Source organism: Arvicola amphibius, chromosome 7 (assembly GCF_903992535.2).
Source record: "Arvicola amphibius chromosome 7, mArvAmp1.2, whole genome shotgun sequence".
Classification (NCBI taxonomy): domain Eukaryota; kingdom Metazoa; phylum Chordata; class Mammalia; order Rodentia; family Cricetidae; genus Arvicola; species Arvicola amphibius.
The window spans coordinates 42,692,075-42,753,022 of record NC_052053.1 but is presented as its reverse complement, the minus strand read 5'-3'; the positions used below and the strand labels follow the sequence as shown (position 1 = coordinate 42,753,022).

At 52.6% G+C, this 60,948-nt stretch overlaps 6 protein-coding genes across 6 annotated transcripts; 4 read left to right on the top strand and 2 right to left on the bottom strand.

Annotated features, from left to right (window-relative positions):
* Nucleotides 1-3,022: 3,022 nt before the first annotated feature.
* Tubb4b (tubulin beta 4B class IVb) lies at nt 3,023-5,362 on the top strand. Its single transcript, XM_038337134.2, has 4 exons — nt 3,023-3,154; nt 3,455-3,563; nt 3,639-3,749; nt 4,158-5,362. Exons 1-4 carry the CDS (start codon nt 3,098-3,100, stop codon nt 5,216-5,218), a joined length of 1,338 nt encoding a protein of 445 aa, XP_038193062.1. The 5' UTR covers nt 3,023-3,097; the 3' UTR covers nt 5,219-5,362.
* On the bottom strand, nt 5,353-8,349 carry Fam166a (family with sequence similarity 166 member A). The gene is made up of 7 exons (XM_038337135.1): nt 8,294-8,349; nt 7,098-7,312; nt 6,737-6,999; nt 6,525-6,651; nt 6,121-6,215; nt 5,766-5,883; nt 5,353-5,441 (listed from the first exon to the last, which is right to left on the bottom strand). Exons 1-7 carry the CDS (start codon nt 8,347-8,349, stop codon nt 5,353-5,355), a joined length of 963 nt encoding a protein of 320 aa, XP_038193063.1.
* A 3,986-nt stretch (nt 8,350-12,335) lies between these two features.
* Nucleotides 12,336-13,919, top strand: Stpg3 (sperm-tail PG-rich repeat containing 3). Its single transcript, XM_038338223.1, has 6 exons — nt 12,336-12,442; nt 12,527-12,678; nt 12,793-12,927; nt 13,016-13,104; nt 13,381-13,675; nt 13,786-13,919. Exons 1-6 carry the CDS (start codon nt 12,336-12,338, stop codon nt 13,917-13,919), a joined length of 912 nt encoding a protein of 303 aa, XP_038194151.1.
* Nucleotides 13,920-15,609: 1,690 nt separating this feature from the next.
* On the top strand, nt 15,610-31,101 carry Nelfb (negative elongation factor complex member B). The gene is made up of 15 exons (XM_042055377.1): nt 15,610-15,735; nt 16,908-17,113; nt 17,544-17,850; nt 18,089-18,252; nt 18,416-18,515; nt 18,964-19,194; nt 21,410-21,595; nt 22,663-22,775; nt 23,610-23,712; nt 23,890-23,985; nt 24,424-24,566; nt 24,668-24,774; nt 29,313-29,454; nt 29,717-29,825; nt 30,339-31,101. Exons 1-15 carry the CDS (start codon nt 15,610-15,612, stop codon nt 30,483-30,485), a joined length of 2,280 nt encoding a protein of 759 aa, XP_041911311.1. The 3' UTR covers nt 30,486-31,101.
* Nucleotides 31,102-34,728: 3,627 nt separating this feature from the next.
* On the top strand, nt 34,729-37,508 carry Tor4a (torsin family 4 member A). The gene is made up of 2 exons (XM_038337269.1): nt 34,729-34,886; nt 35,582-37,508. The coding sequence occupies exon 2, from the start codon at nt 35,618-35,620 to the stop codon at nt 36,887-36,889; it is 1,272 nt and encodes a 423-aa protein (XP_038193197.1). The 5' UTR covers nt 34,729-34,886; nt 35,582-35,617; the 3' UTR covers nt 36,890-37,508.
* Nucleotides 37,509-45,873: 8,365 nt separating this feature from the next.
* LOC119819339 (NOTCH regulated ankyrin repeat protein) lies at nt 45,874-48,060 on the bottom strand. Its single transcript, XM_038337495.1, has one exon. It carries the CDS (start codon nt 47,989-47,991, stop codon nt 47,647-47,649), a length of 345 nt encoding a protein of 114 aa, XP_038193423.1. The 5' UTR covers nt 47,992-48,060; the 3' UTR covers nt 45,874-47,646.
* Between the last annotated feature and the right edge of the window lie 12,888 nt (nt 48,061-60,948).

Below are 60,948 nucleotides of genomic sequence, written 5' to 3'. Positions count from 1 at the left end.
GTAATGCACCCTCCCACTGGGACCATGGCCACCAGTAAACAGAGCCTTCCTTGTGAGGCCTCCAACAGCTGCAGGCTGGGGAGGGAGGGCAGGCACCCAATGCTCCCACAGCGCATTCTGCTTGCTTCCCTGCTCTTCTGGCCGGCTCAGTGCACATCCTTTCAGGCTATAGGCTCCAGGCGTTCTTGTCCTACGGGGTCTTCTTTCTCACCAGCACAGGGGCACTCTTGGTTCATGGTGAAAATCTCATGTATCTTCCCTTACCAGCTGTGGGCAGCCACTGTCCTTGCTGGACTTACGCTCAAGAGCCATGGCCTTTTGCTAGGTTATTCATACCTATTGCCCAACTGGGGACCCAAACATCTCAAAGAGAAGCCTTGGCAGCTTTTTGTGTTAAAACTCAGAACTTGTGCTTCCTTCATGGATATGAATGTTCTGGCTTTGAGATTCTAGTGGTTAAGTCTGCTGCTTGGCAGCCAAGCTATTCTGCAAGGATGAGTCAACTCAGAAGATACTCTGGGCTTTGCGATAACTCTGAGCATGCCCCAAAGTGACTTGGCGCACCTCACACACTGTAGGGGTCCACAGACGTGAGCCTGTTCCACCTTGACTAAGGTCAAAGTTTGAGTTTATTTTTGCTCTTTCAAAGTTGTTGACAACAGGTGTGGCTACAAACAAGAGATCCTGACTTAGGGTGTGGTTAATTAGTATTTTGGGTAGAGGTGAATCCACTCCACCTGGACCAACCGTTGGAGAACTCAAGTCTATTCCTTATATCATGTTAATGAAGTCTATTGACTCCGCCCCCCTTTCTGGTACGTGTGGCAAATAACTGTGGTAGTCCAGTGTTCTTTCTGCCTTTTATTTCTCTCATATCTCTGTTCCTTTTGCTTAATATTTTTTTTCTTTTCTTTTTTCTTTTTTTGTTTTTTCAAGACAGGGTTTCTCTGTAGCTTTGGGGGCCTGTCCTTTTTTTTGTTTTGTTTTGTTTTTTGTTTTTCGAGACAGGGTTTCTCTGCAGCTTTGGAGCCTATCCTGAAACTAGCTCCTGTAGACCAGGCTGGCCTCGAACTCACAGAGATCCGACTGCCTCTGCCTCCCCAGTGCTGGGATTAAAGGCATGCACCACCACTGTCTGGCGCTTAATAATTCTAATACCCATGCTCCTACCCTGGGACATATGAAGTTCGTCAAAGCTGGTCCCTGACAACACACGTGTAGCCCTCCTGAGGCATGTGATCAACAGAACCCATGTCCCCCTTTCTGAACTATCCTTTTGGAGAGGAGACAGGACAGTCGGGTCTTATTAGAGACTAGCATACTGGTTAGAATGGTAAATACGACCAATAAGATATAGGATTCTGCTTGTCCTGGTGATTTTTCCCTGTGACACTGTTGGTCATAGGGATTGCCTAACACACTTAGTTTTGAAGGTCATTCATACCAAAAGCTAGACCTACAGAAGCCTGGTCGCTGAACTGGGACAGAGCCCATAGTTGTAACATTCCTTTAAAAAAAAGTTACAGGCCAGGCGGTGGTGGCGCCTTTAATCCCAGCACTCGGGAGGCAGAGGCAGGCGGATCTCTGAGTTTGAGGCCAGCCTGGTCTACAAGAGCTAGTTCCAGGACGGCTCTAGAAACTACAGAGAAACCCTGTCTCCAAAAAACAAACAAACAAACAAAAAAAAAAAAACAAAAAAAAAGTTACAAAGCCAGGCATGGGAAGGCCTGTGAATTCTTGCCTTCTGGAGGCTAAGGCAGAATATCTTTGAGTTGTATTCCAGGTTACAGGTTAAAAGACCCCGCCTTGTATAAACGACGGCAGGCACAGAGAACAACTGAATTAGTCTGCTCCGCGGGCAGAAAGATTTACTGGGGATCAAACTGCCAAGGCCGTTGTGGGTGAGGGGAAAAGATCAAATGGCAGGAAAGAACTGATTCACAACTACCGCCCATGACACAGTTGATTTGGGGGGAGAAGGTTAAGGGAGGTAGTTCCTCGTGAACCGAAAACACCTTTAAAAAGATCTACTTTTCTAATAAACAAATCTTTTAGGCTTGTTTACCTGGCCAAGTCCTTCTGTTTAGGAAAATGTCAGCACTGCCATTTTGAGGGTAGGGGATGCTTTGAACCTGACACATCAGGAAAAAAAAAAAACTTACTGAAATATATAAATGTATTGTTCTCTAAGCGATTCATTACAGGGCAGGAACTTTTTAAATTTTACTTTAAATTTTACTTCTGTCCGTTTGTTTGTTTTTCCCTCTCATAGAGTCATGGCCAGGCATGCCTAGCCCTGCAGTCTCCATGTAGCTTTGCGTGCACTTGGAGCGAGGGCTCCAAGGAGACAGGCTCCAGGCCAACTGGTTTCCACAACACGGAGCGGAGCCGAAGGGGCGGAGGGAGGGCTCTCCCGGGAACAAACAGACCCCGCGCCTGCCCAGTGCGTCCCGGGAGGACCCAGCGCCTCCACCGGATCCTATTATTGCTGTTTCACAGCTGCAATCCGCCTCATCTTGAAAGTCCCAAAGGTGGACCGCAATGTGTCCCGGACCGCAATGCCTTGGGCCCTTTCTCTCCCCAGTAGCAGCACCCGGATCCTCAAACCAAACCGAGCTCACAAAACTCTAAAAAGACGCCCCCGCCCTCTCGGGCGGAAGCTTGCTTTCCACGTCCCGCCCGCGCGCTGCACTGCGGCGGTTACCAGGACGCCAACCCAGCGCAGCCAATAGTGTCAGGCTTTCGGCGTGCTCCCAGGAGGCAGCCAATGGGACTGCAAATCAATCATTTGAAACACCCAATGAGTTGAGCACTGCGGCGCCAGGGCGGGAATTGTGATAGGGAGAATCCTAGTCAGGACTGACCAATAACGAGCGTATAACGTTGGGAAGGCGGGCCCTAGACCACTCGATTGACGGAAAAATGACCAATCATACAAGGGGGCTTCTTGGCCTCGTTCTGGGAGCCCAATCCTAGGCTGGCGAAGGCGGGCTATGAGGGGTATATAAGTGCTGGTAGAGCGTCGGTTGTAGCACTCTGTGCGCCTGCTCCTCCCTACTTGTTCTTGCTCTGCAGTCGCTCCGCAGTCGCCGCCGCCATGAGGGAGATCGTGCACCTGCAGGCTGGGCAGTGCGGCAACCAGATTGGCGCCAAGGTAGGCGGCTAGGGTTCTGCGGGGACGGCCGCCTGCGGTACGGTCAGCCGGGGAAGATGGCGGAAGCGGCGGCACCCTCACTGCCTCCTGGTTACCGGCGTACTCCGGGCCGGGACGTGGAGCTGGTGGGTGGGGGCGGTGGGGGCGGACCGTGCGCGGCCCTAGGGACCCGTCGCCCTGGCACTTTGGAGACGGGGGTGGGGTGGAGCGGGGGGAAGGGCCTGCCGCACCCATCCGGGGCGGGGCTGCCTTGGAGCGCACCGGCCGCCGTGACTCAGCTAACGCCCGAGTCCCTTGCAGTTCTGGGAGGTGATCAGCGACGAGCATGGCATTGATCCCACCGGCACGTACCACGGAGATAGCGACCTCCAGCTGGAGCGTATCAACGTGTACTACAACGAGGCCACCGGTAAGACTTCTACCCGACCGTCCTCCCGATCACTCCTCCGGTTTGACCATGCTTGACGATCCCCTGTCCCACCAGGTGGCAAGTATGTGCCCCGCGCCGTGCTCGTGGACTTGGAGCCCGGCACCATGGACTCCGTGCGCTCCGGGCCCTTCGGGCAGATCTTCAGACCTGATAACTTCGTCTTCGGTGAGTGCGGTGGGGGGTATGGGCGGAGCTTGCTAACCCTGACGCTCAAAGGTCAAGGGGCTGACCTAAAAGTCTCTGCTGACTAGCTGCCCAGGTGTAACACTTTCCTGCTCTCTGAGTTACTCAATCCCTTGGTCGAAAGCAGCTTTGGGAGAAAGGTCTGTCTGCCAGTAGGCTAGTTGCTGGTAGAGTGTGGCAGGGGGCCCCCGTGCTGCCCTTGAATATTGGCAGAGCTGCCTGGGAGAGTGTTTACTGTCTTACCGTCCTACGTCTGGTTTTTTGCCCTCTTCTATTTATTTTTTTACGTTGTAGGTTGTTGTGGTGTCACTTATTTTAGAGGTGACAATCTCACACTGTTTGGCTTCTTGGGCACATACCTAGTTAGTGACCAGTTGTTTTCTTTTACAGGTCAGAGTGGGGCTGGGAACAACTGGGCCAAGGGGCACTACACAGAAGGCGCAGAGCTGGTTGACTCGGTGTTGGACGTTGTGAGGAAGGAAGCTGAGAGCTGTGATTGCCTGCAGGGCTTCCAGCTGACCCACTCCCTGGGCGGGGGGACTGGTTCTGGGATGGGTACCCTCCTTATCAGCAAGATCCGGGAGGAGTACCCGGACAGAATCATGAACACCTTCAGTGTGGTCCCTTCCCCCAAGGTGTCGGACACAGTGGTTGAGCCTTACAATGCCACCCTTTCAGTTCACCAGCTCGTTGAAAACACAGATGAGACCTATTGCATTGATAACGAAGCACTCTATGACATCTGTTTCAGAACCCTAAAGCTGACCACACCCACTTATGGTGACCTGAACCATCTAGTGTCCGCCACCATGAGTGGGGTAACCACTTGCCTGCGATTCCCTGGCCAGCTAAATGCTGACCTACGGAAGCTGGCTGTAAATATGGTGCCCTTCCCTCGCCTGCACTTCTTCATGCCTGGCTTTGCCCCCTTGACCAGCCGGGGCAGCCAGCAGTACCGGGCCCTGACCGTTCCTGAGCTCACTCAGCAGATGTTCGATGCCAAGAACATGATGGCTGCCTGTGATCCCCGCCATGGGCGCTACTTGACGGTGGCTGCCGTCTTCAGGGGCCGCATGTCTATGAAGGAGGTGGACGAACAGATGCTTAACGTCCAGAACAAGAACAGCAGCTACTTTGTTGAGTGGATCCCCAACAATGTGAAAACAGCTGTCTGTGACATTCCACCTCGGGGCCTAAAAATGTCCGCCACCTTCATCGGCAACAGCACCGCCATCCAGGAGCTGTTCAAGCGCATCTCGGAGCAGTTCACAGCCATGTTCCGGCGCAAGGCCTTCCTGCACTGGTACACAGGCGAGGGCATGGATGAGATGGAGTTCACCGAGGCTGAGAGCAACATGAACGACCTGGTATCTGAGTACCAGCAGTACCAGGACGCCACGGCTGAGGAGGAGGGCGAGTTCGAGGAGGAGGCTGAGGAGGAGGTGGCCTAGAGCTGTCGGAAGCAGCCACAGCATGGGAGCAGTGTGAACTCTTTATTCATTCACATCTGTCTGCTAGCCATGTCCACTGTGCATTTGCTGTCCTGTCCTGACATCACTTGTACAGATACCACCATTAAAGCAATTCATAGTGTGTGGCTTCGCCTCTCCAGTTCCTTCTGATAGGCTTTTCGGGTGCTGTTACCAAAAGTCAGTGCATAGTTGTCCTGCATGGCTGCAAGGGGAAAAGTCCAGCGCAGTGGAGAGAGGTCAGTACAGGCTCTGAACAGTGGCTTCTCTACATCTTGTGGTTACCGTCGGGGGAACCTTATTGGCCTTGGGGGTTTGAACGGGAAGGGCCGGTGGGCTCTAGACTGACTGGGTAGTTAATCCAAGACAAAACTGGGACTCTGGTCAGTAGGCCAACAGCTGATTATCAGCAAATGTGGCAGGTAACACAGGACCCCCCAGCCCATCTGACCCTGTAATAGGTTCGGTGTGTAGTATGATCCTGTCCTTCTGAAGTAGGTATTGGGTCTCTGGCTGGGAATGTACTCACATGGGATGAAGCCCATGTAGAAAGGTATCAGGCCTTGGTTTCGGTAGATGGTGGTGTTTGGCCAGTGGGTCCTGGGCAGCCTTTCACCCAGAGCACAGACTGGGTGTCTGAACGTAAACTGGAGGAAATGGAAATGTGCTGACAGGGCCTGTCTCCCACTTCTTGGACTCCTATCCATCTGACTGACCACCCAAACCCCCCTTACCAGGGTAGGGAGTCAGACCTTGTTAGGATGTGAACAGGCCCCAAGTCTCAACAAAGGGCCTTAAGGATGACCCCTGGGAATGGATGCTTACAGGTGGGAGTGGAAGCAGAACTAGCTGAGCCACCTCAGGCTAGGCCCATGTTTTCCTACCTGGTTCTTGTCAAACTCATCCATAGCTTGTGTGACTCCATCACGGTAATTCATCCCCATCACCCAGGCAAACCGGGGGACAAAGCCAGCATAGCCTGGAGATGGGTGGATGTCAGGGTTCTTCCCTGGCTGCCTTCCAGGCATAATCTACATTCTCCCAGGTGTGTCAGACTGAACATTAGCTGTTGCGCCCTTCCATCCATCCCTAAAGGTTGGTTGCTGACTCTTGGGGCCAAACTTAGCTCCACACAGGAGCAGCTAGGCTGGGTCAAGGTAAAAAGAATTAAGTGAGACCAAACCCTGTTTGGTAGGAAGGAGCCCAGGGGGCAAACCCTGTTATTCTAACCTTCTCCTCTGGACCCCTTGGAAGCTCACAGGGAAGAGCTCAGGCACCCAGCACATACCTGAGATGGCCTTGCGTTGGATTAAGTTGGGGTGATCTAGCTGGGGTAGTCGCTGGAACCTGCCCACATCTAGTGTCTCCTGTGGGGGATGTGGAGGCAGGTACTCATCCCTCCTGCAGTGGTAAAGCTGGAACAGGGAAGCACAAATTACACAGTTTGCCCCCAAGTGTGTGTTGGAGACAGAGGAGCCATGCCAGGGGGTCTCCACTTACCTGGTACCTCCCTGGGCTCTCCTGAATAGGTGCCGCGTTCTTCCAGGTCTCTTCCCCATATGCCAACAATAGACCTGGATGTCCCAGTTCTCTAGCTTCTGCCTTTCTGCCTGGAGGGAATGGTGGATAGGGAGGATAAGGCATGAAGTCTGCAGGCAGTGAAACTTGTCTGGATATGTTCTCTACCTGTGGTGGCCCCTGGGTGTCCACCTCCTGGCGTGGGGGCTGGCCCAGGATCTCAAAATTCTTGTAGGGTTTCAGACCTGTGCAAACAGGGCAGCTTTTGAGCCATGTAGGAAGGAGGGTGGAGCCCCAGTGGAGGCAGGGCTGGATGGGGCCCCACCCTGGACCTGAAGCTCACTGGTATAGTGGGGGATGTAAGACGTTGTCAGGTCCCTGCAGGGAATCCACGGTGGCTTAGGTTTACTGAAGTCCTCGATGAACTTGGGCTTGGACATAGGTGACAGAACAGAGCAGGGGCTCTTCTGTACGCTGGGATCCGTGAGCAACTGCGCTGTGGTGCGGCCATAGGTATTCCCCACCTGGTAGCGCAGTTGAGGATAGAAACCAGCATAGCTGTGGAGAGAAGCAGGGGAGGTGCCACTCCTGGTTTCCTGATCTCTGCTCACTTAGATGAAGGTAATGGGCAGTCAAGTCTGACTAGGCGCCAGGTCTGCACTTCCGTCACTATCATCAGATTGTTGTTCACAGTGAACCCGTACACCCAGCAAGTCTCTCATTCATGTGTATACGTGCTTTGCCTGCATGTATGTGTGTGGACCACATGTGTGTCTAGTTCCCGTGGAAGTCAGAGGGTGATGGATGTCCTGGAACTGGAGTTACGGGGTTGTTGTGAAGCTACCATGTGGATGCTGAGAACTGAACCTGAGTTCTCTGCAAGACCAGCACGTGCTCTTAACAGTAGAACCATCACTCCAGCCTGGCACCCAGCCATTCTCAACAATCTCCCTCACCCCATTGATGCTTCCAACAGTGATTAGTGTTGAAAGGCGGTATAGGTCCTTCAGTTTTTTTCCCTATTTTATGTTCCATGTTGCACTTGAGTCTGGGTAGGTATGCACACACACTTTCTTTGGAGGTTTTTATTATTTATTTTGCAGTGCTGGAGATCAGATCCAGGACTTCGCATATGCATGCCAGGCACTCTCCCTCAGGCAATACCTTGTCTGTTTTTGTTTTTAACTGGACTACTCTTACTCCATCTCTAAATCACCTCTTCCTATGGAAGTCCAGCATTTGCTCATCCAGTCGCTGCCAGATTGGCCCTGAAAGACAAACTGGCCACCTAGTATGGCGTTCAGGTTGAGGCCACAGGGAAAGGCAAGGCCTAGGCCTCCATCTGCAGCTCCACCTCAGAGTTTTCTTGTCCTAGAGCACCTCAGCCCTGGTGGTCTCAATTCCACTCGTTGGTAACCCTGGCTTTGGGTCTCTTCGGCATTGGTCCTCAGCCTCCTGGAGTCCAGGCTAAACCCCAGTCCTACTGCTCAGCCCTCTTCCCCAACCCCCGCCCCTCTCTGTAGAGCTCCCGGCTCTTACCCAGGGATGTAGTGGGGTTCTGGAGTGAAGAGGTTGTGTTTCTGAGTAGCTGTCATTTTGCTTTGACTCCACCCTTGCTGGTTCAGCCCTTTCTGTGTCCACCTCTTCCCTGAAAAGAGACCTGTTGCCTGGTAACCATTGTGAAGGGGCCAGCATTATGGACCCAGCCATCTGTTAACCCTGTGTGTGCTCCCAATCTCACAGCATCTCTGGTTCAAAGACCAGGTAGGAAGCAAGGCAGGGCGTTCTAGAAGGAAGCCCACTCACCCAGAGCTCAGGGGCTAGAATCGGAAGGGGGTGGACCACATTGGGGAAGGGGTGGGCCAAGACCCACTGATAGGCAGTCCTTGCTCCATGGTGGTGCTCTTTACCCTAGTCCTTCTCCACTGATGAATTCAGCACTGAGTCAGGCTTCCCAGGTGACAGCTGTGTGGACTCTCCAATAGGTTTATTCCCCTGTAGTAAGACATTAATTTCTATACTTAACAAATCCTTGTTCTGCTTTTTAATGTAGGAAGAACTTTTGGGGCTGGAGAGATGATGGCTCAGTAGTTTAGAGCACTGGCTGCTCTTTCAGAGGACCAGGTTCAATTCCCATGGCTACTCACACACACCTGTCTATAACTCCAGTTCCAGGGTTTCTGACACCCTCTCCTAGATATACATGCAGGCAAAACACCAATGAACATAAACAAAAAATTAAAAAAGAAAAGCTTTCTTTGATTCTTGTGAGATGGCTCAGAGGTAAAGAATGCTCGTCTTGCAGCTGGTAGTTGGAGTTTACCTAGGAACTCAGCAAGGGAGAGAACCTGCTCCCAAAAGTTGTCTTCTGACTTCCACTAATAATACACTTTAGCAAATAAAGCCCTATTTATTAACAAAAGCCCTTTTTTGCATATATGTGCAGCCCTGTTCAGATGTGTGCAGGTGCAAGGCCCAGGGTCATTTTCTAGCATCCTCTACCACTGCCGACCTTGTCTTCTAAGGCAGGTGCTCTCTGGGATCTGAGGCTGATGAAACTAGGCCGACTGGCCAGTGCTTCCCCAACACTTCCTTCACAAAGCGGTGTTTTAATCGTGTGTGTACACATGGGCTATGGCACTTCTGTGGAGGTCTGAGGACAATTTTGGGGAGTTATCTCTTCCATGTGGGTTCTGGGGCGTAAACTCAGATTGTCAGGCTTGGGTGGCAAGTGCCTTTATCCACTGAACCATCTTAATGGCCCAAGCATGCCACCAAGACAAACTCGTTATGTGTGAGCTGGTGATCCAAACCAAAGCCCAGAAAGCATGCATGGGGAACAGACTGAGCTACGTTCCCAGCTCGTAGAAAGAACTTTGTACCCATACAAGCGAATATAACATAGAGGGGGAAAATTAGCAGCCTCTACTCCATTTCAAAGCAGCATAAACAATGATAGAAGGAGACTAAACTTTGCAATAGCTGTTGAACAGATAAGTGCACAAAAAAAAAAAAAGCCTTGTGAAGGGCTAGAGAGATGGCTCAGAGGTTAAGACCACTCTCTCAAAAGACCCTAGTTTGATTTCCAGGACTCACAGCAGGCAGATCATGACTCTAGCTACAGGGGAATCCAACACCTCTGGCCTCTGTGGGCATATGCACTCAAGTGCATATACGTACACACATACACACACACAGACACACAGTTAAAAATACTAAAGATAGCTTGGGCAGTAGTGGCACATGCCTTCAATCCCAGCATTCAAGAGACAGAGGCAGACAGATTTCTGAATGTCAGGACAGTCAGGGCTACACAGAAAAGCCTTGTCTAAAAAAAAAAACAAAAACAAAAAACAAAAAAAAACAAAATAATCTGGGTGGTGATGGCGCATGCCTTGAATCCCAGCACTTGGGAGGCAGAAGCAGGCGGATCTCTGTGAGTTCAAGGCTAGCCTGGACTACAAAGTGAGTTTTGGGACAGCCAGGGCTGTTACACTGAAAAACCCTGTCTTGGAAAACCAAACCAAACCAAAACAAAAAACAAACCTCAATAAATTAAATTCAGGTAATTGCTTCACAGTGTCATTGAAAAAAAACTCTTAAAAAATCTTATGAAATAAAACATTAAAAATTCGCTCCCATATTAAAATGCAAATGTAAACACAAATGTCTGACAACAAAACAAACACATAGCCTCTAAACACAAAGGGGTACAGTTGTACGGAATCAAGTTAATGCTGACGTATGCTGGTAATGGCAGTTTCTAATGTGGGTCTCTGAGGTACACCTTCTGAAGCACAATTTGCTTTTACAGAGCACGTCTAAACAAGACACTGCTCCTCCCACCCTAATGAGTGCTCTGAAACTCATAGCCAAAGGTCCGTGGTGGTTGTGGCGGGGACTAGAGGTGTCTTAGCAGCTAAGAGCACTTGTTGATCTTGCAGAAGATCTGGGTTCAATTCCGAGCACCCACATGGTAGTTTCATAGCCAAATGTAACTCTACTTCTAGGCAAATCTGATGCCCTATACAGACCTCCACATCACCAGGCTTGCATGTGGCACACATACATACATACATACATGTAGGCAAAACATACATACATATGAAATCAAGAAAAGTTACATGTTTGACACCATCACAGCTACATCTGTTTGCTTGCTTGCTACATAGCCCAAGCTGGCCTTGAACTTGTAGCCACCACACTCTGCCACTGCAGCCTCCCAAGGGCTGGGTTTACAGGTGTAGGCCACCATGCCCAGCTCCACAGCAGTATGAGTGTGTATTCTAGAGGCCAGAGGCTGATGTTGGGATTCTTCCTCAACTGCTCCACGCCTTCATTTGTCTTTGTTTTGTTTTGTTTTGTTTCTGAGATATGGTTTGTCTCACAGAACTTGTGGTGCATCAGTTCAGCTCAACCGGCTGGACGATGGACTCCAGGTACCCTCCTCCTCTATCTCCCTGGTGCTGGGGTTGCAGAGGCACGCACCTGGATTTTCTGTGGACACTGGGCATGCAGCTTAGGGTCTTATGATGGCACAGCAGGTACTCTACTTAATGTGCCATCTGTATCCCCACAGCAGTAGGGAGGAACTGGAGTCACCTAAACGGCAACAAATGCTTCTTCAGGACCCTACACACCAGGTACCTTAACACCATCAACTGTGTTCTCAACGGACACTGCACAATGCAGGAGAAGGCTCCCTTTGTCCAAATGAAACTCATTTCCTCACGTCTCCATCTATCTATTCAGAATGCCAGTCAGGGCCAGTGCTAAAGGGAGCGTCCAGGAAGGGCCTCCAGAAAGGCCCGGTCCTGATAGAAGAGGGCTGGGGGAGGCCTTGTGGATAAGGTATTTATTGTCTGAGCCCTGCCTGGGAAGGGCTGGAACCAAGGTCAGGGCTGGGACAGTCAGACCAGTCAATGTCAGAGGCCACTCTGCAAGGGCCTTAGTGCCAAGATGGGTTCTTGCTCCTTCAGGCTCAGTAATCCTTTATATATATATCTTCTAGACACAACCCAGTTTGTCTAATACATTCTGGCCTCTGGCCGCCATACCTGCAGGCAGAGGCAGAAGACAAGCGCTTATAACTAGCCTTGACTGAACGGCCTGATCCTGAAGCCAGACCCCAGTTACTCTGCTTTGTTTCCCCGGGCCAGGATTTGCTCCAGGGGTAGCAGCTCTTCCTCTTCCTCCTGACTGTCTTTCTCCTATTAGCTGGTCCTCCCTCATACACCTGGCCATGCTGCAGGACTTGGCATGGTACTCACAGGCCCTGCCTCCTGGTCCCCTAGTGTGGGGCCCCAGACTCCCCAGAAGAACTGCTAGAGCAAACGAGCTCCCAGGAGAGGGAAAAAGGGCTGGGACAGGTTAGAGCCCGTCTGGACCAAAGCTGACCTGGGTGACGGTCTCAGCAGGTAGTGAGAGGGGCAGAGGATGGAGGCCCTGTAGGGGAGTCCCTCCTGATCTGGACAATGTTCCTCTCCTAGGGAGCTCCCAGCAACAGAGGGGAGGGGCATACCCAACAGTGAGGTCACAGAGCCCAGCAGTGCCCTCTAGCAAGAGAACCTCAAGACCCAGAATGAATTTTGACCAGAAGGCTGTGAAATTCCTGGCAAATTTTTACATCAATGGAGGCAAACACTGGACTCGGGGGCCTCTGAGTCAGCAACCTTTTCATCCCACGCAGTAATTTCAGAGGGTGGTGGACAAGCGGGACTCGGATGGAAAGGCCACTAAGACAGGTGGACAGTGGTTGTTGCTTCCTTGCAGGCCGGAGGCTGCTGTTCTATGGTGGGACCAGGAGCTTGAGGCAGCCTGGGATGAGATGTGGTCCCCAAAGACGAAGAGGGCCCCAAGTGGCTTCAGAATGGGTGCCCCCAAAGAGTCCCCAGGTTTCAGCACAGGGACCCTGAAGGAGCTGTGTGAGTGAGATTCTCGGCTACCTCACTCCCGTCCCAGGCCAGTATGGGGAGGGATAAGAGGAAAGCAACTTTTGGGGAAGAAATGGGTCTACTAGAGTTTGCTTTTCGTACCAGTGCTGGAACGACGCCCTCCGATCCTGACCGACCTGGATGTCCCTGGTCCCACCGCGTACGAGGTGCCCAGTGCGTCTCTGCGGGAGTCCTCTCCACATCCCCATTACAGCATGGGCCGCAAGTACCCTGGCCGAGGTGCATGTTCCCACAACCCTGCCTATATCTGGGGAATGGGGGCCTCCTGCCCCGAAGACCTCCCCACCAACTATCCACCCCACTGCAGAGGGTGGTGGCCGCAGGGCATGGCAGACCTTGTGGTTCCAAAGTGAAAGTCCCTTCATACAGAAGACCGACTTCAACCAAGAGCGAAAGGTAGACGCTGTGTGGGGCCAGGTAGAGGAAGGGTGGGAGAAGATAGTTAGAGGACGCCTTGTGGAAGATGGGGGTGTTGCAGGTGAGGAGGAGGCGAGGCGAGGAAAGGCGGGGTCGGGGGCTTGTGAGAAAGGCTTGAGGGAGGAGCTACGTGGGTGGGCCTGGTGATGGGCTGATCCTGGGGATCAAACATTAAAAACACAGGTCAGGCCTGGAGGATAGGGTAAAGCTGAGCAAGGAGGCTGCAGCCCCAGGTCGCTTTCTGACTCCTCACAGTGGCCATCACCCGCCGAGTACAGGCCTCTGAGCCAGCCTGCCTTCCCGGCCTTCAGCTTTGGACGCCGACGCCGCTCCTCTGTCAAGATACCAGAAAGTCATTCACGTCCAGGGATGCTTCGAGCCCGAGGTCCTTCTACCTATGTTCCACTCTCGACTGCCTCACAACCCTCTGGCGAGAAGCGACCCAGCCCTAACACCTATAACATCCTTCCTGGGTTCCGTATGCAGAGCACTCGTTCGCCTGCCTTCTCCATGAGTCGCTCTCCAGCGTTTGCCTCCTGGGCCAGCTCCTGTAAGGAGGCCTAGGAAAAGAGGCTTGGTCTGCCTGAGGGTGGAGTGGGGCTTGGGGCGCATGGGGGTGGTGCTGTGGTAAGGACTAGGGTCAGCTCACTTTCTCTGCAGCCCGAACCCCAGGTCCGGCTGCATACTACGTGGAAGACTGCTACAATTCCCGCTTCCCATCTCCGCCTGGAGTAGTCATCCAAGGAGTGCGCAGACCCAAGCGTCACGACACAGGCCCCTTCTGCACACTGTAGGCCCATCGGGTATAGATTGCAAAGCTGACCTTCCTTGAGGTTTTCCTAGGCTTCCTTTGGAATTCTGTCTGCAGCCTGTTCTTCTGATCTCTTCTGGCTTACACAGTGCAACAAGAAGAATCTTCCCAGAGCTCCCCCCCATACTGAGATGCAAATGATTCTTCTGAATTGTGATCTCTGGTGTGCCTGGTTGCCCATCCTTTTCCCAATGGGCTGTTTTGAATATGTGGCTTCCTGCATATTTCTGGCTTTCCTGGTATCTCTGGCTTTCTCTGCTCCTGCACGGTGCCCTTTCCTTCAGGATTGAAATGGCAGCCTGGGGACTAACCCTAAGTGTCCTGACCTAGGACAAGCTAGAAAAAGGATCCTGTGACAATGTGGGACAACCTGATCCGGATATGTCACTGAAGGTCTAGTGTCTTCCTGAGGGTCAGGCTGCTTGCCGAGCTGAGGAGCTAGTTGGTGGGTTAGGGTGGTAGGTCAGAACCTGGACCTTTGCCATCTTCACACAGGTGTAGCCTTGCCTAGCCCGCTAGGCAGAACCAAGGGAATCAGCTCACCAGACACTGGCCCTATTTCCCTGGACCTTGACATGAAGATTCAGCTGGTCTTTGTAACCTGTGCTCTGAGAATCTGAGCCCAGAACCTTCAGCCCTTGCCCTGCAGTGGCTGAGTGTTGGTTTCCTCAGCGCTGCTGAGCTGTTTTCCTAAGTGGAGGGAGCCGCACCCCCTCTCCCCCCGTAGGAGCCTCACCTTCCAGCTAGTGACAGCAGCAGTTTCTCCAGGGCCCTCTTCATACTTTCTCACACAGGCACAGACCTCGCTTAAAGACTGGGCTTTTTTTTTGGGGGGGGGGTTTGAGACAGGGTTTCTCTGTAGCTTTAGAGCCTGTCCTGAAACTAGCTCTTGTGGACCAGGCTGGCCTCAAACTCACAGAGATCTGCCTGCCTCTGCCTCCCGAGTGCTGGGGTTAAAGGAGTGCGCCACCACCGCCCGGCCAAGACTTGACATTTTTTACTTTATTTTATGTATATGGGTGTTTTACTTGCATGTGTGCCTAGTGGCCAGAAGAAGACATTAGAGCCCTTGGAACTGGTGTTACAGATGACTATAAACTGCCCTGTAGGTGCTAGAACTGAGCTCAGGTCCCCTGCCAGAGCAGCAAGTGCTCTTAACTGTTGAGCCACCTCTCCAAACTCTCAGAGCTGACTTTTCTTTCTTTCTTCCTCTCCTCCCTCAGACAGGGCTGGGGTTCTCACATTGTAGCCTTGACAGTCTTGGAAGTCAACCAGGCTAACCTTGACCTCAGAGATCTACTTGCTTCTACCTCTTCTAGGATTAAAGATGAGCATCATTGCTGGGTGTAGCGCAGCAGTCAGTTAATCCCAGAAGTCAGGAGGCAGAGGCAGGGGGATCTGAGTTCAAGGCCACCTGGTCTAAATAGTGACCCTGTCTTAAGGGAAGAAAAAAGGACACCACCAAACCCAAACCAGAACTCACTTAAAAAGTGAGCTTATGCCAGGCGTTGGTGGCGCACGCCTTTAATCCCAGTACTCGGGAGGCAGAGGCAGGCAGATCTCTGTGAGTTCAAGGCCAGCCTGATCTACAGAGCTAGTTCCAGGACAGGCTCCAAAGCTACAGAGAAACCCTGTCTCGAAAAAGAAAAAAAAAGTGAGCTCATTCTATGTGTATGAATGCTTTGATGTTTTGTATGCTGCATGTATGTCTGTATACCACATGTACGCCTGGTGCTGGTGGTCAGAGAAAGGCATCAGATCCCCTGGAACCAGAGTTATGGATAGTTATGAACCACCAGGTGAGTGCTGGGAACCAAACCCAGACTTCTTTGCCACAGTAACAAGTGTTCCTCCATGTAGGCCCATATTTCTATATGGTATGGCAGCCAGGCTCTCAAGCCATAGTTGGCACCTGAGGTGGTCATGTAGCCCTGCAGACAGGCTGTCGCAAACCTAACAAAGGGTCAGGATGTTGTTCTGCTCCTTTGTAATTTGGAGGATGCCTGGGATAGAGATGCTAATTCAGGCCTAAGTGACAAAGCTGGCATAGAAAGGTGTGGTCAAAGGTGTAGACGTAACTAAAGCCATTCACCTGGTTACCTAGGAGACAATGCTAATAAATTTCCTCCTCGGTTTATGTTTTGGTATAAAGGCTGTTTAAAAAATGAACGCAGAAAAAATTTCAGGATGTAAACTCAGGATTTCATGAGGGATCACTAAGAATCTCCCTCCCAATAAAGCCATGTGAGTTGTGTCTTTATTCCCGCGCCTTCATGCCGGTCCAGAGAGAGATAGTTTATGTTGGGGCTGGCACTGGTCCCCAACACCTCCAGAGTTTGTTTGTTAGTGTGTACAATTGTGTTCACATGGAAGTCAGAGAGCTAGAACACTGTCAGCTCCAGGGACCCAGCTCAGGTCTTCAGACATGACAAGGAGCACACTGAGCTGTGATGCCTTCCTCTGAGAGCTCGCTCTTGCAATTCCTGCCCCAGCTGCTACCTTGGTGTCAGCATCACCCACTTCAGCAGAGTGGAAGCCTTGGACCAAAAGTCTAACTACACCGTATGTGTATCTTCTGACTGCACCAGATGCTGGCTGAACCAAAATATCCTGGGGAATTAGGGTGATGGGACCTTTACTATGGGGCCCTGTGTGGAGCCGCTCAGCTGGCAAAAACAGTGGCAGAGGTGTGCAGCTCTGGCCTTAGGAACTCAGCCTCAGAGGGAATAGAAGTTCTGTTTATAGCTACATCACCAGGCATCCTAATGCCAGACACTGAACAGGAGTTATCACCCGTTGCTGAGGGTCCCACAAGCCTTCCTAGGGTTTCCTAGAGGAGGCAGTAAGAGAAGCGGCTTCCGATGATAGGCAAGAATGTGGGAGGACAGCGGGAAGGGAATTTGTAGCAGAGTAAACCTCAGCAGCAAAGGCATATGAAAAAGAGAGGTGAAGTATTTGGAGGTGTGTGCAGGAGGCTGGTGGGAGAAAGGGTGAGAGCTGGAACAGCGGGGGAGGCTGCAGAGAACGAAATGCTGAGAGCTTACACACCAGACAGCCTGAGAGCCCTCAAGCCAAGGCAGCTTCTTTTACTGCCAAGGACACGGGACGCTGTGCAACCTGGAATCTAGCTCAAATCTCAATCTTCAGCATACCCAGAGCTCTTGCAAAGCACTTCTGGTGACACTAGAGGCATATTCAGATTTTAGTGCAAAAGAAGGCAATGGTGGGAGCTTTGTGAAGATCACGTACTATGCCTTACACCTGTGGGCACAAGAAGACAAATTAGCAGCAAAAAAGGGCTATATAGATAGTCATATAAAAATGTACTTGAGTACAAGTCAGATTTGAAATTCATAAGGTCCAGAACCACTCCACCCTTCTCTGCTGGCTCAGAGTATGGGTTCTGGTTTCCGGAGAGCCGACTAGGTGAAAGGCGGAAGATTTCGTGGCCCTGGCGGCGGCGGCTAGAGTGGCCAAGGCCTCTCGAGAGGTGGTTGCCTCATCTCGACACCGCCCCCTTGCGCACTGTCTCTTAATGACTTGCCCGGAACCTGCGCGTGGTGGCGGCGTTTTCCCGGGACCTATTGGCTGCTGGACCGCGGCGAAGGGCGGAAGTGGGAGGTGTGGGCCGGTGTAAGCGGCTCTGCTGGGGCGATCTGGCCACGCTGGAGGCTGCGGGCGAGCGGGGTTCGGGGGGTCCCCGTGGTGGCACCGTGGAGAGGGCTTCTGGCGCTCCTTCAGCGTCCTCGACGGCCTCAGGGGAGCGCGGCGGGGATGGGGTGCACAGCCGGGCGGCAGCCGGAGCCTCGGCCATGTTCGCGGGGCTCCAGGACCTGGGCGTGGCCAATGGCGAGGACCTGAAAGAGACCCTGACCAACTGCACAGAACCGCTCAAAGCCATTGAGCAATTTCAGGTGGGCAGGAGGGGGCCGGGCCGCTGGGGAAGCCAGTCACAATTCTACTGTCTCCCGACGCTTGGATGGAGGCACTGGAGGTCCTGAGCTAAGAACCCATTGATTAACTGTTTTTTTTTTTTTTTTCCTTTTTCGCGGTTAACACCGCGGACCTGTGTATTCAGAGCATCCGTGGTGCCGGTGCTGACTTAACTGCGGCCAAGCAAAATGCATACGCGTTGACCCTCTGCTTTCCCAGACAGAGAATGGCGTGCTGCTGCCATCCCTGCAGTCGGCCCTGCCCTTTTTGGACCTACACGGGACACCGCGGCTGGAGTTCCATCAGTCAGTGTTTGATGAGCTACGCGACAAACTGCTGGAACGAGTGTCAGCTATCGCCTCTGAGGGAAAGGCAGAGGAGAGGTGGGTCTCTACCCCGAAGCGTTTATCTTTGTGGGTAGCATTTACGCCACCCCCCCATGGCTGCACAGTCGTGCTTGTAGATACGACCTGAAATATGTTTGAGATGTCTCTGTATGTCCTGCATGTGGAGACCCGGCTTTTTCAGCTGTACAAATCTGTCCAGGTACAAGAAGCTGGAAGACCTTTTGGAAAAGAGCTTTTCTCTGGTCAAGATGCCATCCCTACAACCAGTGGTGATGTGTGTTATGAAGCACTTGCCCAAGGTGAGAGCTGTGAAGCCAGCCCTCCCAGGGTAGGTCAGAGAGCCTGTAATAACATACTATTGCTTGGCTAGCCTGATCCATGCCCTTGGTTGGTGCAAGTCAGGCTGGCGGCTTGGTGCAGGCAGTTGCTTAGCTCCTGGAAAGTTTTATGAACTGGCCCTCCAGCAAGCTCTGGGCACCTTCTCTGTATCACAGACTTCCTCTGCATGAGTCAAGTGGAAACACATTTATCCCTTGAGTTGGAGGGTGGGTCTTTCCCGGGAGAGGGCTATAGGGATTCTGAATGTCTGAGTTCACCTGCCAAGACTCGGCGGTCTGTCACAGGTGCCTTTGTTGGTGTGGCTGGGCTCTACAGGTTCTTTGGGCTGCTGAGCCCTCTTGGCCTATCCTGAGGGAGACTTGGGGACACAGGCACCACTTGCAGGGAGCTGTGGTGTTTGCTGTGTAGGTTCCTGAGAAGAAGCTGAAGCTAGTGATGGCTGACAAGGAATTGTACCGAGCGTGTGCGGTGGAAGTGAAGAGGCAGATCTGGCAAGACAACCAAGCCCTGTTTGGTGATGAAGTCTCACCACTGCTGAAGCAGTATATCCTGGAGAAAGAGAGTGCACTCTTCAGCACAGAGCTGTCTGTCCTACACAACTTCTTCAGCCCTTCCCCCAAGACCAGGCGCCAGGGAGAGGTGAGGAAGTCAGCCTGAGGCTGATAACTTCTAGGAGTATGTGGCCAGCCCCTCCCCTCTTTCCTGTGAGTGTGTAGGTTAGTCTGTTTCTATAAGCATGTTTCTTCTGGTGGTCGACCACTGATTTCTGACTGTCAGAGGATTTGCTTGACTGGCCTTGTCTTGGGCTGAATTTTTAAAAGTTGCATTCACACACACACACACACACACACACACACACATACACAAATGGAAAAATGTACAGAGGAGCAGAAAACAGAAAAGTATGCAGGGAAGGAATGGAAAGGTGGCTTTTTAGGTAAGATTATTTGCATGAAGACCTGAGTTTGAATCCCTAACTCTCACAAAGAAGTTCAGTGTGGCCACAGCTTCCTGTGACCCTGGTGCTGGAAGGGACAAGGCAGAGACAGGAGAAATCACTGAGGCTTGCTGGCCCGCCAGTGTAGGCAGAAACAAATAAGATCTGTTGAGCTGCAGGCTCAGTGAGGGATTCTGTCTTAAGTGTATAAGGTGGAAATGGTAGAGCAGGTTTTTGCAAGTGTGGGCTCAGGTGTATGCACTTTACAGTTGTCTAGCTGTCTCTCTAGTGCCCAGTAGTATGATGGCTTCTTCCATGGTTCCCCTGGCTCCCTGATCCCCTGGCCCTCTTGACTATCCTGTTTTGCCATGTGGGGCCACACCAGGTCTGATTTATCCCAGCGACCTCTGTTGATTTGACTATTCTCTTCTGCAAGTTTCCTCTCCCTTCCTACATTTCCTTCTTGTTTCCTTGGAGTGCATTACTCTTGCTATAGGCTTCCAGGGCTGACACATCAGACATTTGTTTGGACTTGTAGGCCAAGTGGCTGGTTTGGAATTGCAGTCCTCAATACCAAAGACCTTTCATGATAGTCTCTGTTGTTAGTTTCTTCAGATGACTCTGATCGGAGGCCCTTTGATGCTGGCCTGTTTTTCCCCTTGGAAACTTTGTAGACTTTTCTAAGTGCTCTGTGATTTTATAGCACTGGAGACATCAGGCTAGTGGGTTACCTTTTCAGTCTTGGCTGTAGGACGGCTGTCTTGCCTATGAACAGGTGGTTCCCAGCTGGTCATGTGTGAAGTAGGCATACTCTATGACAGGGTTGGATTGTCTCTGTGGTCTGTACTCAGTGAGTGAGGGAACCTCGGGCCATCCACATAGCTCGATTGATGTCAACAGTGAAGATTTTGTTCCTGAGATAAAGATCCAGGTCAGTCCAAGAATTCTTGACAAGGGTCTTGGAGAGTGAACTACCAGACCAGCCTCTGGCTCTTGCCACCCTCCTGTTTCCTCCCACTGACCTTATTACTTGCTGAGTCTAGCCTGATGCCTTTGAGCTTGCTGTGATAACTTCACCCTGGGCTAATCCCAAATGTTCCCTTGTACCATAGGCCTGAGACCATGGCCAGTTAGCAACGGAGCGAAACTTGTTTGTGTTGGCTGAAGCCTTTATATTGAGCAGATGGTGCAGTTTGCCTTTGTTGGGTAGAGGTAGGGTAGGTGACACCTGCCCAGGTAGAAGGCACTGTGTCCCTGCATGGCCTTTGCCCGGAGTGCAAGGTAAAGTTGCCTGTTAGTGTTTGTGGTTTGTCACCAGGCGCCTGGCCCTTGTTCTGTGGCCCTGGTACCAGTGTTGGGACAAGGATGGTCACAGCCATAAGCTTAGGAAGAAGACAGGGAAACAGAGAACCCAGTGTGGCCTCATAGACCTTAACCTATATAGCCTGAGTTTCCTGTGTTGGGCCCCTGTCTTCAGATGGGTTCTCGGTACTGCTTCTAGGATGAGTTACCTGCCCCTTATCCTAACAGGCAGGTGCTTGAAGTCACAGTAGATCACAGACCAAGGTATCCCTGGGATGGATGTGGAACTACCGCCTTGGGTACCAGAAATACAGTGCCAACATTTCATGGCAGATAAAGAAATGTGTCATGCCAGAGAGAGAGAGGCCAGCTCTGTATCTAGGACTAGAGCACCTGTGTGTGTTGTTGCCTGGGTGGGATTTACTTTTAGTTTTTTGAGACAGGTTTTGTTTATTTGTTTGTTTTATGTAGTCCTAGCTGTCCTGGAACTTGGTCTAGGTGAACCCAGAGAGATCCACCTGTCTCTGCCTCCTGAGTGCTGAGATTAAAGTGTGTGCCGCCTTTCCCTGTCCTAGGGTGGGGATTTTGGACTCTACTTGCCTGTCTTGCCCCTAGGTGGTCCAGAAGCTGACACAGATGGTAGGGAAGAACGTGAAGCTGTATGACATGGTGCTGCAGTTTCTGCGCACACTGTTCCTGCGGACCAGGAATGTGCACTACTGTACACTACGAGCTGAGCTGCTTATGTCCCTGCATGACTTGGATGTCAGTGACATCTGTACTGTGGATCCCTGTCATAAGGTAGTACTGTGTGCCCGTCTGTGCACGTCCCCTGTGTCCTCCTCTGAATTCATTATCTAGGAGTGTGACCTGCTGAGTACATCAAAGCTTGCTTTCGGACTGCCAGCTTGTGTGCCTCAGCACTGCTGGGGTGAGCGGGTCCTGCAGAGACCTGGCTGTTCAGCTCCCTCTTTTTTTGTTTTTGTTTTTCAAGACAGGGTTTCTCTGTAGCTTTAGAGCCTGTCCTGGAACTCACTCTGTAAACCAGGCTAGCCTCGAACTCATAGAGATCTGCCTGTCTCTGCCTCTCAAGTGCTGGGATTAAAGGTGTGTGCCACCATTGCCTGGCTCCAGCTGCCTCTCTTGCTGGTCTTCCAGCCTCCACTTGATAGCTGTAAGTGGCAAGCCCTCTGGCCATCTTTCTATTGGGCTCCTGGCTTCTTCTGCCCCAGAACCCTCAAGGCTTATTGCTGGCCAGCACCAAGGTAATCTAGGAATGGGGTTTTCTGTACTTTGTTACATCCCCAACCAAGAGCACAGACATCTGAGACCACCTCCTGCGTTCTGTGTGGTGTTGCTTATTGCTAAGCCCTGAGCACCACCACAAAGCTGCCATAACATGTCCACCCAGTTGCCAGCCCTGGGAGAACAGACAGACCTCCTCCATGTGCTGTCCTGATCCCTGCTGCTTTGGGGCCTGAGGAGGCCTCCTGCTCCTTGTAGGCCCCTGGCGTCTCAGCCCATGCCATGTTTCCTCTGGACACTGGGGAATGAGGACTGTGTGTCTCTTTCTCTGTTGACACCTAGTGGTTGAGTGACAGCGTAATGTGGTCTTGACTGTCTACGACCCCTGCTGCCTGGCCCTCGGCATGCCCCACTTCTACTAATCACCATTTTCTCTGTCCTCTCCAGGGACCCCTTTCTATCCTGGGATTGGCCTAGGATGGGGTCGTGGGCCTTGGCTTGTGTTTATCTTTACTCTGTCCTGTATTTGACCTTGCAGTTTCCACAGCCACTTGGGCAGTGGCAGAGTTGGACTGAGGGGTGAGAGGCTGGGTGTACCGAGATTGTATATTTCCTTCCTTTAGTTCACCTGGTGCCTGGATGCCTGTATCCGCGAGCGGTTTGTGGACAGCAAAAGAGCCCGGGAGCTGCAGGGATTTCTTGATGGTGTGAAGAAGGGGCAGGAACAAGTTTTGGGGTGAGAGCTCTACAATGGTCCTAGCCTTGGAATGCCTAAATAGGCATCCATTGTGGGTTGCTGTTTACTGTTGGTAGTTGGGACCCATTCCAGTCTGTTTTGTGATGGACATGCTGGGTACCAGGCCCATTGCTAACATGGTCACTCATTACTTGGAATCAGTCTCAGTAGCAAAAGGATCCATACCTGGGAGGCATGGGGTTTGGGGCCTGCCCTTCCCAGGGGAGCCAACATAGAGAGCTTAGGCAGGAGGACACTGCTGTCTGTGACAAGTGAGTGTGTGCTGTCAGGGCTGAGGGCTGGATTAGACACTCCAACCTAACTTCCAGCATCGTCTGCCTGGCATGAAGATGCTGCTGGTACAGCCCCGCCTCATTGCTTTATTATATTCTTCCACTAAACCTAGAGCCTAAGCTGGGGTTTTGGTTTTTCTTTTGAAATAGGGTTTTGTGAGGGATTCACTGTGTAGACCAAACACTGTAGCATCAGACTCGTCACAGAGACCTGTCTGCTTCTCCCTCCTGAGTTCTGGGATACAGGCATGTGCTACCCCTACTTGCCTTTCAGTCAGCGTTTTTGAAACAAAGTATGAATTTAGTTTTTTCGGGCGGGGGGAAGGGTAATTTTTTTATTTTATTGTATAGTTTAGAAGATCTTTGAGTAAGTTGTGGATAAATTATGAATTCAATACAGAGAGGCTCCCTCCCTGGGGTCAGACCCCAAGCATTTGCCTCCCAGGGACTCTGGCTGTCCCTTCAGTAGGTCTGACACTACAGGTGTTAAAAGCAGAATAACCAGGTTTCTCAACTCATACCAAGGTCTGATTCCTTCCAGAGATTTGTCCATGATCCTGTGTGACCCCTTTGCCATCAACACACTGTCCCTGAGCACCATCAGGCACTTGCAGGAGCTGGTTAGCCAGGAGACACTGCCCAGGGTGAGCATAGGCATGGCTGGTGGGTTTCGCCCAATGGGTGGGTATTGGCACATGGGTGCCTTAGGATTGCTCTCCTAAGGTCTTTTCCCTGGAAAGCAGAGGCCCTGCTTTGTTCAGTGAGAGCAGAGGATGGCACAGTCCCTGTAAGCTCTGGCTGAGGTCTCTGTCTTCTTACAGGATAGTCCCGACCTCCTCCTCCTACTTAGGCTGCTGGCGCTGGGCCAAGGTGCCTGGGACTTAATAGACAGCCAGGTCTTCAAGGAGCCCAAGATGGTATGGGGTTTAGTTTCTTCCTTTTTTTTTTCTTTTTTTCTTTTTTTACAAATTATGGGGAGTAGCAGGGTGGGGCCCTTTGGTAGCAAAACTCTACTCCTAGAGTCTTTGAGTGAACATTCATCAAGGATGTTTGGGTATCTTGATAGACTGGCTGCAGCATGGTAGCTATTCCTTGGGGACTGGGACCCAGAAGGGGTTTTACAGTTTCAGCCATAATCATGCCAGATGAAAGATTCAAGGACATAGCACTGGACATGAGTCTCAGGAAACAGGAAGGAGGGGTTCTAGGGACCAGTGGGCAAGAAAGCTGGATTTGAGGAAAGTGCATTGGGTGGGTAAGGGCAAGGTGTGCACTGGACATTGTGGGTTATGCTGTATGCTGAGAGCAGCCGGGATCAGTGGGACCTTAGTGGGCTCAGACACTCCTTCTGCCAGGAGGCAGAGCTCATCACCAAGTTCCTGCCGATGCTCATGTCCTTCGTGGTGGATGACTACACTTTCAACGTAGATCAGAAGCTTCCGGCTGAGGAGAAAGCCCCAGTCACGTACCCCAACACGCTTCCTGAAAGTTTCACCAAGTAGGACTCCAGGGCAGTGTTTGGGGGAGGTAGGAGAGAAGGGCTGCAGGTGAAGGCGCTGCTCGGTGGGCTGATCGGAGGCCATGGCATCTTGCACATAGGTTTCTGCAGGAGCAGCGCATGGCTTGTGAGGTGGGGCTGTACTACGTGCTGCACATCACCAAGCAGAGAAACAAGAATGCACTCCTGCGCCTGCTGCCTGGACTTGGTGAGTCCTGGTGGCTGTGCTTGCCTGCCGCCTTGACCCGAGCTCTGCCAGGGCGTTCACCTTCATCTTTCTGCCTTCACCTCCAACCTCCATAGCTTGCTTTCCATGTCAGTGGGCACTCGTGTGTGTGTTTGGAGGACTTAGCTCTGTTTCAGAGATGCCTGTGCCTGTGGTTCTTGTGATTTCCTGCAGAAGGGATTCCTAGCTTTAAGGCCAGGCACACTTAATTTCAGCACGTCAGAGGCAGAGTTCGGCAGATATCTGTGAGTTCAAGGCCAACCTGGTCTACATAGCCAGGCTTGTGTTTTTTTTGTTTTTGTTTTTTTTTTCCGCCCACTGAGCCATCTCGCCAGCCCTTCTGTTTAGGTTGTCTAGGACAACCAAAGCTACATAGAGAGACCCTGTAAAACAAAACACCCCTATTTTGTTCTTATTGGTAAAAAACAGAACTCCTTGGGTGTTATCCAAAGGGACTACTTTCCCCTACCTGCTTGGGGTGTCACACACCAAAAAATGGGAGTTCTGAGTGGGCTCTTCAGGGTAAGGCTGTGGTGTGGCTCAGTGATGAGAGCACTTATCTGGCATGCATAGGTGGATTCTGCTCCCAACAAAACCCAGAACAACCGCCTGAAGCTGCAGGCTTGTTGGGGAGAGTTGTTGGGGAGACTTGCCACAGCGGCACCCTGTGCTTGCAGAATTGTCCTTTCTCTGGAGTTCAGAGGACTGTCATAAAGATGGAGGCTCTTTTCTTTTCTCATCTTTTTTGGGGGTGGGGAGTTTAAGACAAAGTGTCTTGGCTGTCATGGAAGTCACTCTGTAGACCAGACTGGCCTCGAACTCAGAGATCTGCCTGCCTCTGCACACCCCCCTCCCCATACCCCCTTCAGTGCTGGGCACCACCGCCCGGCTTCTTCTCTAAATGTATTGTAAGTCACTGGTGTACCTGTTCCCTGCTTGCTGTGTGTGTATTGGTTTATGCAGACTTACTGTCTGTTGTTCTAGAGGCAGGAAATTTAAAGTGGGCTTTGCTGAGCTAAAGTTGGGTATGGCCAGACTGACTCTCTTTCTATAGTCCGTGCCCTCTCCAGCTTTAGGGGCGTCAGGACATTCTGCTGGCACAGAGTTAGCTTGCTTGTTTAAGACCTTAGGGACATACGTGGTAACTTTGGTTTGCCTTGTCCGTGCATCTCAGTCTGTTTTTTCTGCCTGTCGTCTGGTATGGTACCAATAAACTGGCAGTGTGGCTTGTCTCTCCTGGCTGGGACATCTCTGCTTGGAATGCCCCTATGGTGCACCGACCAGTCATGTTTAGTGAAATCTGAAGGCTGGAGAGGTGGCTCCCATTTGATTCCTAGCATCCAACTGTCTGTAACTTCAGTTCTAGGGGATCCAATGCCCTCTTCTAGTCACACCCATGACATACAAACATACATCAGCAAAACACCCATACACATAAAATTAAAATAAAAAATCTTGCTTGAGGGCTGGAGAGATGGCTCAGTGGCTCTTCCAGAGGACCGGGGTTCAATTCCCAGCACCTACATGGCAGCTCACAATTGTCTGAAGATCCAGTTACAGGGGATTTGACGTTTCATACCAATGCACATAAACTAAAGTTAAATAAACTATAAGAAATATTTTTAAAAAATCTTGCTTGATCTTACATTTGAATGAGTTGTAATAAAAGTAGGAGTCAGTTTTCTTGAATTCTGTTTTTGTTTTTAAAGTATCTATTTTTATTACTCTGTATGTGTAGCTGTGCATGCTCCTCCGGCTCATGTATAGGTCAGAGGACGACTTTGTGGCGCCCTTCCACCTTTCTGTGGGTTCCAGGAAATCAACGCAGGTCTCCAGGCTTGTGTTGCCTTTACCCACCATTTATTTATATTGGTTTTTTGAGACAGGATCTTTCTGTATAGCTGTCCTGGAACCTATGTAGACCAGGCTAGCCTTAAACTCACAGAGATCCACCTGCCTCTGCCTCCTGTGTCCTGGGATTAAAGGCGTGCACCACCACACCCAGCTTTCTGAGTGCTGTATTAAAGTCTTGTGCCACCATGCCTGGCCCCTAGTATGGACAATACTCCCGATCTTGGCCTTTTCCTCCTATATGCTGACATTACAGATGTACCCTCCCACGGCTATATTAGGTTCTTTGTATAGCTGTGACCCCCAACAAACAACAGAAAAGAGTTTTTTTTTTTGTTTTTTTTTTTTTTTTTTGTTTTTCGAGACAGGGTTTCTCTGTAGCTTTGGAGCCTGTCCTGGAACTAGCTCTTGTAGACCAGGCTGGTCTTGAACGCACAGAGATCTGCCTGCCTCTGCCTCCCGAGTGCTGGGATTAAAGGCGTGTGCCACCACCGCCCGGCTATTTTTTAATTTTTATTGATTTTTTTCTTTTTTGAGACAGCATCCCAATATTTATCTCTGGGTGTCCTGGCACTCACGCTGGTCTCACAGTCACAGATGTGCCTGTCTCCACCTCCTGAGTGCAGGGACTAAAGGTGTGCTCCACCTAGCCCCAGCTAGGAGTTTATTTTTAGTTGATGAGTGTTTTGCCCGAGGGTATAGAAATGCACAGGTGTCTGCAGTGCAGAGTCCAGAGAGGCTTCAGCTCCTCCAGCTCTGGAGCTAGGCTGCTGGGAGCCACCATGTGGGTGATTGAATCTGGGTCCTCTGCAAGAGCGTCAGGACTTCTAACCAGCGAACCATCTCCAGCCCTGGTTTTAGAGGGTTTCAGTTCATTTTGGTGGGGGAGACAAAGAGCCGCTCAGTTCATAGCACAGCAAACCAGGAATCAGGACCAGGGACAACCCTTAAATGCCTGCTCTTGGTGACCTACTTCCAGCAGCCAAGCCTCACCTCCAGAGGTTCCTTCAAAATAGCACCATCGGGCTGGAGAGATGGCTCAACTCTTAAGAGCACTGACAGCTCTTCCAGAGGTCCTGAGTTCAATTCCCCCAGCACCCACATGGTAACTCACCACCATCTGTAATGAGATCCGTTGCCCTCTTCTGGCGTGCAGGCATACATGCAGGCAGAACACTGTATATATAATAAATAAATAATTTTTTTTAAAAAAAAGAGGAAGAACTTAATTCAGTCTATTACATTTGTTTTTTTGTTTGTTTGTTTGTTTGTTTTTCGAGACAGGGTTTCCCTGTAGTTTCTAGAGCCTGTCCTGTCCTGGAACTAGCTCTTGTAGACCAGGCTGGCCTCGAACTGAGAGATCCGCCTGCCTCTGCCTCCCGAGTGCTGGGATTAAAGGTGTGCAACACCACTGTCTGGTACATTTTCAGAGGTTTAGTCTATTATCATCATGGTGCAATATGGTGGTGTCTGGCAGACGTGGTGCTGGAGAATTAGCCAAGTGTCCTACATCTTAACCTGCAGGCATTAGGAGGTAGTCTGTCTCACTGGGTGTGGCTTGAGTATATAGGAGACCACCACCGCCACCACCGCCCAGCCAGTCTATTACATTTAAAAAATAAAATAACACCATCAGCGGAGACCAATTGTTCAAGCCATGAGCCTGTAGTGATGTCTCGGAGTCAGACCGAAGCTCTTGTCTGAACAGTTCAGTAGATATCCCTACCAAAAAAAAAAAAAAAAAAAATGATGATTTTGAGAACTAAGCCTCCTCTGAGCAAACCTACTGTAACTGTATCACTGGATAGATGGTAGCTGAGTTCCTATGTCTCAGCAGGGTTGTATGGGCTCAGTCAGGAGTTAAGGCCCCTTTGCACTGTGCTTGCTGGCTTGTTATGGGTATTCGAGGTCACAGTTATTTGCAGGTGGGAGAATACAAGCCTCTCAACCTCTTGGTCGTGATCATGCACACGGCCAGGCAGGGCATGAAGTGGCTGAGAGTCATCAAATCTGCTTTCAGTAGTCCCCCCAGAACACCCGAGTCTCCTTAAAGTTGTCTAGCTTTTCCTTAGGTTCAGGTGGTATCAGCTGGGTCTGCCATCAGAACAGCTCCTGCTCTCAGCTGTCAGGAATGGTGGTGGACCCCAGGGCTGTCTACCCTGTGTTCTTCCTTCCTTAGGCAAGGCCCGACTGTGGGATCCTGGCATCTCTTGTTGAGTGGCTGCGGTCGGCCTCTAGCAGCCCTGCCTGTGGTAGGAGTGCTCCTCATGCCATTGGTCGTGAGCAGGACTCATCTGCAGCTGCTGCGCCATCTCTCTTTGCTGCCTTCGAACAGGGGCTTTGGCAGTGCTCCTCTGTGTTCTTAACTGAGGAGTCAGCAGGAGGGTTGGCAGAATCCCCTGGGTACTCTAATGCTTCTGCATATCTGTGGTGGCTTGTCTGTCTGTGACCTTTCTCTGTGTGGAGGCCACTTCAGATCAGAGCCCCTGGCTCTTGGGCAGAGCATCTTTCTTTCACCTACTCTAGCTGTGGTCTTGCTTCCCTGCTGAGAGCCACAGACCGCTTATCTGCTCCACTTGGTCAGCCCTTGGCTCCCCGAGTCCTGTTCAGAGCTGGGGCAGTGGACAGTCCCTGAGGGCAGAGGCCGAGCCCCCTTGCTGTGTTTACAGTGGAAACCTTTGGTGACCTGGCCTTCAGTGACATCTTTCTCCACCTGCTCACTGGGAGCCTGGCCCTGCTGGCTGATGAATTTGCCCTGGAGGATTTCTGCAGCAGCCTCTTTGATGGCTTCTTCCTCACCGCCTCTCCCAGGTAGGACACCCCACCCACCCCACCTTCCTTTCTTGTCAGTTCTTATGTTCCGCAGTGTGGGAGGGGAGTTGAGGCTCCATCCTGCTGAAGGACCACAGAAGGGTCTCTGAGCCCTGGGACCTGTGCTAGAGTGAGTAATTCCTGGGTGTAGCATGGGGTTGGCCTAGGGGTCAGTTCTGCTCTGCTGAAGGCACATGCGAACCCCACGTGGGCTGTGCCTTGGAGGAAGTTGTGACCCCTTGAGCCCCACTGGTCTTTCCAGGAAGGAGAATGTGCATCGTCACGTGCTGAGGCTTCTTCTGCACTTGCACCCCAGAGTGGCCCCTTCCAAGCTGGAGGCGCTGCAGAAGGCTCTGGAGCCCACAGGCCAGGTAGGTAGCCTCAGTTCCGTTTTTATTTTATTTATTTATTGAAAATGTTCTTTCTTTCTTATTTATTTATTTATTTATTTATTTATATTATTTTATCTTGTACCGAGACAAGGTTTCTCTGTGTAGCTTTGGTGCCTGTCCTGGAACTAGCTCTAGTAGACCAGGCTGGCTTTGAACTCAGAGATCTGCCAGCCTCTGCCTCCCAAGTGCTGGGCTTAAAGGTGTGCAACACCACTGTCTGGTACATTTTCAGAGGTTTAGTCTATTATCATCATGGTGCAATATGGTGGTGTCTGGCAGACATGGTGCTGGAGAATTAGCCAAGTGTCCTACATCTTAACCTGCAGGCATTAGGAGGTAGTCTGTCTCACTGGGTGTGGCTTGAGTATATAGGAGACCTCAAAGCCCACCCCCACGGTGACACACCTACTCCAACAAAGCCACACTTCCTAATAGTGCCACTCCCTCGGGGAGCCATTTTCTTTCAAACCACCACATGTCTGGTTTTCGCAGAGTGGGGAGGCCGTGAAGGAGCTCTACTCCCAGCTTGGTGAGAAGTTGGAGCAGTTGGACCATCGGAAACCCAGTCCTACCCAAGCTGCAGAGACACCAGCCCTGGAGCTGCCCCTTCCTAATGTGCCTGCTCCAGCTCCACTGTGAGGCTCTCTGGAACTATTTAGTGACAGTGCCCTATGGAAGGAGGCCCTAGTCAGTTAGGAGTGCAGGGTGAGCCGAGGGCTGTCCCTTGGCAAGGTACTCCCTCCTCTGAGCTGCTGTCTGGAGCTGGGCCCAAGAGGTCCTCGGTGGTCTACTCGCACACCAGGGGGGGCCATAATGGCTTGGTGGGGCTTGGCCCCTGCTTGATCCTGGCAGAGATGGATGGTGGTTGGTATTAAGAAAAAGCCAGTTAGTTTTCCAAGGGCAGTGGCAGAGGCCTGACTGACCTGATATTTAGCCTGGACAAAGCCCAAGGAGAAAGGTATACTGGGTTTGCCAAGGCAGATTTGCTGGTCCTGATAGGTCAGGCACAGGAGTGGTACCTCCAACAGAAGCCAGGCGGGGAGTCTGCAGCAGGGGAGGCCGGAGCCCGTGAGGATCTGTGCAGTCCCTGCTGATTGAGATCTGTGGCGGAGCCCTCCCTGCAGCTGCCCACCTCAGCGTACAGACCTTGTAACAGAACAAGTCCCTGCCCAGCTACGCGTTTTGGCCCTTGAGTAGGGGACTGGGTGTACACACTGAAGTTTCCATTTATGTAAATAAAACACATTTTGATAAACCGTGGTGAGAAGATTCTGTTTGTCCTGGGGCTGAGGGCAGGCGTGGATGCAACATTCTTTTTTTCCTTGTTTGAGATAGGGTGTCTCTGACTGTTCTGGAACTTATAGACTAGGCTGGTCTTGAACTCACAGAGATCTGCCTGTTTGGGACTAAAGGTGTGTGTGTCACCACACCTAGAGGGTGTAACATTCTTCTGGAAAGTCAGTTCTTTGACTTCTGTGCCTGGCAACCCTGCCCTGAGAGACCTGGTTTAGGGCCCAGCTGCTGGACAGTCTCAGCCTCCCAGAGTGCCTTGATATCTGCCCCAATATCTAGGTGTGCAGTTTTTCACTCCTTTCAAAAGGAGTGATAGGAATCCCTAGGAGGATCAAGCACCAGCCCTAGGTCATGGAGTGATCCTGAACATCAGACTGTACACAACCATGTGGCAGCTCAGTTATCCCCTCGGTGGCTAGGAAAAGTCCAGTGGGGACTGGGCATTACTGCTCCCAAAGGACATGAAACACCAGATGATGGCTGAGCAGGGCAGCTATCTGAGGCATAACGAAAGCTCCTGGCGGTGATGGGGTCAGACAGGTGCAGGTGGTTGCAAGGCACCCAGTCTATGCCTAGCTTTTCCCAGTTGGGAATGAGTGGTATGTTTCCTGGCTGAGTCTGGTTTGTCACCAGGTGGAGGAGGAGACAGGCAGTCACGTATATCCCTGAAGCTGAGTGAAGGGGGATGGGATGGTATTAGTTCAGTTTTCTGTTGTAACACTATAGGCTGTATGAGTCATAAAGAAAGTGTGTTTATTTTGACTCAAGGACTTGGTCCAAAGTCCAGGGTGCATTGGATGATAGCCATCCTTCCGGCAGAGGCCTGAGGCAAAGGGTACCTCACAGTGATTGTGTATGTGTGTGTGAGAGAGGGTACCTCATAGTGATTGTGTGTGTGTGAGAGAGAGGGTACCTCATAGTGATTGTGTATGTGTGTGAGAGAGGGTACCTCATAGTGATTGTGTGTGTGTTTGTGTGTGTCCAGAGTGCATTTGATGATAGCCATCCTGGCAGAGGCCTGAGGCAAAGGGTATCTCTCATAGTGATTGGGTGTTTGTGTGTGTATGTTTGTATGTGTCCAGGGTGCATTTAATGATAGTCATTCTTCCGGCAGAGGCCTGAGGCAAAGGGTACCTCATAGTGACAGAGAGAGGGTGTGTGTGTTTAAAGTCATGGGACTGCCTGAGGGTGCCAGTCCTATAACCTCATTTGATCCTAACCACCTATCTTGGAGGTACACCACAGCTGATTGAATTTTCAGCCTTCCACCACCTCTGGGAGGGTTTGGGGAGGGCTCAACACATAACACTATAGCCACATCGCTGTGGGACCACAGGAACACTGCTAAGTTTCCAGCTTAGTAGAGATCACAAGTCATAGACGCAGGTCTTCAGTTGGGGAAAGTGATGCTGGATTCTTTCATTATTTTTTTATTGTTGTTATGTTTTTTTTTTTTTTTTTCCCTCTAGGCAGGATTTCTCCACGTAGCCCTGGCTGTCACTCTCTATACCAGGCTGGCCTCGAACTCACAGATCCTCTTGCCGCTGCCTCCCGAGTGCTGGGATTAAAGGTGTGCTCTGCTTTCACCACCACCTGGCTCATTATTTGGTTTTTTGAGTCAGGGTCTCTCTATAGCCCGGACTGTCCTGGAACTTGCGGTGTAGACCAGGCTGGCCTCGTACTCAGAGCTACCCACCCCTGTTCCCCAAGTGCTGAGATGAAAGGCTGGGCTCCCCTGGGCCCAGCCTGCTCCATTATTTTAAACGTGGGAAAACATGGCTCTGGGGTGATGGGGTGACGACAATGATCATAAATGCTTATGGTACTGAGGTTTCATGGGGTGTTGTATCCAGATAGCTGTTCCTTACATAGCACAGACATTTCAGAAAGGGCCGGCTGTATTTCCAGACACAAGGGCATAAACAGGAAAGGGCGGGGCCATGGACAGAAGCTGATAGTGGACCGTGTGCTTGGTAAGGTCATTGGGCAGAGCCTGCTAGAGACTGAGGGTCAGGACAGGCAAGATGGTCAGCATGGCTAGACTCTTCTAGTGGGGGCCTGGAGGTGGGGAGAAGATACACACCTTTAATCCCAGCACAGAGGCAGGTGATCTCTGTGAGTTCGAGACCAGCCTGGTCTACAGAGAGAGTTCCAGGATAGCCAGGGCTACACAGAGAATCCCTGTCTCAAAAACCCAAACAACAACAGCAACAACAAAAAGAGCTGTGGAGGGGAAGGGGGTCTGGGTTGGGACTGGTGAGCTTGGACTTTACAATTGGGTGGGTTGTTACTTTTGTGTGTATGGGTGGGTGTTTCAAGACAGGGTTTCTCTGGAGCTTTGGAGCCTGTCCTGGAACTAGCTTTTGTAGCCCAGGCTGGCCTCAAACTCAACAGAGATCCGCCTGCCTCTGCCTCCCGAGTGCTGGGATTAAAGGTGTGTGCTACCACTGCCAGGCTTACAATTGGATTGGACAAGGGAGTGGGCAGTTGGGCTTGCGGATCTTCTGTCCACGAAGGCCTTACCCTTGTAAAGATCACCCCTGGACAGCCACTTCTCTTTAGTAGGTAATTTCCTTACCCCAGAATGGGACTCCACCCCAGAGAGTTTGACAGATCAGCCTCTTGCAAAAGTTACTGGCCAATATTAGGCCCACTTGGAGATGACCTTGTCTGTTTCTCTCAGGGCCTGGTCATCTGCCTCAGGGCCCAGTGACCTTTCTGAGTCAGAGAAGTCTTCCACACAGGAGAGGGAAGGTTTCTAAGAGCCCCTTCCCTCAGCCGCCTACAAGGCTACTTCACTGTCTGTGAAGTGCAAATGGGTGTGGATCATGGGTGAGGCTGAATTGTCTAGAGGGGTCTGGACACACACTTGTCCATTCTGGCCTCTTTTGGAACTTTGTGAAAGTTCTGGAAAGATCAGGAATTCCAGACTGGCCAAGGAAACAACCAGAATGGGAGGAGTCTGACCCCTTCCTGCAGAAATGGGCACGAAGGTGGGCAGGGCTACAGGCAAGCAGGTTGCCATGGAAGTCTAGAGTTTCTCTTCCAATTCTTGGCCTAAGGACATTTCTAAATGGGCCCCTCCCTCTTCACAAGGGCCTTGAGCCGCGAGTGGGGTTCTAGCCTTAGCTCTAGAACTTCCGTTTCTCCTGTCTTGTCTTATGAGAGATCCAGCCCGCCAAATGGGCAAAGAGGTGGTGGGGAGGTGGTAGGGTAGGGGAAGGAATCCAAGCAGAGAGGAAAAAGCAGAAAAGGTATTAGGAGACACCCAGCTGAGCGAATGGCCTGCTTCTACTTGCTCACCAGCAGCTGAGAGCCTCCCTAGGGTCTCTAGGGTCCCTTAGTTTTTGCCAGGGCAGACTGAATGCCAGGAGCCCAGGGGAAGTTATTGGAAGGGTCCCTCCCTCCCTATGTCTCCTGGCAGAGCCACAGGACAAAGAGAAGATGAACTGCAGATTAGGGGTTCTAGGCCGGTCAGTCAGGCCTCCCCCACCGGCTCCTCCACTCAGCTCACGCTCCGCCTGCCAGCACCCCTGACTCACTTCCTTTGCATCTCAGCGGAAACCTCCCCAGAGCTTCCTCTGCTTCGGTCCCTGGGGACCTGTAGGAGTCACTGCCCCTTTCAAGCCTGAGCTGGGCCAGGCGGACCCTGACCCACCCACCTCACCTTTTGTGGGGAAGACTAGCATTTCCTGCTTCCTGGCCTTGGAAGGGAGTGACTGAGCTGGGGAGTCTGAGCAGCCGCAGGTAGGGGCTGAGATGGTAGAGGTTCAGGCCAGCCTCCTCAATGTCAGGGCTGTAACCTTTCGCCGGCCTTTTTTTTTTTTTTTTCTCTTCATTTTTCTGCTCTGTTGTGTTTACTGGGAGGATGTTGAGGGACCTCAGATTTGAGCATGAGTGGGGGCTGGGGGTGGGAGTGGGGTCGAAAGGCTTAGGTTGTGACTGGGGGCAGTACTAGGGTCCATTTTCAAAAACATGAAAGTTTGCTCTGCATTTTCCTTTCCACAAACTGTCCCTGAGTATGGGGACACTCTCAGCTCATCGAGGTGCTGAGTCCTCTGGTCCAAGGGGCCTACTTGGGACCTAGAAGGTCTTTGACAGTCTCATAGGTGCCTGGGGGGTGGTGCAGGGTCCACTTTGACCGGTCTATACCCCTAATCGTTGGCGGTGTGACCTCGAATTCTCTGCTTCTTCCTTCAAGAGGGAAGTCAGCAGCTTGATAAAGTATACAACACCCCTACCCCACCCCCTCACTTCCTCAAGGCCTGGGCCTTTTCTGGGAGGACTCAAGAGATTTGCATGCATTGGGGCCCTCCTGTTGAGCAGCGGCTTCCTGGTCACCGGGCGAGGCGAGACCGGAGCCAGTGGCAGTAAAGTACCTTAAGCGACCCCCAGAGGCTAAGATCAGGGACTCAGGAGATCCTCCCATTTTCCTATTGCAGGGAGGGGACCTGCATGCCCAGTACAGCTCCTACGCCATGGATCGCGGCCAAACTAGCCTAGAGCCCCAGGCCAAGGACCCATGCGTGATCGCGCCGGTGCGCGCTGTGCTCCGTCTGCGCCGCCGCGTCTGCGTCCTGCGCAAGAGGCGCCTGTTGCAGCTAGGCTCTGAACCGGACGCTGGGACAGGGGCACTTGGGTCCAGCGGCAGCTCCGGGGCTCTGCGGGCGGACCTAGACCAACCTAAATTCTTCACGTTCGACAGCCTGACGGAGTTGTCTTCCAGGACACCCCGCAAGAAGCGTAGGCGGCGTAGTCGGGTAGTGCTCTACCCTGAAACCTCACGGAAGTACCGACCCCGCACAGAGCGCCAGAGCCGTGCACAGCGTTGTCTGTTGCTGCTTGTAGCCATCGTGGGATTCCAGGTTCTTAACGCCATCGAGAATCTGGACGATAATGCACAACGTTATGACCTCGATGGACTGGAGAAGGCCCTGCGGCGTTCTGTGTTTGGTCAGCCAGCTGCTGTGGGTCGCATCATGGCCCTGCTGCGGGACTACCTGGCTACACACGTTCACAGTCATCCCTTGCTCCTGGCTCTGCATGGGCCCAGTGGTGTAGGCAAGAGTCACGTGGGGCGCCTGCTGGCACGCCACTTCCAGGCAGTGCTGGAGGATGGCGCGTTGGTGCTGCAGTACCATGCACGACATCACTGTCCAGAGCTGCGCCCGGTTCAGGACTGCCGGAAGGAGCTGGCACAGCGTGTGGCGGATGTGGTGGCGCAGGCTGAGGCCGAGGAGAAGACCCCTCTCTTGGTCCTGGATGAGGCTGAACTCTTGCCACCTGCGCTGCTGGATGAGCTGCACGGTCTCTTGCAGCCACAGCGCTCACACCATTTCCACAACGCTATCTATGTACTCCTGAGTGGCGCTGGTGGTATAGAGATCACACAGTTTGTGCTGCGGAACGCATCACGTTTGTTGCCCCCACACCTCCACAGTGCAGGCAACACTCAGACTGAGGAGGAGTTACACTCCAGCCTCCGGGAGCTCCTGGCCCGGGAACACCCTCTGTGGAACACTGCCACCATCGTGCCCTTCCTGCTACTAGACAAGCCAGATGTGATCAAGTGCTTCCGAGAGGAGATGGCAGGGGAGGGCTTTTTTCCCGAGCAAGCGCTGGCAGAGCAGCTGGCAGAGCAGCTCAGCTACTACCAAGTCGCTGGACATGAATTTGCCATCACTGGCTGCAAGCAGGTCGTAGCTAAGGTCAACCTCTTGCAGCACAAGCCTGCAAGGGCTGGACCCTAGCCAGTGGCCCCAGGTATTTGAACTGTTGAAGAAAACAGGAAGAATATCAGGTGATTTGTGGCCTCCAAGCTGTTTCACTCCCGATGCTAGGGAGGTTGAGCTCTGAGCCCCCCACTTCCTCTTCTATCCCTGAGCCTTGAGATCCCCTAGGGTCACCAGGAAAGCAGCCACCTTCCTACCTATAGTCTGGTACCCCCTCTTCAGCTCCCACTATGTATGTCCTTCATGTTCCAGAACATGTGATAGGACCTCCCATAACCCTGGGAAGTGGACGAATGCACTCGCGGTACAGATTATCTCAGAGAGTGAGTGGCTGCAGTGGGAACCTGGTCCCCACGTTTCTGGCAAACACTGTCATCTCTTGAATGCCTCTTTAACTTAGAGGCCCCAAGGCGGGGGAATGCTTGTCCAGGCCCTCCCGAGAAGCTAGTAAGTAGGGTGGATAGATGTCTGTCTACGAGCCAGTGAGTGGATCCAGTGGGACCCCTCAAATGTTGTGGATCGCTGGGTGGCAGTGGTGCACGCCTTTAATACCAGGACTGGGGAGGCAGAGGCAGGCGGATCTCTGTGAGTTTGAGGTCAGCCTGGTCTACAGAGTGAGTTTCAGGATAGGCTCCAAAGCTACACAGAGAAATCAACCAACCACCAAACAAACAAATAAATAAATAAAAATTTTAAAAAATGTTGTGATCCAGAACTTGTTTAAAAAAAAAAAAAAGACTTGGTTGAATGTGGATTAAGTGGAGACCCTGCTCTGTTTGCTCCAGAGAGGCATTCAGAACGATTTTGGAATCAGCTACAGGGTTCAGGGTCGTGCTCACTAGAAGTCAGAGAGGAGAAACGTCTCCAGGGGGGTGATGTGTCCCCACCCACCTTGGGGAGACCTGCTCGAAAACCCCCCAGCTTAGGCTTCCCTAGAAAGGGTCACTAGAGTCTGTCCTAGTGCTGAGGGACTCAGTCCTTCCACTTGGCCCCTTCCTGTCACAGCTCTGGAGTGACAGCCCCTGAGTCAAACAATGGCAGCAGTGAAAGTGAACAGGGCCTTGAGGCTTCTGTTTGCCGGAAACATCAGGAGTGCTTGAGGTCCAGTGGGGTGAGGTAGGGAGCAGCTCAGGCTTTCAGCAGGACCCAGGGGATGGCCAAAGGCATCGAGGCCTCTGCCTGTGCTCAGCTGGAGGCAGAGACCTCCTTTCCTTGAGAGTGGAGCTGTTTGGGTATCACAGGTACACGTGGGTGAGGCCCCTATAGCCTTCGGTGTCCCAGGTTCAGCCCTCTCAACTCCATCTGCTCACGCTCAAGAGCTAGGAGCTGAGGAATTTTCTTGGTGTGAGGCTCCTTAGAGTTCTGGGAACTTCTGCGCTGCCCCCTGGTGGCTGCACCCAGCCCTTGCCTGGGAACGCTCATCACTGTGGGTTAGGAAAAGGCACATCCCGAAAGTGGGGCTTGAGGGCACCGCAAGGGATGACACTCGAAAAGGTTAGAGAGGAGGAGCCCCTCCAGGGGTGGTGTATCCTCCCCCACCCTGAGGAGACCTGCTAGGAAACCACCCGAGCTCGGGTTTCCCTAGGTCACTAGCCGGCTCTATGGATCTATGTGATGCCAGACGACCGGGAGAAGGACTCTGCAGACGGACACCCTCGCCTGTGGAGCCCGGCACACAGATCTTACCTGGAAGGAGACCAGCACATCCTTCCAGGGCTTCTGCTCTGAGGTTGGAAGACTGGGCTAGGGCTGCAACGGGATGCAGAGGTAGGGAATCCAAGAGGTTCACCATCCATCCACCTTAGTTTACCTGCTTAGCCACCGGGAAGGTGGAGGCTCTTGCTCTGCTTCAGGCCTCTGTGTTGATGCTTCAAGGGCTTTGTGTGTGTGACCTGCTGAGTGGGGGAGCTAGCCAGTCCTTGCAGAATGATGCGGGGGTCCTCAGCACTCCCCAAGAAGGCCCCCAGGGTTGTCATCTGAAAAACCACCTGGAGGTGTCTCCTACCCAGCCAAGGCTGTTTGTTTTCGCTCACAACATCTACAGAGCATCGATTTAGTGAAGATCCAAACCCATGCAGATTTTTTTATTTATTTATAGAACAATACATTTATAAAATAACTGCATCGAGGCCAATTTCCGGTCTTAGAGGCCTGCACACCCAATGCTGAACAGGTTGCATCATGCTTGTGAGTGAACTGAAGCTCACCCTGGCTGTCCTGGAACTCTGTGGATCAGGCTCACAGAGATCGCCTGCCCCTGCCTCCTGAGTGCTGGGATTAAAGGCCTGTGCCACCACCGCCCGGCTCTATTGTCTTCTTTTGATTTTCTGTTTGCTTCGCCTATGGGTTGAGAAAGGCATACTGAAATCTGTCAGTGGGAAACCCACCTGCTTCTCTCTCTAAAGGCTCTATTTAATAATTCCTGGGTTTGGAGATGGACATGGTAGAGCACACCGTTAGTCCCAGCACTTGAGAGGCAGAGGCAGGCAGATCTCTGAGTTCAAGGCCAGCCTGATCTACAGGTCAAGTTCCAGGACAGCCAGGAACTGAGAAACCCTCTCTCCCCCCACACACACTCAAATCAAATGATAATTCTTGTTTTCAGACAGGGTCTCACACTTGTAGCCCAGGCTCACTTTGAACCTGCGAGCCACCTAAATGCTGGGATTCCACCATGCTGGCCGAATGACTTCCCTACACGTAGGTGTTTGAGAAATTCTGAAGAGGGAAGTGTGACGGGAAGCTGGGCTTCGTAGTGTAGCCAGAACTGTGCAGGAAGTCCATAAATAACCAGTTCTTATTCTTTGGAGCCAGACTTTCAATGAGAACCTAGTTGACCTAGAACTCACATTTCTTCATGTGTTTTCTCTTTTTGTTTTGTTTCTGTGACAGGATCTGCCTGTGTAGCCCAGGCTGGCCTCAGGCTTTCAGTTTGCATCGTCCTCCCCACCCACAAGCAGGAAGCAGAGGGAATTAGCTCCTAGTGGTCTCAGTCTTTAGAAACCTCACAACCCTGGTGACACCCCTTTGACCAGGTCACAGCTAATCCTTTCCACATAATTACACCAGCTGGGGACCAGTATTCAAATGTATGAGTCTATGGGGGCCATTGGCATTCACAAACCTGTGGAGCCCACGGAAGTTGGAGGAGGAAATAGTTTTATTCAACTCTAGGTTTGGGAAAGTGGAGTAAGCATATCCATCAGAAAGTATAAAAACTCCCATTTTCAGCCTTTAATCCCAGCACTCGGGAGGCAGAGGCAGGCGGATCTCTGTGAGTTCGAGGCCAGCCTGGTCTACAAGAGCTAGTTCCAGGACAGGCTCCAAAGCCACAGAGAAACCCTGTCTCGAAAAACCAAAAAAAAAAAAATCATTTTAAAGGTTTACTATCATTATTTTAAAGTTTTATCTATTTATTTTAAGTATATATGTGTTTTGCCTGGATATATGTCTGGATATATGTCTACATGCATGCCTGGTGCATGGGAAGGCCAGGAGAGGGAATCAGATTCTCCGGAACTGGAGTTACAGATAGCTGTGAGCCTCCATGTAGGTGCTAGAAATTGAACTCTGGTTTTCTACAAGAGAAGCCAGTGTTCTTTTTTTAATTTTTTAAAAAATTTTTCCATTCAAATATTTACACTTCCTTCCATCCTCCCAATTCCCTAAAGCCAGTGTTCTTAACCAATCAACCATCTCTCCAACCTCCCCGTTCGTTCCCTTTTTGTGTTGTTTTTTTTTTTTTTTTTTTTTTTTTTTTTTTTTTTTTTTCTGTGTAACAGCTCTGGCTGTCCTGGAACTCATTTTGTAGACCAGGCTAGACTCAGACTCATAGAGATCTTCCTGTCTCTGCCTCTGAGTGTTAGGATTAAAGGCCTGTGCCACCATCACCCAGCCCAACCTCTAATTTTTTAAAAAGATTTATTTATTATGTATAGTGTTCTGCCTGTGTGCATGCCTGCATGCCAGAAGAGGGCGCCAGATCTCATTACAGGTGGTTGGGAGCCACCATGTGGTTGCTGGGAATTGAACCCAGGTCCTCTGGAAGAGCAGCCAGTGCTCTTAACCTCTGTGCCATCTCTCCAGCCCCAACCCAACCCCTATTTTTTTAAAAAGATCATTTTAAATTATGCTTATGTAAGTGTTAGTGCCCTCGTAGGCCAGAATAGGATGCTCGATCTCTTGGAGTAGGAATTACACGCCCTGTGAGTGGCCAGACACCGGTGCTGGGAATTGAACCAGGGTCCTTTGCAAGAGCAGGGCTTGTTCTTAGCCACAAAGTTATCTCTCTGGCCCTGTAAAATCAGTTTTTATTCTCTTTCTTTTAAAAATTTTTAAAAATGCTGTTTCAGTCGGGTGGTAGTGGCGCACGCCTTTAATCCCAGCACTTGGGAGGCAGACGCAGGTGGATCTCTGTAAGTTTGAGGCCTATAAGGGCTACAGAGTGAGTTTCAGGGCAGCCAAGGCTACACTGAGAAACCCTGTTGAAAAAAAGAAAACAAAAAGAAAAAAGAAAGATAACATGTAATTGACTTAATGGTTTCAGAGGTTTAGAGTTTTTAATGGTAGCAGGTAGTAGTCAGCACACAAGTGCCAGCACACAGGGGTCTTGCCCACATGGCTCCCTGCCAAGGCCCCAGGCTCTAGACCCAGAGGCACATTCTAACCTCTCCTGATGATCATTTCAAGTGTCTTATAAGCCACTAAAAGTGTGGCCCTTGTGTGCAGGGCTACAATTGTGTTCTGCTAACCAGCTTTGAAGTCTTGGGCCTTGGAATAGCCTTTTCCCCATTTGCTCAAGACAGCACATCATCAGGCCAAGAGCCTGGTGACAGGTCACCACTCCAGGCTTGTTTGGGTATCCTAGGGACTGTAGGAGTGGTCCAGGGATCCCACTTGGGTAGGTGGCCTTGATCATGCAGGAATGCACCCAGGGCTGCTCTCCCACCAAGTGCACCGCCTTCTGATCCATTTGCTTACCTGAGCATCCCACAAACGATCAGTCTAACTTCAGCAACACTGCCGAGGCCTGCTGTGCCTGTCATACACTAAAGCCATCTCCCATTGCTGTAGCCCAGGCTGCCCGGTCAGTTGGCCTGTCTGGTTCTGCTGTCATCAGTTCCTGAGAATTTGCCTTCTGTCCCATAACCTGTCTCGTCGATTCCCCACCCCTGGGGCAGGGCCCCAGATGCTCGGGCCTTTCAGACCTGTGCCATGACAGCTCTTGCTCCTTCGTGACATAAGCACGTCACCCAACCTTCTCTGCCTGCCTCCTATGGATGGAGGCTGGAGTCTTAGGTAACAAGAAGCTCAGCCACAGTCAACTATTCCGGCCATTCACCTAGCGCTCTTGGCGGGGACCGCACTGCGGGCCGTGGCCACAGGGCGGCAGCATAGTCCCGCAGGCCAGCCGCAACCGCCCCCTCCCCAGTTTCCACCCTTTCCCCCTACCCCTTATTTCGCTCCTGAACTCCTGTACAAAGTCGTCCGACGGGAAGGGCCGTGGTCATCAGAGGATAGGGAGGTCCCGGCTGGACAAGACGCGTCCGAAATCCAGAGAGCCAGGCTGGTGCCAAAGTCCCTCCTCCCACCCCCTCCCCCTATCTCTGTCCCTCTGGGCCGAAGGGGAACCCCGCCGTCTCTGGTGAGGTGACCGGAGATCTCTGCTTCTGTTTGAACCAGGATTCTCAGACTCGACTTGGGTCTTATCCAACCTTCTTGTCCCGGGGAGGACGGCAGTGTCACCATTGGTGTCTACTAGCCAGGCGCACGTGCACCGAGCGTCCCCGAGCCACTAAGAGGGGCGTCTGGAGGGCGCAGGCAGGGCCATCTAAGGAGCTGCGGGTCCCAGGCTGTGACCTCGAGCAGACGACAGCTGGTCTCTGCTCTCACACCGCGCTCGGCAGTGGGTGCCGGGGCAGCCGGTGCGCCCGAGGGCGCCGCTCCCCGCCGCCTCGCCTGGCGCGCTCGCAGGAACGGCCCCGCTGGCTTTGAATGTAAAGACTCTGCCTTTGTGAGTGCCTGCCCGCCCCACCCGCCGCCGCCCTCATTAGCATAGCAGCTGCTCGCCGAGCGGGGACCAGCTCAGGAGAGGGCAGAGGCCTCGGCAATGAATAGGGCCTCGGCTTTGGTGCAGGCGAGAGAAGAAAGACCGACAGACGGACGCGCAGGGGACTGTCGGAAGGACAGCCAACCAGAAGAATGCGCCGCACGGGGGCGGGGGTGAGGGCGGCCTCCAGGGACCCTAGAGCCCCAGGAGGGTTTGCCAAGGCCTCAGAAGGAGCAGTTGCTGAGGTTCCCAGACCTTCGACGGCCCCTCCTATGGTCTAAGCCCTTGTACTGAGGTCTTGGGCTTTGTTCCTCAGCAGTCCCAGCCAGGAACAAGGCCTCCTTTCCAGTCCTTCAAGGCCTGTGGATGTCGCCTCTTCCCCTCAGGTTTTGTGGGAGCACCCGGAGACAGCTGGCCTTCCCAGGTCAAAGGGTGGCTGTCCCTTCATCTGTGGTGCATGCCTCCGCCTCCTCTGACCTTTTTTGAGATGAGCTCAGGCATTTGGGGACAGACTAACCCCTTTTCTTTCCCCTTAATGGTCTGTGTCCTGGTTCCTACCTGTGGGTTTGGGCACCACTCATATAAATTGATATTTCTGCATTTCTGGCAGTAAATGTCCTCTATGTAATGAGTCAGATCAGAGATGGATAGGAACCAAGCCCCCTCCTGAGAACAGGAGCAGGCCTTGACTTTACCATTCTGGGTGTCCGTCCTTCCTTCAGGGTTTCCCAGGGTTTCTTCTGGTGTACAGCCCTCCAGGTCCGCTCAATGCCTCTTGGCCTGCACCCTCACCTAGTGACAAGCACACCTACAGCTCTGAAAGCCAGGGCAGAGGAGGACCTGGGTCACCTATGCCTTCTTTTTAACTGCCCTAACCTGGACCAGCTTGGAGAGACTTGGCTAGCCAGTTTCACTGCAGTGGGCTTGTTTGTTGAGCTGAAAGGATCTCGGGCCACAACAGTCCAGGGAAACGGGCACCAGAGACTTGGCAACTTTGAATTGGTCATGTCTAGGGAGCAGAGACTTCTCCATATCTGCTCCCACCCCATACGCAAGGTGCTCTGTCGTGGGAGCCATGCCCTTCCTCTTGCTGAGCCTTCCTGACCTAAAGAGTTCAGCTAAACCCCAACCTGCTCTGTGCAGTACCTACCATACTGTATATCACTCAAAGTGCTGCCCAAGGCTCCCTTTAAGGCAAGATGACCAGCTATGTGGTCCTGTATTTTGTGGACTCTTGGGACTTACTAGCTGGGATCCTCTCTGTAGTTCTGGCTCCCCCAAAGGGAAGGCCTATTTTAGAGTGTATCTGCCTGCCTTCTTAAGTACTGCATCGTGAAGGAGCCTTGCATCTTCAGCACAGCCCAGACAACAGTGCCTTCCTTTGAGGATAAGGGCAAAGACAATGGGTTCCTCTAGGGCTCCACCCTTGACCATTTTTTTTTTTGTTTTTGTTTTTGTTTTTTTAAGACAGGGTTTCTCTGTAGCCCTGGCTGGCCTGGAACTCTCTTTGTAGACCAGGTTGACTTCAAACAGAGATCTGCCTGCCTCTGCCTCCCAGTTTCGGGATTAAAGGTCTATGCCACCATACCCGGCATGGCCATCTCTTCTTAGCTTCGTTCCATTCTATGGGCAACACAGTCTGTAACTCCCAATGAAAATTTCAGGGAGTTGCATGTTTGCACAGTGGCAGCCTAGAAACCCCTAGAGCCTCTTTTAGGTGGGAGAATTCTTGTTGAGCCCCCCCCCCGCCCCATTCTCACATTCTAAATTAATACTTGGACCAGTCTGAGGCGTGTGGGAACTAAGAGAATTGGCGGGTCAGTTCCTTCTGTCTTCACTGAAGTGGGCAGTTTGCTGAGCTGGAAGAGCCACCGGGGAATCCCACATCAGGCCACTGTACTCCAGGGAATGACTCCAGCAATGGGATAGTTTTTGGACTTGTCTCATTCCCGTGCAGAACAGCACAGAGCAGAGGGAAGATGTGGCTTCTCCTGGGTGGGAACAATGATTCTAGGGTCCCTCTGGAGAGCATCAGTGTCACCCTCTGCTCCCTCCTGGGAAGTTTAGTGACCTTACTGTTGCTGGGGAGAAGATGCCAAGCCCTCAAGAGTAGGAACCTGAGAGGCGCAGGGAGGGAGGGATTGATGGCTGCCTGGAGTTTGTATTAGCAGAACAGCACTTACATCATGACCCCTACAGAGCTCCTCTGAGGGCTGCTGTTGCTGTTCTTGGCCTGTCAGACACCTCCTCCCCTGGTCCCATTCAGGATCCCAGGAGTGGGCTGACTGTGTTCCTCTCTATGTACTTTCTCAAGTCACATGCCTGGGCACCCTGGCCATGACTCAGATCTGCTTTCTCCTGAGTGGCTGGCCCTGGACTGTGGGCACGAGCTAAAATCTCCACAGGCCTTTTGCTTGCCCAGGAGGGACTTGAAGTGTTTCCCCCCAATCTAAAATGACCCCATCTGTGAAGAAGTTCCTTCAGGACTTAAACGCTCAGGCTGGGTGGGAAACACTAAGAGCCATAAGCAGGTATTTCCCTGGGGAGGTCTCAGCCACTCTGTCAATACTAGGAAGTAGTTGAGACACCAGCTCCAGGAACTCGGGAGGTGGCCAGGGCTCCTAGCACCAGGCACAGGCTGGCATCTGGGGTGCCCATCAGACCCTGCAGTTGTTACCCAGCTCTGCCTTTACACCCACAAGCCACGCATTCATCACCATTAGTCAAAGACGGAATGCTATGGCTCCATCTTTGTCCGCATAGAGGGTAGCCATGACTTGGGCCAAAACTAAGAAACAATATATATATATATATATATATATATATATAGATATAGATATAGATATAGATATAGATATAGATAGATATAGATATATATAGATAGATAGATTTTTTAATATAAAAAGACCAATGAAAAATTTATTTATAAATTTTTCACGCTGGGCTACAAGTCTATATCGTACGCTCAGGAGTGTGCCAGACTTCATACAGACAGAAGAGACTAAACCAGGACCCATTTGAAGCTTCAACATAGGCCTAGGAAGTCTTAACATTAATTAACATAATTAAAAAGGCATTTGCATGTAGAAAAAACATACAGAAACTCCTTTTGAAGTAATCTGTGCTTGTCTCAATGTCTGCCAGTGTCAGGACATTATCACTAATCTTCCCACACTGGTTCATAAAAGCTGCAGAAGGACCAACGAATATGACCGGGCGGCACAAAAGGCCTCCACCCACCTGTGTCCTCAAGTGCTCCCCATTTTTGCACGCAGGGTCAGCAGCACTTCTACGAAGGGGAAACCTCATTTAAATTTGAATAATTCAGCCTCCCTTTTATTTCCCAGGATCAAAACAACAAGGGGTGTGGGGTTGCATAGAAAATTGGAACCACAGAAACCAGGAAGCCTCCTTTCAGGGACAGCAAGTGACGCTCCAGCACCTCCTCCAGTCCCGGTCCTTGGCGCAGCCCCTCCCTCATGGCAGGATCCACAGATCATAAAGGGGTCCTGGAACCCGGGCCGAGAAAGGACACAGCAGCCCTTCCACTCACTCAGCAATAGCATGATTCACAGTCTTTATAGGAATTTTATAAAAATATAAATATGGGTACACAACAGCCTTCACAACGCTGGATACAACGCCCTTTAAAATTGGGTTTATAACCAAGATTCAAAAAATACACCTAAAACTTGGCTTAAAATATGTTAACATTTTATATTCTGTCATAAATGTTATGACATTTATTTAATCGTGGCAGATTCATTTACTTTTTAAAAAAGTGTGCAACCGACTATTAACTATAATAGATGTCACAAGGAAAGGGTAATATCCTCTCAAAATCCCCACGTTCCAGCCACGCTGGCTTCAAGCTCCCAGTGGAACTTTGCTAAACTAGCGGGTGTGGGGGATGGTGGCCTCTCACGGGAGGGGTAAGGGAGGCAGATCTTGGGTTCCCTAAACTCACTCAGAATCCAGGAGAGGAACCAAGGAGAGGTGTGGAAAGGCGGGGATTTGGTGGGGGAGGGACTAGCAATGGGAAAACGATAGGGCTAGGCGGTATTTTCAGTGCAACCAAGAAATGGTAGACTCAAGTTTTTAGTTTTAAGGAAAAAAATGCATCTTTCTCCCATAACCACGCACAATATTTCCAAACAAACAAACAAAAAAAACTCAGGCGCACAAACTTCACCCACAAATATACACACACGTGATAAATAGTTTAGGACATCAGGAACCGGGAGCGTCTCCTTCCTCGCGCGAGGGCGCGCAGATGGTGGAGTCGGGTAGAGGCTGCTTGGCGGCCGCCAGCGGCGGGAGCCGCACTGCGGGCGGGCGGGTCCCACGGGCGGCGGCGGCGGGAGCGCGAGTCCGCCCTCGCCTTTCACCTTCCGGAGAAAACATTTCAAGCGGAGGATCCGGTATCTCGGGATTCCGAAGTCTCCCGGTGTGAGACTCAAATTTCAAAATGGGCTGGAGCCTCCGCCCCGCCCCCACCCTCGCGGCGGTCGGGGGCCGTGGGAAGGCTCTGGGGCCCCGCGAGGCTCCGAGGACTGCCGAGGGGAGGCGCTCTCTGGCAGAGACCCGGACCCTGGGGGCCACGGACGTGGAAACCTAGCCCGATTTCCACGCGGACCAGCAAACCTGGCGCACAGCGAGGTAGTTGGCGGGAAGGTACAGCAGAGAAGACGCGGGCGAAGGTCAGGGTCCCGGTTCGGGGTGAGTATCACCGGCCGCTGGCCGCGTACTTGGCCTTGGTGATGAGATAGAGCACGATGTCCTGGTGGCCCCCGAAAGCGGCGATGTGCAGCGCGCTCCAGCCGTCACGGTTGGCTAGGCGGATGTCCGCGCCGAACTTGACCAACAGCTTCACCAGCTCCAGGTTGCCATCTATGACTGACTGGTGTAGCGCTGTCTGGCCCTCCGGCCCGAACGAGTTCACGTTGAACTCACAGTTAGTCATGTTCTGCAGCAGAGACTGCAGCTCCTGCGTGTTGCCCTTGCGCACCGCTTCCTGGAAGATGCGCTGCGTCTGCGGCGCCGAGCAGGTGGACAGCTCGGCTTGGCTCATGCTGCCGCAGAGCTAGGGCGGCGGGCCGCGCCCCGGCTCAGCGCGGGCGGCGGCTGCAATGAGGGCCCCGGGCTGTCTCGGGGCGTGTCTCGAGGCACGCCTCGGCGCATGGAGGGCGCTGCGCCCCCGGGCCCCGCACGCCGCTCCTGCGCGCTCCGGGCACTCGGGGCCGAGGGCCGCCCGCGCGGGACCCCTGCTGCATCCAGCCACGCCCAAGCGGGCGGGCGACAGGGCTGGGTGCTGGTTCGCAGGGCTCAGGCGGAGGCCGCGAGGCTTGCAATCTTGGTGCCTTCGGTGTTAGGCTGCGCTCCTACTGAACTCCGCTCGAGTTCCTTTGCAAAGCAGTTCTAATTCGCCCGCCGCTTCCCAGCGTCTTTTACGGGCCTTATATTTGCATAACAATGGACGCTCTTGACGCGCACATTAGGGCACTTTCAATTGGGTTGTGCCCACGTGGGGGCGGGGCGAAGGCGGAGTCGTGCGACTAGGCGTTATACGACAGGGGGCGCTGGTGTTGGTCAACCCCAGACGGGCTGGTCAGGCAACCGACCACAGGGTTTTTCCAGCGCTGCTGCCACATCCTGGGTCCGCTTGCCCCGGGTGTATAAACTCCCTCGCAGTTTTCCTCTTTCTTCATAGATCTCGGGAAATGGGAGTTCGTCGCGCAGCCACTCTGGTACCTGTCTTTCACGGATGGCAGTGCCAGGACCCTCTCGGTTGCATAGCCCACCACCACATTGGTTCTTTCTACTCCAGTGTAACTTCCCAGGCAGCTCAGCCCAGGCAGTGTTTGCGTTTGGCCCCATCCACACTGATGAAAGAAACTCCATTCCCCCAAGTCACCCCAGTGTAGAAGTTCCATTTCTCTCTCCAGAAGGCTGGGACAGTTTCTCTCTCTCTCTCTCTCTCTCTCTCTCTCTCTCTCTCTCTCTCTCCTCTCTCCTCATCTCTCTCTCTCTCTCCTCTCTCTCTCTCTCTCTACTCATCTCTCCTCTCTCTCCTCTCTCTCTCTCTCTCTCTCTCTCTCTCCCTCTCTCCCCCTCTCTGCGTGTGTGTGCATGCGCGTGTTATAATGGGCAGTCTGTCACTACTTCCTTCAGATGTGTGTTTCTGCTACTCATTCCCTGTTGCATGTGCATAGGCCTGGCTAGTGAGACCACAGCGCTGCCCCGTAAGGGAGTTCTGAAATGAGTCATTCCCAAACCGTAAGCTCCACATTTTATTGACCACTCTTAACAACTGACCAGGAGGCAGGAGGTGCTGGCTGGCTGGGGAGGCAAGGCTCCACATTTCCTCATTATGTTTTACAGCTTACAGCTTCGCTGTGGTTGCTGAAAATTAAGGAGGAATGATCTTAAGACTTGACGGAGCAGGAGGCAGGGCACGCCAGGGCTTGATTTCTTCTGAAGCCGAGCTGGGAATTCCAAGCAGGCAGCTGTATGCCTCAACTGAGGAGACCACCCTGCCAGGCTTCATCTAGGGAAGCTTCTTTTGGTGGGTGCTTCTACCGCTGGATCCAGAACTGTCTCATAATTATCAGGGCATGCCCCCCAACCATGCTTTGTGCTCTGGGTGGGGGGGGGACTATCGCTAAACTAAACGGGGAAAGTAGGTAAATGCTCCCCAGGACTGTCCATCTTTGGCCAGTTACCTTCAGGCCTGACCCTGGCTGACTTGTTTAAGGGCCACTCTCTCCTTCTGATAGCCTGAATCCCTTGTATATGCAGCCTGGAGATCTCTCTAGTCTTCCAGAGGTCCACAGTCTATTGGATTCTATCCATTTTGTCCCCATACCCGTCTCATGCTTCACTTTTCCAAGACCTCAAGGTTCTCGCTGCTGTGCGGGTAGACTGAGGCTCCTCTAGGGATGCTGGCTGTGTCCTAATCCAGAACAAGGTGGACATGGAGAAGAGGGAGTTCTGGGAACAGGGGCAGGATCTGCTCCCTGGTTGGCCCATGGTTGCATGTGTCTGCATAGGGCTTGGGGGCATTAGACAGGCAGGAGGCAGAGGCCACACTTGGGGGTGAGCAGAGCCCTTCCTCTCACCAAATCCAGGGCTGTCCCTTGAAGGTGAATGGGTCCCCAGATGGGCCCTTACCTAGGTGGGCTCCAGCTTGGACTGAGGAAGGGCATCCAAGATGCTTGCCCAGTGCAGAGCCTGGGAGAAAAGTCCTGTTGACATCCGCAGCAGGCGGCAGACAAAGGGGCCCTGTGTGAGCTCAGTGTGGGAACGCAAGGCCGCCACCACAGGGGCTGTGAAATCAGCGGCAGCCCTGGTGAGAGCTGGACGGCTCAGCTAGTTCTGGCAGAATAGCACGGCTGCTGTGGCGGTCCTATCACGATAGAAGCTTATCCTGAGGAATCCCTTCCCCGTGTCAGACTCGAAGGGCAGACAGATGTGCTTGGTCTGCTACCTCTGTGCAACTGAGATGGAGCCCTGTGACCAGCTTCATGAGGGCTTGGGTGATGGCTACAGAATCCCCTCCTAGCTCATGCTCCTTCACCATTGCTGTGCCCTGGCCCACACCCATGTCTTCCTGTAGCTGCCTCATAGGAGGATGGGCTTGGGGAAGCCTGTAGGGCCCTTGGTTTCTAGTAAGCGCCGCCCAAGTGTTTGCTGGAGGACACTTCCAAAAGGTGGACATTTGTTCCATGTTATTGAAGAGAGGGAGGGGAGGGGACTCACAGAGAGTCTGAGGGGACCCACTATTAAGCTCCAGTGTTTGTGATGCTTACTTGGGATTTAAGGAGACCCCATTCTGGCAGTGATGCTGGACCCTGACGCTTCTTCCCTGCATGATCCTAAGAATGTTGGTCCAGGAACATCCTCACTACCCTCTGCTCACTCCTAGAAGGCAAGAGTGGGCAGGGCACCCTTCTCCCTCCAGATGCCCCTCTCCGGTTCTTCCTTCGATGGGTGCTTAGCAGTTGGCAGCTGCGAAGGCAGTGCTGTGAAGGGGGTACCACATTCTGGAATCCCTGCTGGGGAAATCTGGGTGGGGTAGTCCAGGCAATCTGAGAGGCCATAAGAGGACAGCACAGACGGGGCAGCTGGCCAAAGCTGGGCCAGGCCTGCAGCCACCTTAAAGGCACTGAGCAGGGGAGGGAGGCCAGTGGGCAGTGGGGGGCGGGGCTTCCAGCTAATTCATTAAAATGTGTTGGGGAGCGTGGGAAAGAGGAGAGTGTTTCTTCCCAGCAGCCCAGACACCTGGTAGAAGAGAGAGGATCGGAATCAAATAACAAACACTCAGCTCCAGCCAGCCGGCAGAGCAGAGGAAGGAGGCCGGGCAGGAACTGCGGCAGACAATCGCTGTGACCAGGGCTCCTGCCCAGGCCACTCAGCATGGCAGGCCAACACTGGGCATCCTAGCTGCCCTGTCAGCACTGTGACTGTCCCCCAGTCCTTGAGGCAAGCTGTCCCTGCAGCTGAAGAAGGGACATTGCAAATGGCCCCCTATGGTTGGAGCTTGCTTCCAGTACCTGAACCTGCATGGGACAAACCCCTTCTTGCTTCCCTTCCTCCCTTCCCTTTAGTTCCCGTTTGCCCTCCTACCTCTGGGATCCCTGGCATCAGCATCCTCAGCCCCTCCAGGGTGGGTAGCCATTATTGTGTGGATCTCAGCTTCCTCAGAGAGCAGAGAAAGCAGCATCTACTTTTGGGCAGTTGTGACCAGGTTTGGGTCCATGAGATGGGTGAGAGTCCTACCGCATTAGGAGGTAGCCAGATGCCTCCAGCCTCCCACTGGGTCACAGTGGCTGCCTTTCTCTCTCCCTGGAGAGCCACCCTTGCCTGACCCAGAGTGACCGAGACCTTGCGGGTCGCACCTCGACCTTGGGTCTAAGAACCCCTTGCCATGGCTAGGGTGGAGGTGCTTCACAACAAGTAAGCCTTGTGGTTAGAGGCAAGAGCAAGTGAAACACGCGGGGCAGTAATCCTGAGGATGGGCCGAGGGCAGGACCTGGCCTGACCTGATCCTCCCCTGTCACCTTTGGTCCCGCAGCTGCCCAGGACCCAGATGGGCTGGGAAGCAATCAAGTATTCCTCGGTGCTCACTTGTCATCCCAGAGTGGGGAAGAGTGCAGTCGGGAACTCTTCCCAGGACAGGACAGAGAGCCAGCACTAGGGCTAGCACGCCCTTGATACTGTGTGATGCTCAGCCCAGACTCCAATAGGTTGAGTGGAGGGTCTGGGCTGGAGGTGGCCCAGAGGGACATGGGGAGTTGCTGCCCAGCTCTGAGCCCAGCTCTGAACCCAGCTCTCCTCATTTATGAAATGTCAGCTAGGTTTCTGGGGGCTGAATGGTCCCAGGCATATCTGGGACAGTGGCATGCCCTAGCCTCCAGGTGAGCTGGTCCGGTCCGAGGAGGGTGAGCAGACGTGATCCTCACTCACACCACCGGCCTCGGTCTGGGTCTGTAGTTATTCCCTGTGCTAGGCAGAAATAGCACTCGGGGACCTTGTTGCCTGGAGGCATCTGCTAGGTTCTTCAGCCAAATCTGAGCTGGTTTCCGTTTGAGGCAGGAAGCAAAAAGGAAAGGGATGTGAGCAAGGGGGTGGAGGTGGCACATTCCTGGGGAGTGAGAAAGGAGGAGGCAGGCTACCACAACACCGAGTGTGTTGGTTGCAAGCAGGCTGCATGTAGGACCCTCCACCCTGGCTTTTCTTTTCTTGCTTCCCTTCCTCCCTTCCCTTTAGTTCCCGTTTGCCCTCCTACCTCTGGGATCCCTGGCATCAGCATCCTCAGCCCCTCCAGGGTGGGTAGCCATTATTGTGTGGATCTCAGCTTCCTCAGAGAGCAGAGAAAGCAGCATCTACTTTTGGGCAGTTGTGACCAGGTTTGGGTCCATGAGATGGGTGAGAGTCCTACCGCATTAGGAGGTAGCCAGATGCCTCCAGCCTCCCACTGGGTCACAGTGGCTGCCTTTCTCTCTCCCTGGAGAGCCACCCTTGCCTGACCCAGAGTGACCGAGACCTTGCGGGTCGCACCTCGACCTTGGGTCTAAGAACCCTGGCCATCTAGAAACCCAATTGTCTTTGGTGTCTCTGGCAGCTAGAAGGCATATCTGGAGGGGCTCAGGACAGGCAGAGGGGAAAGATTAAGCAGACATCCAAGGCTCCAGCCTGAACCACATAGATCAAACATTTTTCAGGTTTATTGTTTGTCTGTTTCTGGCTGCCTTGCCCTCTGAAAGGGTTACTGGTTGGGCCGAGGGCTTGGCTTGGCCCACAGGGGCTGGGGGTGGGGAGTGGGGTGGGACTGGGACGACTGTCTAGGACCTCATAGAAGTGTGTGATGATGCGGCCCAGGTGGGAGCCATCGCAGAAGATCTTGCCACATTGCTTAAAGCAGTAGAAAACGCTGCAGCCAAGGCTTCCTTCGCATGCCACACAGGACCCCCACAGCTGCAGCAGAGTGAGTTGCTCAGTGTGGCTGGAGTGTTGGTCTATACCTCTGCCTCCATCCAGCTTCAAGAGGGATCATAGATTCAATCCCCTTTCCTCCTCCCTGTTCCCCTCCCCCGCCTCTGGGACCAGGCCAGGCAGAGGGACAGTGCCTGATTTCTCAGTGACTCAGGACATCCATTAGCTGTGCCCAAGGTCTGGCTCCAGCAGCCCCTGTTTCTGCCCACTCCAGTCCCATACTTCCTCTTAAGTAGGGACCCTTGGCTCTGCATTCTCAGTGCCCTTTGACCACCTTCTTATAGCTTCTAGGCCGTCCTCTGCCAGGACCGAGACGCTCCTGTCTTGGGGCGGATCACGATGCTAGGGCCCTATGGAGAGCTGGCTGTGTCCTTGGTGGGTAGTGGTGGATCTCACTTGGTTCCCTTGAGCCTTTGTTCCTGGTGACTTTGTGACGACCTATTAATAAAAGATGATAGGGCATGATGGAACTGTCCTAAGTGGCACAGAGCCGCCTGTGCCCACAAGGCCACGGTGAGCTGGAACTCTGTTTCAGTGCCTGCTTGTCTCCCACCCCCACCCCGGCACAATGGAGGGGTCAAAGAGCAGAGGCTGAGAAGTCTTGGTGCTTCTGGGTTCCTCCCTAGGGAACTCCAACTTAGGGACGTTCTTAGGGCTCAAAGGTCCCTGGGAAACAAGTCCTGGGCATGAGATCTGGTGATTAGGGATCCAGGGGCCTGAGAACCAGTGGGTGGGGGTGGGGCGGACCTTTTGTAGTGATGAAGAGATAAGCCCACTGCCAAAGAGCCCATTTCGAAATCAGCCAGTACCAGGGCGGGGCCCCCGGGGCCTCAAAAAACGTTGGGGATGGTTTCTGCTGGCCCTTGTAGCAGGCCCTGGCCCGCTGTGAACAGAAGGCACGGGGGTGGGGGGTAGCAATGACCAGCCAAGGAACTCCTGCAGGACTGAGAGCAGCTAAAGGGAGTCTGGGAACCAATGGGAAGGGCAGCCTCCCTCCTTTGGACCCCTTAATTTCTTTGTCAAACATTTATTTACAGACGGTCCAGATTAACCATAGGTAGGACATGGATGGGTGCAGCTATCCCCCACTAAGTGGAGGAGGGACTTCTTCCTAGAAGTCTAGGAGGTCATGACCTCTCTCTGGTCTTTCTGCCTCCATTCAGCCTGTTGAGCCCCACTTTTACCCTTCAGCCCCCTAGGGCACCAGCTAATCTGTGTAGTTGGAGTCTCACAAGGAAATGGATGAGGTTTCCAGGTGAGGCCGTCTACCAAGGGGCAGCTCAGGAGGACTGCAGCCATTGAACCCTAAGAGGGGAAAACTTCACTGCACCTACCTCCCGGGGGGCAATTAAGGCTGGTTTGTGGAGAACGGAGAGCTAACCTAGGCAAACTCAAGCGGCCCTATACCTGTCCACCGTAGGAGGGACAGACCCTGTGCCCTAAACTTAAAGGGAAAGTGACTGGCCTGTGTGCCAAGAAATGGAGGGAACAGTTGATGCGACCCCAGAGTGGTGCTGTGTCCCTGCTTCCTGGTCTCCAGGTTAAACTGCATGGGGAACAGGCTACTAGGCCTCCACCCTTTCCTTATGCACCTTCTGCATGCCATCACCCGGCAAGTTCAGGGTTAGAGGGGGCCCTAGACACTTCTCAAATCCCCTTGAGATTCACTTCAGACCCGCCCCCCCATCTGCTTAGGAGATCCCCCCACCTGTTCTACTGAGGTTCTCCTGCTGACCACTGGGCTGCATCTGTTGTGTAACCAGCTCTTCAGAGATCTTAAGGTCATGTCCAGGCCCGGGGTACCAAAAGGGGTGTTGAGTCATGATCAGGACTTCCTTGCTATACCCCAACCCAAGCCCATGGAGTCGTGAGTTTTCTCCATTCTATGTACTGTCCGGCCCTCAGGAACCCTCCTTGACTTCTCGCCTCTCCTGGGCCATGAGTTGCCTCGTTCATTTCCCAAGGCCTTGTAAACTCTGCCTGGCTCCCCTCTAGACCCAGACCCTTTAGGGAGGAGCCAAGCCTGCCCCCTCCTGACCAGCCAGGCTCAGGTGTGAGATGAAGGGTCACTATGACCAGCTGTAGGCTTCCTTGGATCCTCTAGCCTATCCCCTGGGTCTCCATTTTATAGCAACATCTGGGATAGTTGCCAAAGCCACAGGGTCTGGTGTGGCCCTGAAGTCCATAGGAGGTCAGGAACAAACTCCACTTTGCTTTCTGGAGTCCTTGTTCCTGGACATGCAATGGACTTACTTGTAGGGCATCTGAGTGGTCTGTGAGCAGCATGAGGGTCCAGGTAGGTACTGTTAACCTGCATGCCACCATTGACCAGGGCAAAGAAGTTAGGACTTAATCTCAAGTAACCTGGTCATGACTTCCAGCTGGTGGCTACCTGCACAGATAAATGAGTTTGGGTGTCAGGATAAGCTGGGGTGGGAGTCCTGGGCGGGCATGGATGTGCACATGGAAGACTGCACTTGTTGGTGTCCGAGCAACTGAAAGGAGGTAGGGTCCCCGAGCCACCAAGTAGGTCAGGAGGGAGGTGACTGAGAGCTTGCTCTCTGGTGATTGTGCTGGGCCCCCTCCCCACTTGGGGGCTTTGGGTGAGCCAGGCAGGTGCCCTGGAATAACACAGTTGGAGCCTCAGGGTGTGCCACGTTGGGCGGCACCTGCCCCACCCACACATCCTTTTCCCACGGGCCTTTCGACACCACAAGGTTGCATTACCTGTGGCTTCGCTGCCACTTCAGTTCTGCAGCCCCCGCTGGCCAGGGGCCTGGGCTGGGGCTGGAAAGGAGCTAGGACCTGCCCTTCCTTTGCTCCAACTCCCGTCTTTCCCATTGTGAAGCCCCCTTCCTCATAGAGGGTATCCCCGTGTCTCCAGCCTGATTCTGGGGATGGCTCTGAGTGCAAGGACTTCCTTGGGGCAGGTGTGCAAGCAGAGAGCCATGCATTTGCCCGAGGCCACTGCCTGGTCTAGCTGGGGAAGGGTGGAGGCACTTGAGTCTTTACCAAGTGCCCAAGGCTACCACCATAGTGGTCCGTGTCCTGCTTTTTCCCGTCCTTCTGTAGGTGGGGCAACAGTACGGCTCAGCAGGGCTAAGGGCTGCATGTCTTCAATGTAGGGTTTCGAGCCCTCCTAGGATCTGGCCCGGTGTGCAGTCTGGGTGAGGCAGCTGCTCATGCTGAGTCACCACCATGCAAACGCCTGGTACTGTCCACAAGGACCTGGCCCCACCTTCGGGAACCATGGGTGCTGGTTTTCCCACGGTCCGTTGCCCGCTCTTGGGCCTTACTGTCACCCTTGTGGGGCCCAGGGAACCCTGCCCCCGCCTGGGCTGGAAAAGCCAGTTCTACACTGTTCACAGCACCCGCCCTCCACCCCCAGGCGTGTAGTCGTCTGAGGGCCAGCCACTGGGGCCATCGTGGCCAAGTGCTCACTAGGCCATTAGGAGAGTGGCCATATCTGAAGTATTTAGCCTAATGCTGAGTGATCCTGGCACCCAGGGGCTCGACTTCTCCCTTTTTGCAGAGAGACTTGTAGCAGCTGACTCTCTCAAACTGTTTAAGGCCTTGGACAGGATCTTTATATCGCCTCTCCATTAGTGTGAGGCTGGGTGACTCCAGTTTCGGGGTATCCCTGCATCTGGGGGTTGGGGATGTGCTGAACAAAGGCCAAGGTTCAAACCTAGATCAGCACAGCTGTGTGCTTGGTCAGCAGGCCAGTCTGACTGCAGGGAAGAGCACCTCGAGGGTGTGGGAGGTGGGGACAAGAGGAGCTGGGAAGTCCCTTGCTTGGTCCCAGGGGTCCCTGTGTGCCCGTTTCTCATGGTAGCTGTGAGGTACCAACAGTGCATTCAGCCCTGACTCAGGGTACGTCTGCCCAGGAGTGCTGCTGGCAAGCCGTGAGCCCCATGGGCAATGCTGCCTTGTTGAACTAGCCACTAGCTGGAACTGGTGGGCGTGCAGCCAAACTTTCATTTGACTCTGGTCTCGATAAACCTGGGCAGGAATAAGGGATAGAGCTAATTTAGGTGTGTCCAAGATGGCAACCCAGAGAGGTGCACACCTACCCTCCTCCGGCCTCCAGGGTCTGCAAAGAGAGGCCAAAGTCCACAGGGCTATCCTGTAGCTCCATCTGGGCCACCCTCTTCCTGTTCCTCCAACTAAAGCAGAGAGTTGTTGGGTGAGGGCCTGTTCCCAGCGGACTAGGGTCATAGTGTAAGTGAGCCTGCTGTTAGCCACTGTCATAAGGGGTGGCCATGGCTGAAGGACCCAGAGCTGATCAGCTGTCAAGGTTCTTGAATGGCCCCAAGAACACGTATGGCTGGGTGTCCACTTGTCCTTGTGCCTACTTGGTGTACGGGCTGTACGGGACCAGCCTTGACAAAAACTCCTCTTGCCAGGGTAGGGGGTGTGGGGATCAGAAATGTAAGCAAAGAATACGAAGATGAGTTTAAAAATAATAAAACAGAAATATAGAATAGTACCGGGAGGGAGTTTCCAGTGAATAGTGAAATTGCCTGTGTTTAATCTTCCATATGCTTTTATACCCCAATACAAAAGAGGGAAGAAGGCAAAAGACTGTTTTAACATAATGCAAAGGACAGCTCGAACAGTTAATTGCTTTAATAATTTGAGACATCAAGTTATTGGCAATCTGTTGGTTAGGCAGTGAAGCCACCCTAGACCAAGTATCCTGAAGGCAGCCATTCCCTAGGTAACCTCATATTACAAAAGTAGGAGCAGAAGTATGTTTGCATATCCTGACCATCTGTCAGGATGGAATGGATCTACTTGTCTGAGCCATCTTAATGTCAAAGAACCACGTAACCGCATCTTGAGTCAGGATGTGTAGCTACATTCGTTGTCAACAATTTTGAGCAACCTCCAAACTCTCTGACAATCAGACAAGGTGGAAATCGGCTCAAATTTTTGGGTCTCCACAATGGGCCACAAGTTAGGCGGGGTTTGTATGCCTACAGGTGTGCTTACCCTGTGTCCCCCAAAAGTGGACAGATGGCACACAGGTATGGCAAGCGTAGGGAGTGCATTCAGGGAAAGGCCTTAGCCAGGGCAATGGGTACAGGAGCAGAGCTGGAAAGGCGGCTTCAGTCTGGCCCTGCACTTTTCCCCAGAGGCCACCAGGCCTTCCCTAGGCCAAAAGCAGCAGAGTTCAGAGGTGCAGAAACCGTAGGCCTCTCCAACATCCTCCAGCCCCAGGCATTCCTGAGGGTCCACGCCTCCCTGTCATCAAGTCGGAGACTCAGGAAAGAGTGGGACATAAGCCCTGGGTCCTTCCAGGATGGGATCCTGTAGAAGCCATGTGCCCTAAGGTGCAGGGTAGCAAGTGGTGGCCTGCCAGGCTGGGAGCCTTTGCTAATGGGAACGGATCCAGGCATCTGTGGGGGTAGGCAGAGGTGACCCGAGCTTGCCTCCCACAGGCAGGCCGCCCCGGCGATTCCCACAGCCTGTTCTCCCTGCCCAGCAGGTACCTGGCACAGCTAAGAGGTCCATGCCCTACCTTCTAGCTGGGGACAAGAGGGATGACCTGATGGCTTGTAAGGGCTTTTTCTTCATGTTTATGTATTGACCCATCAAGGAAATAGGGTGAGGGACCCAGAAATCTGGGGGAACTTCTTGGGATCTCCTGTCTCTCAACAAGGGGACAGGTGTGTGCAAACTTGGCCAGATCTGTTGCCAACGCCTCCCCAGTCAACCGATAAATTTTCTGGGGCTCTAAGTAAGGCCTGCCTTCTATGCCCTTTGTCCATCTGGACCTAGGCTTCACAAAGGGGCTGGGAGAGGTCATTCTGAGGGATACCCTGGCCTGGGCATCCCCATTCCACAGGCAGGCCCAGACAGAGAGCCTTGGCCTAGTGGTGCTCTCTCTCCCAACCCCCAGCCAAGAGATACTTGGAACTCAGACACTGGGAACATACTCCAAAGTAACAGGGCCATTTCTGCTCATTTCCCACAAACTGAAAAAAGCAACGCATGAAAGAGCAGAGAGGAAGTGAACACATCACACCCCGCTGTCTGGCAGGAAGTCAATCACACATGCAATACCTGGACACACCCACCCTGGCAAGGGATCCCGCTCCTGGGTGAGGGGCACCTCTGCCTTGCTGTCCTCACATACTTGCTGCCAATCAGGTCCCTTCAGCTCCAGGGGCTTTTATTGTAGCTTTGCTTGTCCTTCTGACATGTTCTTAGAGACTTTCTGGACAAATGGCCTGACACCTTGCTAGACAGGGCGGGACAGGGACCAGGAAAAAGCAGTGAGGTGCTAGCCTGTCACAGCCTGGCTCTGCCTCACACCTAGCTTTCCCAGGATGTTCTGGGAACATCTTTTGAGGCCCTGAACTAACTGCCCCAAATGTGTCCTTGGGGGTCTCCTGCTCTTTTAAGAGAAATGAGTTGCTTGGTGAGCCACATTTGACAAACACACTAGGGCACAATAAAGGTCTCATTAGCCTGGTACTTTGATAGCGCGGCTCTGACTTTCTTTTTCCTTTTTTGGTTTTTCAAGACAGGGTTTCTCTGTGTAGCCCTGGCTGTCCTGGAACTCATGCTGTAGAACAGGCTGGCCTCGAACTCACAGAGATCTTCCTGCCTCTGCCTCCTGAGTGCTGGGATTAAAGGCTTGTGCCACTACTACCCAGCTGTGGCTCTGATCTTCTACTGGTGTCAGGCTAAGTGTTTAGGCAGAAGGGTCTGGGTCCAGGACCCTGGGGACATGGAGAGGTTTACTTATATTTGTGAAAGTTTCGTTTAAAGTCAAGTCATAATGTCTTACTGTCCTTATGTGGTGAGCTATGCCCTCTGCTGGGGGTGGGGGTTGCACTGTTAGCGCATGAATATGTTTGGAGCCGGTGAGGATGGCAGGCCTTGGCAGGGGCTTTGCCCTCTGGCCCCTGCCCCGCCCCCTTGCTAAGGAAGGGCAGTTCCCACGGGTATGGCCCCTCCCCCACCTACCCGCTGCCCAGTTCTTTTGTGCAACTGGGACAATGTCTCCACAGACAAGTGGGGGATGGGCCTTGGGGATGCGCCTGGGGACTGTCTTCCCGGTGAGGGTCCCCTCAGGGATCAGGGACAGCTGGGTTCAATCTGTACTCTGGTGCTCTCAGACGGGGCTGTAGGGCTGTCAAGAAGGGAGCGGGCGGAGTATCTCTCAGGAAGGCGGGGTGGATGGGGTGAAGGGGTAAGGATACTTCAGAATCTCAAAAGCACCCAGTGGTCCAATGTTGCTTTTCCCCTTTCTCTTAACGCTCAGATGGAAACTGGGCCTCCAGCATGTGCTGGACAAGCGCTTGACTTCTGACAACACACTCAGTTTGAGTGTGTCTGCATGTGAGTGCCTGGCGGGGGCATGGGTGACTGCAGGTGTCTGTGGTCCAGCATCCTACACCAGGAGAGGCCAGCATCAGAGCTGGACCTCCTGCCTTGACCTGGCACCTGCTTACAGAATTAAAGTTGGCTACTGGCAGGGTTCTCACTGGGTCCCAGTCCTGCTAACCTCACCAGCAAGCCA

Excerpts from the sequence above, each read along its gene's own strand:
- Tubb4b (XM_038337134.2), top strand. The coding sequence starts at position 3,098 with ATGAGGGAGATCGTGCACCTGCAGGCTGGGCAGTGCGGCAACCAGATT. Across the intron at positions 3,155-3,454 it reads GCAACCAGATTGGCGCCAAG|TTCTGGGAGGTGATCAGCGA; the intron begins GTAGGCGGCTAG and ends AGTCCCTTGCAG. Across the intron at positions 3,750-4,157 it reads ACCTGATAACTTCGTCTTCG|GTCAGAGTGGGGCTGGGAAC; the intron begins GTGAGTGCGGTG and ends TTTCTTTTACAG.
- Fam166a (XM_038337135.1), bottom strand. The coding sequence starts at position 8,349 with ATGACAGCTACTCAGAAACACAACCTCTTCACTCCAGAACCCCACTAC. Across the intron at positions 6,216-6,524 it reads CCAACGCAAGGCCATCTCAG|GCTATGCTGGCTTTGTCCCC; the intron begins GTATGTGCTGGG and ends ACCCATCTCCAG. Across the intron at positions 5,442-5,765 it reads CTACATGGGCTTCATCCCAT|CCATGCAGGACAACTATGCA; the intron begins GTGAGTACATTC and ends TTCCCCTTGCAG.
- Stpg3 (XM_038338223.1), top strand. The coding sequence starts at position 12,336 with ATGAATTTTGACCAGAAGGCTGTGAAATTCCTGGCAAATTTTTACATC. Across the intron at positions 13,105-13,380 it reads ACTTCAACCAAGAGCGAAAG|TGGCCATCACCCGCCGAGTA; the intron begins GTAGACGCTGTG and ends GACTCCTCACAG. Across the intron at positions 13,676-13,785 it reads TGCCTCCTGGGCCAGCTCCT|CCCGAACCCCAGGTCCGGCT; the intron begins GTAAGGAGGCCT and ends CTTTCTCTGCAG.
- Nelfb (XM_042055377.1), top strand. The coding sequence starts at position 15,610 with ATGAATGCTTTGATGTTTTGTATGCTGCATGTATGTCTGTATACCACA. Across the intron at positions 17,114-17,543 it reads GCTCTTGCAAAGCACTTCTG|GGCGGAAGTGGGAGGTGTGG; the intron begins GTGACACTAGAG and ends ACCGCGGCGAAG. Across the intron at positions 17,851-18,088 it reads AAGCCATTGAGCAATTTCAG|ACAGAGAATGGCGTGCTGCT; the intron begins GTGGGCAGGAGG and ends CTGCTTTCCCAG.
- Tor4a (XM_038337269.1), top strand. The coding sequence starts at position 35,618 with ATGGATCGCGGCCAAACTAGCCTAGAGCCCCAGGCCAAGGACCCATGC.
- LOC119819339 (XM_038337495.1), bottom strand. The coding sequence starts at position 47,991 with ATGAGCCAAGCCGAGCTGTCCACCTGCTCGGCGCCGCAGACGCAGCGC.